General features: G+C 42.6%; 3 protein-coding genes across 4 annotated transcripts in view; 2 read left to right on the top strand and 1 right to left on the bottom strand.

Annotated features, from left to right (window-relative positions):
* Positions 1-2,430: 2,430 nt before the first annotated feature.
* Positions 2,431-15,309, top strand: galnt3 (UDP-N-acetyl-alpha-D-galactosamine:polypeptide N-acetylgalactosaminyltransferase 3 (GalNAc-T3)). Of its 2 annotated transcripts, XM_041864882.2 has the most exons (11): positions 2,431-2,645; positions 2,986-3,566; positions 6,579-6,751; positions 9,404-9,553; positions 9,925-10,159; positions 10,329-10,446; positions 10,613-10,813; positions 13,593-13,724; positions 13,937-14,038; positions 14,154-14,306; positions 14,512-15,309. In XM_041864882.2, exons 2-11 carry the CDS (start codon positions 3,067-3,069, stop codon positions 14,623-14,625), a joined length of 1,878 nt encoding a protein of 625 aa, XP_041720816.2. In that variant the 5' UTR covers positions 2,431-2,645; positions 2,986-3,066; the 3' UTR covers positions 14,626-15,309. The 2 variants fall into 2 exon arrangements, with proteins under 2 accessions (XP_041720816.2, XP_045066287.1); XM_045210352.1 differs by having other exon boundaries at positions 2,431-3,566.
* Positions 15,310-16,984: 1,675 nt separating this feature from the next.
* csrnp3 (cysteine-serine-rich nuclear protein 3) lies at positions 16,985-29,859 on the bottom strand. Its single transcript, XM_041864890.2, has 5 exons — positions 29,478-29,859; positions 25,003-25,182; positions 21,352-21,611; positions 20,802-21,098; positions 16,985-20,508 (listed from the first exon to the last, which is right to left on the bottom strand). Exons 2-5 carry the CDS (start codon positions 25,151-25,153, stop codon positions 19,384-19,386), a joined length of 1,833 nt encoding a protein of 610 aa, XP_041720824.2. The 5' UTR covers positions 25,154-25,182; positions 29,478-29,859; the 3' UTR covers positions 16,985-19,383.
* Positions 29,860-57,231: 27,372 nt separating this feature from the next.
* Positions 57,232-60,948, top strand: part of LOC121552176 (UDP-glucuronosyltransferase) — a 10,850-nt gene continuing 7,133 nt past the window's right edge. Inside the window, exon 1 of the mRNA XM_041864901.2 lies at positions 57,232-58,303. Coding sequence (XP_041720835.1) covers positions 57,377-58,303 — 927 coding nt within the window. The 5' untranslated portion in view covers positions 57,232-57,376. The remainder of the gene's footprint in view (positions 58,304-60,948) is intronic.

The raw sequence follows: 60,948 nt of genomic DNA, 5'->3' as shown, positions 1-60,948 counted from the left end.
GATCATCCTTGAGATGTTTATACAACTTGATTGGACTCCACCTGTGGTAAATTCAGTTGATTGGACATGATTTGGAAAGGCACACACCTGTCTATATAAGGTCCCACAGTTGACAGTGCATGTCAGAGCAAAAACCAAAGCCATGAGGTCGACGGAATTGTTGTAGAGCTCTGAGACAGGATTGTGTCAAGGCACAGATCTGGGGAAGGGTACAAAAACATTTCTGTAGCATTGAAGGTCCCCAAAAACACAGTGGCCTCCCTCATTCTTAAATGGAAGAAGTTTGGAACCACCAAGACTCTTCCTAGAGCTGGCCAAACTGAACAATCGGGGGAGAAGGGCCTTGGTCAGGGAGTTGACCAAGAACCCGATGGTCACTCTGACAGAGCTTCAGAGTTCCTCTGTGGAGATGGGAGAACCTTTCAGGACAACCATCTCTGCAGCACTCCACCAATCAGGCCTTTATGGTAGAGGGGCCAGACGGAAGCCACTCCTCAGTAAAAGGCACATGACAGCCCGCTTGGAGTTTGCCAAAAGGCACCTAAAGGACTCTCAGACCATGAGAAACAAGATTCTCTGGTCTGATGAAACCAAGATTGAACTCTTTGGCCTGAATGCCAAGTGGCACGTTTGGAGGAAACCTGGCACAATCCCTATGGTGAAGCATGGCGGTGGCAGCATCAGGCTGTGGGGATGTATTTCAGCGGCAGGGACTGGGAGACTAGTCAGGATCGAGGGAAAGATGAACGGAGCAAAGTACAGAGCGATCCTTGATGAAAACCTGCTCCAGAGCGCTCAGGATCACCTTCCAGCAGGACAAGGACCCTAAGCACACAGCCAAGACAACATTCTCTGAATGTCCTTGAGTGGCCCAGCCAGAGCCCGGACTTGAACCCGATCGAACATCTCTGGAGAGACCTGAAAATAGCTGTGCAGCGACACTCCCCATCCAACTTGACAGAGCTTGAGAGGATCTGCAGAGAAGAATGGGAGAAACTCCCCAAATACAGGTGTGCCAAGCTTGTAGCCTCATACCCAAGAAGACTTGAGACTGTAATCGCTGCTGAAGGTGCTTCAACAAAGTACTAAGTAAAGGGTCTGAATATTTATTTAAATGTGATATTTCCGTTTTTTATGTTTAATACATTTGCAAAAAATTCTAAACCTGTTTTTGCTTTGACATTATGGGGTATTGTGTGTAGATTTAATCAATTCTAAAATATGGCTGTAACAAATTGTGGAAAAAGTCAAGTGGTCTGAATACTTTCCGAATGCACTTTATTCGCATAAACTATTCGCCTATTTCAACTATGATATATAAGAGACCGACTACTCCTGCATATGAAAAAGTCACTTCCACAACTCGGTGCGATTGTGATGTGTAGGCTAAGTACCAAGAAGGAGAGGAGAACAGTCATGGTGAATTGTGTCCCACGTTGATCCTACTTGAAAAGACTCCTACTGCGCACCGGAGTATTCCTCCTCCGAATGGCTACGGTGTCCACGTCTTATCTTTACGCCCTCAAGCATCGAACACTTTATGAATACCGTCTGCCAGGGGTGACTTGGCAAACAGGAATATGTTGGGATATGTCTCAGAGAGTCCAACATATTCGGTGAGTGGCAGATGTTCACTCATTCCTTTTCGTAAGCCTTGAGATACAAATTCAAGGTTGGACTTTGATTCTATTGTAAACCGTAACATTAAACGTATTTGCCTGTCGTGTAATTCTCTTTACCATCTGACAAGTTCTATAGCTTTCTTAGACAAGCCTACTGTAGGATACTTTGTAACAGATGCGCAATTCTGATAAACAGTTCGAGTTCTTATTGTATTAGGCCTACTATAAATCAGCACTTGTACATAATCTAACACAGCTCATGCCCGATTTTGATCTTTAAAAAAAAAGTTTGTCCTCACTTATTTCTGCAGTGTAGGCTATTGGCTAACCCGTATTCTGTAAGCGACCCGTTATTTTTCTAGCCTGATTGGATGCAGTGCCTATGAGAGCGGTATAGGATATGTTCCTCCGCTATTTGTAACCCAGCAACAGTCTCAATGAATGGCTGGCTGAACAAATCCATTATTTTAAGAATTGACACCATTATTAGATCAGACGTATCCCGCGGTGTAGACTATTTCCAATACTGCCTGAGACAATTACTTTGCAAGAGAACACTTTTTAATTTATTTAACCAAACGGGGCACAGCGAGGTATAGCTTTGTAGCTGAAGTAAATCAAAGTGACTTTTGCAACTGACACAAATAGACTCATAGTTCATGCGCCAAATGACACATTCATAATTTTTAAGCCGCTGTTTTGCAATGTTTCACTAATGTAACAAATGGCATGACTGTAGGGCTTTGACACAGGGAGATCCTCTCTACGCACGCGTGCCAAATATGATGGTTCCACCCTCTACCTGAAAGGAGCGCACCTGGATCCAACGAGACGGAAGTAGTTTGCAGAGATTGAGAAACGCTGCAGAACTGTGATGACTGTAGTCTTTTTGGGCAACAATTACTCTGGAATTCCACATATTTTGAAGAGGATTTTCTTTTCGCGATATGCTCGACATAATCTGATGGACTTTTTAATCGATAATTTGGAGTGCATTTCCAATCCTTTTTTTGTAACGTCCTCGTAAGTCATCGTTTTCCCGAAAGGAACGTGAAACTGCAGTACCATGACAAGAACATGTTTATAGGATCCTGATCTATCCTATCATTTAGTAGACTGCTGTACAGTAGAACGTTCTCCAACTCTTTTGTTGAACAGTAGGTTGTGGAGCAAAACAATCAATATTGTTACATTCCTGCTTGTGGATGGTCATAATTAAAAGTGACATGGCATGTAACAGTTCAGTATGTTCTCAGCTTTGAAGAAATACGTGTTTTCCATTCATGCAAGACTGAGTTTTGTGATCCTGCTTTTTGCCTCTGTGACAAATGTGTCAAATAAACATTCTTTCTTACTTTTTAAGGTTACCTCCTCTGGTGGTGCAACTGACTGTGTTAGGTGAAGTGCTGTCTCAAAGCTATCTACCCCACACATCTCCAGAAGAATGAGTGGTCTCCGCAGAGTTCTCGGAAGGCGATTACACCCTTTAAAACTGGTGATAGTGGCCCTTATTTTTGTCACATTTCTGTTCCTAATACAACGTGAGGTAGTAAGCCAAAGTCCCTCCCAAGAAGAGCCCTGGCTGAAGGAGATGTCTGTCAAACGGGATGCCGTGCTGGGCATGGTGATGGGGGCCGTTAATAACTTTAGGGATGCCATGCCAAAGATGCAGATCAAAGCCCCAGTGCGTCAGCAGGAAAATGCAGGGGACTTCTCCTGTTTGCCAGGGACCTACACGGCTGCTGAGCTGAGGCCAGCTCTGGAGCGTCCACCTCAGGACCCCAACAGCCCCGGGGCCTCTGGGAAGCCCTTTCACACGGATAAACTGAGCCCTGCTGAACAGAAGGAGAAGGACCGGGGAGAGGAGAAGCACTGCTTTAACCTCTACGCCAGCGACCGCATTTCTCTCAGCCGTGACCTGGGTCCTGACACCAGACCACCAGAGTATGTTATCTCTCAATAATAAACTGGCCATTTTTATGCTCTTATGGTAGCTGTCACAGTTGTTTCCATATACATGCTCTAAAATCAGTGGTGGAAAAAGTACCCAATTATCATACTTGAGTAAAAGTAAAGATACTTTTACTTGAGTCATTTTCTATTAAGGTAAGTCACCCAGTAAAATACTACTTGACTAAAAGTATCTGGTTTTAAATGTACAGTGGTGGAAAAAGTACTCAATTGTCATACTTCAGTAAAAGTACAAAGGAAAAGTAAATGCTATATATATATATATATATATATATATATATATCAAATTCCTTATATTAAGCAAACCAAATGCCACTATTTTAAAATATTTTTTTTCGGACAGACGGGCACAATCAGATATAATTTACAAACGCAGTATTTGTGTTTAGTGAGTCCACCAGGTCAGAGGCAGTAGGGAGGACAAGGTGTTATATTTATAGGTGGGTGAATTGGACCATAATTATGTCCTGCCTGAGCATTAGAACTGTAAAAAGTACTTTTTGGTGTCAGGGAAAAACGTATGGGAGTAAAAAGTACATATTTTCTTTAGTAATGTAGTGAAGTAAAAGCTGTCAAATATAAATACCCCACAAAAACTACTTTAGTAGTACTTCAAAGTATTTTTTACTTAAGTACTTTACCCCACTGTCTAAAATGTATTGTCGCAGTGCTATTTGTTTCGGTTTAAACCAACGTAGTCATGTAAAAATGTAGAGTCAATCTTGGGGTCTGTGGCCCTGTTTATGATAATTCTATCATTATAGGGTATCTTGTAAAACATCCTAATATGAAGCCAACATCTCAAGTGGAGTTTCTCCTCATCACATACAGTGAGGGGAAAAAAGTATTTGATCCCCTGCTGATTTTGTACGTTTGCCCACTGACAAATAAATGATCAGTCTATAATTTTAATGGTAGGTTTATTTGAACAGTGAGAGACAGAATAACAACAAAAAAATCCAGAAAAACACATGTCAAAAATGTTATAAATTGATTTGCATTTTAATAAGGGAAATAAGTATTTGACCCCCTCTCAATCAGAAAGATGTCTGGCTCCCAGGTGTCTTTTATACAGGTAACGAGCTGAGATTAGGAGCACACTCTTAAAGGGAGTGCTCCTAATCTCAGTTTGTTACCTGTATAAAAGAAACCTGTCCACAGAAGCAATCAATCAGATTCCAAACTCTCCACCATGGCCAAGACCAAAGAGCTCTCCAAGGATGTCAGGGACAAGATTGTAGACCTACACAAGGCTGGAATGGGCTACAAGACCATCGCCAAGCAGCTTGGTGAGAAGGTGACAACAGTTGGTGCGATTATTCGCAAATGGAAGAAACACAAAATAACTGTCAATCTCCCTCGGCCTGGGGCTCCATGCAAGATCTCACTTCGTGGAGTTTCAATGATAATGAGAACGGTGAGGAATCAGCCCAGAACTACACGGGAGGATCTTGTCAATGATCTCAAGGCAGCTGGGACCATAGTCACCAAGAAAACAATTGGTAACACACTACGCCGTGAAGGACTGAAATCCTGCAGCGCCCGCAAGGTCCCCCTGCTCAAGAAAGCACATATACAGGCCCGTCTGAAGTTTGCCAATGAACATCTGAATGATTCAGAGGAGAACTGGGTGAAAGTGTTGTGGTCAGATGAGACCAAAATCGAGCTCTTTGGCATCAACTCAACTCGCCGTGTTTGGAGGAGGAGGAATGCTGCCTATGACCCCGAGAACACCATCCCCACCGTCAAACATGGAGGTGGAAACATTATGCTTTGGGGGTGTTTTTCTGCTAAGGGGACAGGACAACTTCACCGCATCAAAGGGACGATGGACGGGGCCTTGTACCGTCAAATCTTGGGTAAGAACCTCCTTCCCTCAGCCAGGGCATTGAAAATGGGTCGTGGATGGGTATTCCAGCATGACAATGACCCAAAACACATGGCCAAGGCAACAAAGGAGTGGCTCAAGAAGAAGCACTTTAAGGTCCTGGAGTGGCCTAGCCAGTCGCCAGACCTTAATTCCATAGAAAATCTGTGGAGGGAGCTGAAGGTTCGAGTTGCCAAACGTCAGCCTCAACCTTAATGACTTGGAGAAGATCTGCAAAGAGGAGTGGCACAAAATCCCTCCTGAGATGTGTGCAAACCTGGTGGCCAACTACAAGAAACGTCTGACCTTTGTGATTGCCAACAAGGGTTTTGCCACCAAGTACTAAGTCATGTTTTGCAGAGGGGTCAAATACTTATTTCCCTCATTAAAATGCAAATCAATTTATAACATTTTTGACATGCGTTGTTCTGGATTTTTTTGTTGTTATTCTGTCTCTCACTGTTCAAATAAACCTACCATAAAAATTATAGACTGATCATTTCTTTGTCAGTGGGCAAACGTACAAAATCAGCAGGGGATCAAATACTTTTTTCCCTCACTGTAGCAGCACCATCTGGTGGTGTTCAATAGAACAGTTTCTCTGTACAGGGATTCAGTGTCCGTATACTTTTATTTCTTGTCTCAGTGGCTCAATATGAAACCAAAGTCACATACTGAATGACCACAGAAGGAAGGAGATAACAACATTATATAATGTGTCTCCAACAGAAATTACGGTTTTAACTCAAACAAGTCTTTGATATTTTCTTGAGTTATTGAGGAAAATTTCACTCTAACCACAGGCTGAGTTTTTCTGTCTGAAACATTGTTTCAGCATGTGTGCCCAGTAAATGTGTCTGGGTCAAGAAAAAGTGGAGTTTTGTTTGGCTAATTAAACAAGTCTGTCCATTTTCCTATTATTTTTATTGGGGTAATTTACACAGATTCAGACTGTCTGATGCGGTTGGCATTTCAAAGGGAGTCCCACATCCCAATGAAACAACTGAAACAGACACCCCTTTAGGGGAAGACTTCAGATGTTTCAACCACAGTCCTGCACTGAAAGGCCTCTCGGGGACCCAAAAAGACACTACATGTTTCTTAATGCTCTTTTGCAGATGTATCGAGCAAACGTTCAAGCGGTGTCCCCCCTTGCTGACCACCAGCGTGATCATTGTGTTTCACAACGAAGGCTGGAGCACTCTGCTGAGGACGGTGTACAGCGTCCTCCACACCTCCCCTGCCATCTTCCTGAAGGAGATCATCCTGGTGGATGATGCCAGTGTGGACGGTAAGGAACTAACTGGCCAGCCAGGCAGACGGCAGGACCACCCTGATTTCACTTGGAATTGATTTCAGTCAGTCAGCCTACTGGGCGGCCCGCTGGTGCCATGAAATGTGCAGGCTGGAACCCCAGCTTCTTGTGAAGGGGGTTACAGCAGGAAGCAGCGCTGCTAGTGAATACTTTCCTAAGAGGGGCTAGCTAGTACGTGGTGGTGTGGAGAAATGTGTCTGTTTTCTCTTGTAAACAGGCCCCAGGCTGAGGGAAACGAGGCTGAGGGTAAAAAGATGAGGGAGCAGGGAATGCAGCCCAACTGAGTGACACTCAAAACCCTCTGTCATTTGTTGGGAATAGCCTGCTATTAGACGTCTGTACTAAAGCTATTTCCCTGGCCCAATAGGATAGGCTAGGAACTGGTCAGGCAAACTTGGCAGCTAGCCATGGTCTCTGTCAAATCAAATGAAATCAAATGTTATTTGCCACATGCGCCGAATACAACAGGTGTAGACATTACAGTGAAATGCTTACTTACAAGCCCTTAACCAACAATGCAGTTTTTTAAAGAAAAATGTAAAATAAAGTGTTAATACAAAAATAAAAAGCAAATACAGTGAGGGGAAAAAAGTATTTGATCCGCTGCTGATTTTGTACGTTTTCCCACTGACAAAGAAATGATCAGTCTATAATTTTAATGATAGGTTTATTTGAACAGTGAGAGACAGAATAACAACAAAAAAATCCAGAAAAACGCATGTCAAAAATGTTATGAATTGATTTGCATTTTAATGAGGGAAATAAGTATTTGACCCCCTCTCAATCAGAAAGATTTCTGGCTCCCACATGTCTTTTATACAAGTAACGAGCTGAGATTAGGAGCACACTCTTAAAGGGAGTGCTCCTAATCTCAGTTTGTTACCTGTATAAAAGACACCTGTCCACAGAAGCAATCAATCAGATTCCAAACTCTCCACCATGGCCAAGACCAAAGAGCTCTCCAAGGATGTCAGGGACAAGATTGTAGACCTACACAAGGCTGGAATGGGCTACAAGACCATCGACCAAAAGAACTGTCAATCTCCCTCGGCCTGGGGCTCCATGCAAGATCTCACCTCGTGGAGTTGCAATGATCATGAGAACGGTGAGGAATCAGCCCAGAACTACACGGGAGGATCTTGTCAATGATCTCAAGGCAACTGGGACCATAGTCACCAAGAAAACAATTGGTAACACACTACGCCGTGAAGGACTGAAATCCTGCAGCGCCCGCAAGGTCCCCCTGCTCAAGAAAGCACATATACAGGCCCGTCTGAAGTTTGCCAATGAACATCTGAATGATTCAGAGGAGAACTGAGTGAAAGTGTTGTGGTCAGATGAGACCAAAATCGAGCTCTTTGGCATCAACTCAACTCACCGTGTTTGGAGGAGGAGGAATGCTGCCTATGACCCCAAGAACACCATCCCCACCGTCAAACATGGAGGTGGAAACATTATGCTTTGGGGGTGTTTTTCTGCTAAGGGGACAGGACAACTTCACCGCATCAAAGGGACGATGGACGGGGCCATGTACCGTCAAATCTTGGGTGAGAACCTCCTTCCCTCAGCCAGGGCATTGAAAATGGGTCGTGGATGGGTATTCCAGCATGACAATGACCCAAAACACACGGCCAAGGCAACAAAGGAGTGGCTCAAGAAGAAGCACATTAAGGTCCTGGAGTGGCCTAGCCAGTCTCCAGACCTTAATCCCATAGAAAATCTGTGGAGTGAGCTGAAGCTTTGACTTGCCAAACGTCAGCCTCGAAACCTTAATGACTTGGAGAAGATCTGGGACAAAATCCCTCCTCAGATGTGTGCAAACCTGGTGGCCAACTACAAGAAACATCTGACCTCTGTGATTGCCAACAAGGGTTTTGCCACCAAGTACTAAGTCATGTTTTGCAGAGGGGTCAAATACTTATTTCCCTCATTTAAATTGCAAATCAATTCATAACATTTTTGACATGCATTTTTCTGTATTATTGTGTTGTTATTCTGTCTATCACTGTTTAAATAATGATATAGACTGATCATGTCTTTGTCAGTGGGCAAACGTACAAAATCAGCAGGGGATCAAATACTTTTTTCCCTCACTGTAGCTAAAGAGCAGCAGTAAAATAAAATAGCAGTAGGGAGGCTATATACAGGGGGGTACCGGTGCAGAGTCAATGTGCGGGGGCACTGGCTAGTCGAGGTAATTGAGGTCATATGTACATGTGGGTAGAGTTAAAGTGACTATGCATAAATAATTAACAGAGTAGCAGCAGCGTAAAAAGATGGGGTGGGGGGGCAGTGCAAATAGTCCGGGTAGCCATGATTAGCTGTTCAGGAGTCTTATGGCTTGGGGGTAGAAGCTGTTGAGAAGCCTTTTGGACCTAGACTTGGCGCTCCGGTACCGCTTGCCGTGCGGTAGCAGAGAGAACAGTCTATGACTAGGGTGGCTTGAGTCTTTGACTGGCTGTCTGTCTGTGTTGAAGGGGCCAAGCTCAGGTAGAGGCCAACTCTCCCAGAAACAGTGTCACTGAGGCAGGAATTTGAGCAAAATATGTTACAAGATCCATCTACTGTATCTTTACTGTCCGTTATAGATCTGCAGTTCCAATGCTATGGGCTCATTTCCTTTCACAGACGCCTTGAAAGAGGAGTTGGATGAGTATTTGAAGCGGCTACACATCGTGCGCGTGGTGCGTCAGCGGGAGAGAAAGGGCCTGATCACCGCTCGGCTACTGGGAGCCTCGGTGGCCACCGGAGACATCCTCACTTTCCTCGATGCTCACTGTTAGTACACGTACACCCACACCCCAGTACAGACGTCAAACAACTGAGTCATCAGGCTGGAACAACCAGAACAGCTCTGCCTTTTAGACACACCTGTTTATTTATCCACCTACACCCCAGAATACTAGCACCATGCATATGCTGTTTAGGGCATGGCAGGAAAACCACAAAACATTATTAGTATTGGAATGTAACATATCTTCGGGTAGGCTGCTTCCGGTTGGCCAGGGAAAATATCAAATTAGTGTTAAATGTAGTTGTTTTTACACAACAGCCTTCTATGTTCCTTGCCAATGTAGTATTTCACATTTAAAATGCTATGTTATTTAGTGGTTGTATTTTATGTCTGGTGGTGAATGCGTATCCAACAGGTGAATGCTTCAATGGCTGGCTGGAGCCTCTACTGGCCAGGATAGCAGAGAACTACACTGCGGTAGTAAGTCCTGACATCACTACCATTGACCTCAACACCTTTGAGTTTATGAAGCCCTCGCCGTACGGGCAGAACCACAACCGTGGTAACTTCGACTGGGGCCTGTCCTTCGGCTGGGAGAGTCTACCGGACCACGAAAAACAACGGAGGAAGGATGAGACCTATCCTATCAAGTGAGAAGAACTATGTGAATGATTGAATGCCTATTTTCAGGAGGAAATGCTGGCATGCCAAACACCTCTGTCTATATTCCTTGATAGCTGGTTATGAATTGTTTATTTTTTTAACTGAGTGTAAAACATATCTGGACCCTCCATTCAGTGGATATCTTTTACCTCACAGGACACCAACTTTTGCTGGGGGACTCTTCTCAATCTCCAAGGACTACTTCTATCTCATCGGAAGCTATGATGAACAAATGGAAATCTGGGGCGGAGAGAATATTGAAATGTCTTTCAGAGTATGAGCTGATTCACTTGGCTTTCTAGTTAGAAAACTTGTATTAGTGCCATCGCTGCTATTGTTTGTGATTCATTCTCTATCTTTGTATTGTGCGGTAGAACCGAACCAACCGGTTACCAAGTATGACTAACAGTATTGGGTGTGTTGCCTCTGTCTGCCTGTAGGTGTGGCAGTGTGGGGGTCAGCTAGAAATCATCCCTTGCTCCATCGTGGGTCACGTGTTCCGCACAAAGAGCCCCCACACCTTCCCCAAGGGCACCCAGGTGATCGCACGTAACCAGGTGCGGCTGGCCGAGGTTTGGATGGACGACTACAAGGAAATCTTCTACCGACGCAACCAGCAAGCCGCCCAGCTGGCCAAAGACGTATGTGGTATTTTGGAGTGACATTGTTGTACGTTTAAACCCAGCTAGGCAGGTTGATATCCCAAGAAATAGGACCGGAGTTCTAAAACAGTTAATCTGTTCCCTAAAGTAATGTTTTAACAGTAGCAGTTTGCTCTGGAATGTTTGCCCTCCACTATATCTCACATGGACATATGAATGTTCTCATTCTGACTGCAGACTACTTGTTACCCCCCTCGTAGGACAAGTTTGGGCAGCCACACACTGGGCCTGGGCCCAGGCTGTCTGTTGGTTATGTATAGCCTGGACAAAGTCTGATCACAGTTGAATGTGCAAACACATTCTCCTGAGGGGAACATACATTTTGAGGTCCCTAGTACAGTGGGGGAAAAAAGTATTTAGTCAGCCACCAATTGTGCAAGTTCTCCCACTTAAAAAGATGAGCGAGGCCTGTAATTTTCATCATAGGTACACGTCAACTATGACAGACAAATTGAGAAAAAATGTTCCAGAAAATCACATTGTAGGATTTTTAATGAATTTATTTGCAAATTATGGTGGAAAACAAGTATTTGGTCACCTACAAACAAGCAAGATTTCTGGCTCTCACAGACCTGTAACTTCTTCTTTAAGAGGCTCCTCTGTCCTCCACTCGTTACCTGTATTAATGGCACCTGTTTGAACTTGTTATCAGTATAAAAGACACCTGTCCAGAACCTCAAACAGTCACACTCCAAACTCCACTATGGCCACGACCAAAGAGCTGTCAAAGGACACCAGAAACAAAATTGTAGACCTGCACCAGGCTGGGAAGACTGAATCTGCAATAGGTAAGCAGCTTGGTTTGAAGAAATCAACTGTGGGAGCAATTATTAGGAAATGGAAGACATACAAGACCACTGATAATCTCCCTCGATCTGGGCTCCACGCAAGATCTCACCCCGTGGGGTCAAAATGATCACAAGAACGGTGAGCAAAAATCCCAGAACCACACGGGGGGACCTAGTGAATGACCTGCAGAGAGCTGGGACCAAAGTAACAAAGCCTACCATCAGTAACACACTACGCCGCCAGGGACTCAAATCCTGCAGTGCAAGACATGTCCCCCAGCTTAAGCCAGTACATGTCCAGGCCCGTCTGAAGTTTGCTAGAGTGCATTTGGATGATCTAGAAGAGGATTGGGAGAATGTCATATGGTCAAATGAAACCAAAATATAACTTTTTGGTAAAAACTCAACTCGTCGTGTTTGGAGGACAAAGAATGCTGAGTTGCATCCAAAGAACACCATACCTACTGTGAAGCATGGGGGTGGAAACATCATGCTTTGGGGCTGTTTTTCTGCAAAGGGACCAGGACGACTGATCCGTGTAAAGGAAAGAATGAATGGGGCCATGTATCGTGAGATTTTGAGTGAAAACCTCCTTCCATCAGCAAGGGCATTGAAGATGAAACGTGGCTGGGTCTTTCAGCATGACAATGATCCCAAACACACCGCCCGGGAAACGAAGGAGTGGCTTCATAAGAAGCATTTCAAGGTCCTGGAGTGGCCTAGCCAGTCTCCAGATCTCAACCCCATAGAAAATCTTTGGAGGGAGTTGAAAGTCCGTGTTGCCCAGCGACAGCCCCAAAACATCACTGCTCTAGAGGAGATCTGCATGGAGGAATGGGCCAAAATACCAGCAACAGTGTGTGTGAACCTTGTGAAGACTTACAGAAAACGTTTGACCTGTGTCATTGCCAACAAAGGGTATATAACAAAGTATTGAGAAACTTTTGTTATTGACCAAATACTTATTTTCCACCATAATTTGCAAATAAATTCATAAAAAATCCTACAATGTGATTTTCTGGATTTTTTTCTTTCTAATTTTGTCTGTCATAGTTGACGTGTACCTATGATGAAAATTACAGGCCTCTCATCTTTTTAAGTGGGAGAACTTGCACAATTGGCGGCTGACTAAATACTTTTTTTCCCCACTGTATGTACCGTAGAACTATGCCACAATGTGAAATAAGTACAAATGAATAGTATCCTTTTGAGGAAAACCTTCTGCCAGGCTCGAGGCTATTAGGCAGGAAGGGAAGCCCTTTGGAGGCAGCAGTCTGCTACATGACATAGATTTGTAGTGCTGCTGCATCTCAACAGATAACAGGTTTTATCATCTCCATGTCATAAACAGTTCCCCTCAGGCCATGTGTAGTTACGTACCTCAGAGTGAACCAGGCCAAGAGGCCTCTCCTGCTGCCTTCAAACAGCCCCTGTGTCTTTAACAGCTTCAAGGAGCACAGCTACAGTTGTTATCAGCACACTGCTGTTTACAGCATCCGCGTCATTATCTCTCTCAAATGCTCTCATTACTGAATACCTGCCTGGAGAAGCTCTCTGATCCTTGAAATACTCTGCGTTTGTACTGGCAATCGGTGAACCAATGACTGAGCAATGGCTGCATGCATTCTTTTGAAATGTTGATTGCATTAATTAATTTAAATGAAGTAAAGAGGAAAAAGTCAGACATTTCTGGACTAGAGGGTTCATAATTTGCTATGGTATTTCAGCTCGGTTGTCTTGAAAATGTTTGTGTGTGCCAATTACTTGAAACGGGATCGGGCAGACTGAAACTCTGTCATACATTGTGCTGTCTTCGAGCTGTCACCCATCAACCACGGAGCTCCAGCACTAGACGGGCTGTTAGGAAGTGGTAATGGAGTCTTTCCTCCCAGTTCAAAGCCTGGGCAGTGTGAGTAATGAGGAAAGTTCCTCCCCTCTTTAATGGCTGCTGCCTGGAATTGTTTTCACAGAGGGCCTTCGGAGACGTCGGGCGGCGCGTGGACCTCCGGGAGCGGCTGCAGTGCAAGAGCTTCTCCTGGTATTTGAAAAACGTGTATCCAGAGGTCTTCATGCCCGATCTCAACCCGCTCCACTTTGGCTCGGTAAGCCCCCACGTCCCCCCTCTCCCGGGCTCTTTCCAGACCACAGAGAGCTGTGTCTGGCCACAGCGGGTTTCCACTTAGCATCTCCAGAGGGCTCAGAGGAGGGCTCCAGGCTAGGCCAGGGGAGAGAGCAGCTCCACACTATCTGAGGTGGCTGGGCTTGTTTGAACAGTTTGTGTGTCTTACTGAAATCCCTTTCCTTGTGCCTCCAGGTGAAGAATGTAGGTAAAGATTTGTGTCTGGATGCAGGGGAGAACAACGAGGGAGGGAAATCGCTGATCTTGTATCCATGCCACGGCCTCGGAGGAAACCAGGTCAGAGGGAAGGGAAGGAAGGGACTGAGTTCAGTCATGAAGGAAATACTAAGTACTTTCTCTGTCACTTTCAAAATCAGAAGGATTACTTCTGGTGTTCTTTGTGATCCATCAGTATTTTGAGTACTCGACCCGTCACGAGATCCGGCACAACATTCAGAAGGAGCTGTGTTTGCATGGGACGGATGGAGCCGTGAAGCTGGAAGACTGCCAGTATAAAGGCCGCAGCACATTTGTAGGAGCAGAACAGAAGTGGGAGTTAAGGGAGGTGAGACCAAATACCCACATCTCTATTCTAATGGGCTCAGTCAAGATTTCTTCTTGAAATCTTGGGGTTCATCCATTATGTTACTGTTCATTATTACCTAATTGTTTGCCTGGTTCTCTTGCATTATCTTCACCATAGAAGTGGATGTCAGTTATTTCCTACTGAGGATGTTAGTGACTAATCTGTGTGTCTCCTCTCTGTGTAGAACCAGTTATTCTACATCCCAGGATGGAACCTGTGTCTGAGTGCTCGTCATGAGCACCCCTCCTTGGTGGCCTGTAACCCCTCAGACAGATACCAGCTGTGGCTCTTCATCTGAGGGCAGGACACACATCGTCCTCGGCAATAGTGGACGATGTGTGCCTTGGTATTCTAGGACCGTTAGAAGAAGTAGCAATTGGCGTACACTTTTACATTTTATTATCAAGTAGAATTTTAATTTATTTTTATACGTAGAAGAACTGCTGCTGGAAAGTTTGGGATTTTGAGGAGAACATGTGACCTCGGGAAGGAAGCATTCAAACATACTGAAGACTTAAGTTTGTTTTTCTCTCGTTCCTTTTTTAGTCATGATTTGGGTAAAGGAATTGTTTTTCTTCTGTCATTCAAGCCAACCTCTGTCTGTAGATTGACTGCGGTAGCTGGGACTGTGTAGACACTTTGGATGGACACTAAATGAAGAGATATTTCTTTGAAGAATACCACGTTTTTCTTTTAGTGTGTACTTTGGAGGGAAATCAACATTACATTTTATTTAATTACAAAGGCTTGTTCTTTATTGCCCACACTGAATAATGTATTAATATATATATGTGAAAACCAACAACAAAATGGACTCTGAAACAATGCAATAGTGCACTTGCCTCTTGCACAAACTGAATAACTCTGATGTTATGCACCAAAGACTAATCAAGGGTTTATTTTCTATTAAAGACATGCTCCAGAACTTTGGCAACTAGTTAGTATTTTTTAAACCTTCCGCTTTGGGCTGGATGCATAATCTATGAGCAGAATTACTGTTTTACCTCAATTAGCCACGAAATCCCTAGTTTGAAAGCGACTGTTTACTGGAAGCTGTGTAGTGCCATTTTCCCTACATTTTCCCCCACGTGTGCCAGCCCCCTAGCAATTCGAGTTCCAGCAGCGCCATTTCCCCTACATTTTCCCCACATTTTCCCCCACGTGGGCCAGCCCCCTAGCAATTCTAGTTCCAGCTAATGAGGTTCAGCCCCTCGCCATTTGAGTGACAGCTAGCAAGATGCGCACACACAGCAGAGAAATTATGTGGCGCACATATGTAATGTATGCAATTTTCGGGGACCAATTTTGGCTAGTAAGCTCTACTTTCAGAACTACTTGCTAAAAAGTATACGGGAGAATCTCTTTAAAATAAATATGTTTATATTATAGGTTATTCAATATCTACCACTACTGCATCTTTTTATTATTCAAAGTATTCTATCAGATGTGACAGGAAAACATTAGATATGCATCCTCCATTACCACCGCTAGAGGGTCTGATTCCCCTCTTACCCAGCTGGTTTTCCTCACAAGCAGATTGAGAATGATCTCTATGCGTTGCCAATACAGTGCCTCTGGTTATTTTATGTATATACTTTATAAACAGCTAATTCTGATGAAATATGAAGTGTCCAAAGTGGCATTTTAACCAGGGGCTTGAGTCATGTGGTACTGTTTTATTTGGCACCCCTAATTCATAATCATCAGGTATTTGCAAGATAATTTTCTTTTGCTTTTCCATATTGCTTGGATGGGGCGTTCAGAGGTGTTTTACGGTTTTAATCATAAGTATACAGTTTACCTTTCTAAGACTGGCATCAGAACTTTAACAGCATAGCATTTTTTAACACCATTCCACAGTCACAGCAGTGGTATTTGAAATGACCTGTTGTGTACAATCTGGTTGACTCAAGTTTGACTGCATAAAATATATATATTTTTTTCTTTGAAATCTCTCTTTACAAGAATACTTTTAGCAAAAAATCGAATGACGTAAACTAATGTTTTAGATGTCAGGGTTTTACGGAATAATTTAAGGTTGACACATCTTAACATGCATAGTTTAGTTCTTTGGAATGTATTTTTCTATATTTGACAACACATTTTGTAAAATAATTTTCTTGAGAATTAAATGAAGTTTTTGTATCATGTTTATGGGGATTGCAAAATTCTAATATGTAGGCTAAAATGTTATCTGTAGAAAGGGATATTTCTTAAATTGGTTTACAACATGGAATGTATGATTGTAGTTTTTTTGTTTTGATTCAAGTCTCAAAGAGCTCCCAGTATCACACAAACGTCAGTGTTTTGATGGAAGTGTGTGGACTAGTTTATACAAATCTATGGGAGAATGCTGACTGACAATGGAATGTTAGAATTTTATTGAATATGTCTGGGTCTGAGAAACGGATGGATCTACGGCGGTTTTCTGTCTGTCAACAAATTATAACCGAATGGCCTCGTGTGCCTTAAATTTGGATACTTGAGATTTTCCATTTCAGCAAAAGGAACTGTGTAATGAGTGCAATGACTGTATATGGCAGGGGTGTCAACTCATTCCATGGAGGGCCTAGTGTCTGCAGGTTTTTGTTTTCTCCTTTCAATTAAGCCCTAGACAACCAGGGGAGGGGAGTTCCTTACTAATGAGTGACCTTAATTCATAAATCAAGTACAAGGGAGTGAAAACCCGCAGGCACTAGGCCCTCCGTGGAATGAGTTTGACACCTGTGCTAAATGGCATGAGTGCCATTCTTCAGTTGGTGCAGAGCACCATTTCTAATGTTCAACAGTAGAGGGCGCTGTGAAAAGGAATTCATCCTTGACGCATCCTTACTGGGCTGTTAGTGTACCCTTTTCTAAATAAGTTGTTCAAGCTAACATCATTAAACATATAAAGAAAAGCAACACATGGTTTCATTTTATTTAAAAGTCATGTATTGTTAAAAAGCAAAAACACAACAAAAAATTGCATAAAATTTTGGCTTTTTCTATCGTTAAGAAACCAAAACACATTGAAACATTTATACCATTTTGTACAAAAAGTATTCTGTTTCACATAATCAAACATAGTAAGCAATATAATGAAATCAGGCACATGGAGCTGTACAATTCACAACCATCATGAAACAAGCAACATTTTTGACAAATGTTTTTATTCAATACAGACATAAGTAAACCACAAATACACATTTCAATATATCATTCATAATAAATACTGAAAATCATAAACACAGCAGAATTACTCAATTGGATGCAATGTCACTATCTTGCCTTCCCTTAAATGCTTTGGCACTGATACTGTATAGTCCATACAGTAGCACTGATTGCCTGACAGCTGGATACACTTTGTTTGCCATTGAGGTGAGGTAACATTATTACATAGTGTTTCAGTCAGGCGCAGAATCACAAATCAAGTAGTGTTGGATGAATAGACGCACGGCTCAAGCTTAGAAGAGGACAGGGATACATGCAGGGCTACCCACTCCTTTTATGGTGAGGGAATTTAGGAATATTTGTATTTCATTGTAAAGGCTGTCCCTAACGTTTTAATACAGTTGTAGCAATACAAATCTGGAGCATTCCGTTCAATGGCCTTCCTTGTAAGTTATTTCATATGAGGGGTTCAAAGTTATTTACAGATTTTCAGACTTATACTTTTCTCCCAATGTCTCAGGCTGATCAGTCATTCTTTAACTTGGCACTGATATGAACCATAGGCTTGCTTGATTGTCCAAACTCAAATGCCTGATGTGGCTCTCAAGAGTATGACATAGTGATATTTTGACCTTGTGTAACTTTCATTAAAACCTTCAAAGGGTTGTTTTGCATTTCCTGTTACTATTGCACTTCACACTTCAATAATTGTGTCACACAATAATGTTCTTATCTGTACAAACAATCTCTTAATGTATTTACTGGAAGTTGTCATAAGAGAATGGAATGTTTGTGTAAATATATACTTGAAATAATTTCCCTGTCCAACTCAGCAATACCAATGTTGTCCCCAGTTTTATGTTATGTATTTTTAGTATGACATATTTATTTGAAATGAAGCTCCATAAAATATGATTTACTGATCATATTATTGTCCTGTTCCCATATATTTGATAGTTGTATATGGTCTTTGAGAGATGTCAAAGTGCTACATTAGTATATCCCTGTGTACACCTTCACAAAAGTCCAAACAGCTATGAATCATTTTGACTTGAATGTCTCCAATTAAATTATGCTCTTTGCATAATTCAAAATAAATAACTAAAAGTTGTAGTCTGTTTCAAGCTTTTCCAAACCATATAAAAGCATGGATTACAAGTGACAACACAACAATAAGGTTTGTACAGTACATTGATACAGATTTTATAAACCAAAATTGACCATGGTCAATTTCTCATAAATGCCATTGAAAGACCCAAAAATAACATGCATTTAAATAACATAAGTATACACTAACCAATAAATAAACTGTGACGATAATTTGTTTTGCACATTTGACAAAAAAGTTCCATTCACAATATATGCTTAAAACTTTACCTTTAAAATTACAAGATACATTGCACAGGCTTCCAGCTTTCAGTTTTTGTTTACTGATTTCATCTTGCAGTTTAGAATTCTAGAAATCAGGGGGTTCATTAGAAATGTTTCTCATCATGGAACCTGTAGCTAATTAATGTTAATATAATGTATGGTCTTTCAAATGACTTGGAAAGTTTAGTTCCCATTAAAGACCATGAATATCTTCTGCATAAATAACACTTGGTCAGTATTCCCACTGGCCAAAAACTGGTTGAATCAACGTTGTTTCCACATCATTTCAACCCAAAAATCAATGCGATGACTCAATGTCGAAAACTGATTGGATTTGCACAAAATAATCAATGTAAGGGCATTTCGTCTTTTTTCACCCAGCTTTGAACCTAAATCCAATGACATGGTTACATTTGTTGTTGATTTCACGTTGAATTCACATTAGTTGACGTTGAACTGACGTCTGTGCCCAGTGGGTTGTTCACTAAGAAAAGACACAACATGAATTCTACAGACAGGTGAGCTAGGCCCACTAAACTGGTGCGACCTGGGGGAGATTCTCTGCTAATGCAGGGGTCTTTGTACTGTCGGCTAGAGAAGGCCCTTCAGACAAACCATTACCATTAGACACTTCCTTTGGCTGCTCTGCCACAAAACACTTCCCATTACTACCGTAGACTTCCTGGGAGCTCTTATTGTTCAGGTAGTTGTTGTGGAACTCCATCTGGCAGAGGCCCCCAGGCTGCTCAGGGAATGTTCCTTTAGATTGGACCATGTTGTTTTCCAGGTCAGGTGTGCAGCAGCCCATGGCAGTGGTTGCTGCTCTGCCGTTGGTCAGGGTGAAGTGTTTATTGGTGTACTGTTCCTCAGCCTGGTGGGGGTAGTCTGTGTACTGCTCTGTCATGTCGGCGGCCATGTTGAATGGTCCTTGTGGCATGGCCCCGTTGCTAGTGCTAACTGGGTGTGGGAATGATAAGGCCTCTCCGTAAATTTCACTGGGTTGGCTGACCGCCCCATTGGCAGAAGCAACAGCACTGGGGTTCTCCTGCTGATAATACTTGGCTGGGGAGCTGAGTAAATAAGAGTTTCCATTCATATGCTTGTCAATGTGGTTGTCCTGTGGCACGGTGCCGTCAGAGTAACACAACACAGAGGACAGGGGGACAACCTCTGTGTGGGACACAGGTGGTGTGCCCACACCATCCTCAAAGTCCTTCGACTTCTCCTCCTCATCATCCTCCTCTTCCTCAGAGTCACTGTTAGCCAAGCTCTGAGTGCTGGTATCAGACAGTCCGCTGCATAAACTGCTGTTGTCCTCTTCGTCCTCCTCATCCTCATCTTCATCATCTAGAGGCTCTTCCATGTCGTCAGGTGTCTGGAGGTGCATGATGGCAGACTGTTGAAGTGTTGGGTCTGACAGAGAGTATTCCAGACTGTGTTGGGTCTGGACCAGCGGGTTGCCGTGGCTGTGGCCGTTGCTTTCGCCATGGTAACCATTGGCAGGGGAGGCCTGCTGCTGCTCGCTCTTCTCCAGCTCTAGCTTCATGATGGTGTGCAGGAAGTGGGTCCGTACACGGATGGGGTTAAATTCCACCCGGCCGGCCGCGTTGCTACACCCCTCCTTGGTACAGCCACAGGGAAAAGACATGCGGTCTACCTGTAGATTGGACCACATTGGGTTATATGACCATATATTCTGCAGTTTGCATATAATAGATTAATTAATGTAATCCTTTGGCAATATCAGATAAGCAACTGTAAATTATACAGTGCTTTTTCAATAATACAGTGCTTTCATCTACAGCGTCTAAAATATTTGATCACTTAATCACCCTTCTATTGAAATGCATTTGCCTCAAGGCTAAGGGCCGCATATGGGGCTTATTTCCAGAGCGGATAGAGTGATACATCAGTGTCAGTATGTCTGGGTCAGACTACCCAGGGATTTACCTGGCACTTGATTCCTGCTACGCAGCACGCACAGGTCTCTGGGTCACAGAACACTCTGCAGTCGCAGCCACAGTCCTCCCTGGACAATCGGATGGCCCGCAGCTCGTGCTTCTCCTCCACGTCAATCTTCTTCACCCCCGAGGTCCGCAGCAGAGCCCGGCGCTTCTTCGTGGTGAGGGGCTGGAGGAAGAAGTACTCGTCCACCTCGGTGTTGTCCAGATCAATGTCATCGTCAGAGATGTCCTCAGCCGTGAGTGTGTTGGCCTCCTCCGACTCCACTGTACCGTTCTTAGTCAGCTGAAAACCAACGAGAGGGGATCAAATTCAGTCCGGTTTGAAGAGTAAGCAACCAGCCGAAACCAATGACATGCTGCATCTCGAAAGAGGATACAGAGTCAGCCGTTGAAAACATGCAATGTTCTGGATTTATACAAGGATATGATATGTCACAACTGTACATCTAGTACCGTCTGTATATCATGATGCATTATCTCCTCTCCCTGTGTACAGTACATTTCATTTGCTCAGTAGCTTCCGTTTCTTTTAATACCTTGAGTTTTATGGAGTTGATTTTTTCCTCCTTCAGATGGTCTCGGAGCATGTCTCTGTGGATCCTCTCCTGCTCCAGGGCAAACTCTCCCAGGGAGTACTGCCTGACACAGCTGTGTCTGTTGGACATGCCCAGAGTACTGCCTCCCTGACTGGGCACACTGGTGAAACCCTGGCGCCGGCTGAAGTAGTACACCGTCACATTCTCAAAATGCACCCTCCTCGTCCTCACACGCTTCTCCCTCTTCAGTATGGAATCAGCTAGAGGACCAAATGACAACAGAAGAAGTGGATGGTGAAAGGAACGTTAAAAAGCAGTGATAGCTAGCCTACTCATACATAAATAATGGCGGAAGCAGGGTTACTTGTTCATACATGGATGAAAGATTGAGGGAGGGAGAAAAAGGAAAGCAAAGACTGAGGGCATAAATAATACCCCTCTTGGCCTGGATCTGGAGTCGTTGAGCACAGCTTTCCAAGCGCTCACCTGAGGTCAGACAAACAGGACAAATGGGAACCATCTGGTTCCAGCAGCTCTCCACCCTGTGCCATAAGGACAATGCATTCATTAACAACATGGCAATGTTGCCAGTCTTGGCTTCATGATTGGAATTTTGCTTTATTGTCTCGAAAAAAGGTTTATCAGGGTTTTGGGTATCCACATGGTTTTCAAGCTTGCAATACCAAACATTGTTGGATATCTCTCTGTATTTCTTCCTATTTCTTGTCCATTTTCTATTAGGGTTGCTACAACCATGTCTAAAAATATATATTTGAGAATACATAGAAGCCCTTTTCAAAGACCTCACAATTCCAAGACTGCTCCACTAAAAGCAATCACACCAGGAGAGGAGCTGGATTATTTCTCCAACTCTAACGTGACCCAAGACAGGTTGTACTGTATTCTCCAGGAAACAATGCTACTGTACATGTCAGCAGCAAGCCTGACACATTGTGGCACCTCTTTAGTGGGGAGAAGCTGGGGGAGCCATGCGTTGTGTTGCATGGTCCCTGGTCCACACACACACACACACACACACATACACACATAAACGAGCATGTATGCACACACACACACACCCCAGGGAGGAGCCCTGTCACTCACACCCATAACAATCCAGGGAAGGGCTACTGTATGCATCTGTCACCAAACACAACATAGATCTGTCACCTGAGGAACCATCCACCAATTTTCCCCAGGTTGCCTACCAATAGCATCATATCTGCTTATAGAAAAATACAGGTAATCTAATACACAGGTCTTTTTTTATCAGAGGTGCCTGCCAAACTGGCTGTAGCCTTTCCAATAAGCAGCTTTGGAACAGAGAACAGGTTGACTCGACAGAGCTTCTTAGAGAGCCTGACAGACACACCAATAGCCCTCCCTATGGTTACTCAGCTGAGAACACAGACACTAGTTCAGCTCAGACAATGCATTTTTCTCCTCTTTTAACCCTAAAAGCACCAACAGGGGTCAATTTTGACTCAAAGGGGTAGAAAATGTCATAATTTCTAACCCCCTTTTTTTTATCCATCATAAATATTTGGACTTTGTCAAGCAGCTAGTTACCAACAACAACAAAAAACACAATTTACCAGGATTTCTGTGTTAATATGGAGGAATGAAAAATAGTAATATTTCTATACTAGTGGTGCGAGGCTAAGCTGAAAATGTGGACTCAGTAGAAAACGTTGTGATAAAAGCACCAAATATGCCACAGAGGTAGACATACACTACATGACCAAAAGTATCTGGACACCTGCTCGTCAAACATCTTATTCCATAACCAAGGGCATTAATATGGAGTTGGTCCCCCTTTGCTGCTATAACAGCCTCCACTCTTCTAGAAAGGCTTTCCACTAGATGTTGGAACATTGCTGCGGGGACTTGCTTCCATTCAGCCACAAGAGCATTAGTGAGGTCGGGTACTGATGTTGGGCGATTAGGCCTGGCTCGCAGTCGGCGTTCCAATTCATCCCAAAGGTGTTCGATGGGGTTGAGGTCAGGGCTCTGTGCAGGCCAGTTAAGTTCTTCCACACCGACAAACCATTTCTGTATGGACCTCGGTTTGTGCATGGGGGCATTGTCATGCTGAAACAGGAAAGGGCCTTCCCCAAACCGTTGCAACTAAGTTGGAAGCACAGAATCGTCTGGAATGTCATTATATGCTGTAGTGTTAAGATTTCCCTTTACTGAAACAAAGGGGCCTAGCCCGAACCATGAAAAACAGCCCCAGACCATTATTCCTCCTCCACCAAACTCTACAGTTGACACTATGCATTTGGGCAGGTAGCGTCCTCCTGGCAAACCTAGATTTGTCCGTCGGACTGCCAGATGGTGAAGCGTGATTCATCACTCCAGAGAACACGTTTCCACTGCTCCAGAGGACAGACGATTTTTATACGCTACGCGCTTCATTACTCGGCGGTCCCGTTCTGTGAGCTTGTGTGGCCTACCACTTTGCGGCTGAGTCGTTGTTGCTCCTAGATGTTTCCACTTCACAATAACAGCACTTACAGTTGACCGGGGCAGCTCTAGCAGGGCAGAAATTTGACAAACTGACTTGTTGGAAAGGTGGCATCCTATGACGGTGCCACATTGAAAGTCACTGAGCTCTTCAGTAAGGCCATTCTACTGCCAATGTTTGTCTATGGAGATCGCATGGCTGTGTGCTCAATTTTATACACCTGTCAGCAACGGGTGTGGCTGAAATAGCCAAATCCACTAATTTGATGGGGTATCCATATACTTTTGTATATATAGTGTATGTACCCTAAAAATATATAGATATGGAGCCACCCCAGATTTTGCCCCTGGGGGCCGTGGCAGCCACTATATAAAAAAATCAATAGGCCCATATATTGCCCATAATGGTGGCCATTTTAGGTCCTGCCGGTATGTCAGATTAGCTCAATCACCAATTTCTCAGCCTCTGAGTATCACAGAAAGACAACACTATGAATTAATAAATGACAAATGTTCATAACAGGTGGCTATGAAAGAAATGGATACAAATCTGTTCATAGCATGGTAAACGTACAAAAACATATTTTCAAACATCAAATTTGAATATAATTGTGAAACATTTTTTAAATAAATGCTTATTTTGGGGAAATTAAACCATTTACTTGTGTTACAAAAAGCTAATAAAATCTAAAGTGTCACCGCTTGACAGAGAGTGTCAAAATTGACCCCCTTTGGCGCTTTTAAGCAACAAATATGTTGGCGCTTTTAGGGTTAAAGCACACACATTGATGCAGCTGTTTTTATTTCCTCTTCAACTGTGTTATCTGGATTATATTCCTACTAGCCGTGGGTTGTTTTTGTGCTTCAGAACTCAGAAATCACAAGGTGTTATTGACGATATGTTTCCTAACATCCATTACAAAAGCAACATTATGATGGAGAAGTAACATCTGAGTGACACATGCTTCATTAAAAACGATTGTCTCTTTCACTAAAGTACAATATGCTATTTGTTTGTTCTTTTGAGACTGTGTCAGTGTTGAGCATATCGATGAGTGTTTCGACTGTTTCGTTGACTGTTTCGTGTAGGGAGAGAGAGCAGTGTGTGTCTGTGCGTGTCTGTGTGCGTAAATGCATGTGTTTGTGCTTGCGCTTGCATGTGTGTGTTGGAGCCAGGTGACTCACGGGTGAAGGTGCCCGATGCTGAGGGGTTGACACTGTCACTGCTGTCCCCGCTTTCGCTGCAGGAGACCTCGTCATCAGACTCCCTCAAGGAGGAGCATGGTGAGGAGGACGCCTCCACCTCCTCAAACCTCCTCTTCAGTATTCCGCTCATGGCCCTCCTCTCTGTCTCCGTCCCTGCACCTGCAACAGCCAACAGGGAAGGAAGGGAAAACATTATTTAATGCCCAGCTTAGGCCCCGCCGGTCTCAGCAGTACTCCTCAGCACAGTCAATTAGCAGTGAGTCACAGAACACAACACCCCCAGCTGCTGCCCAGCTTCCCCCGCCCTCTCCCTCCCACCCTCTCTGATGGTCCCCAGGCAATTGATCACCTTACCACAAAGGAGCTCGGATGCTTGGCGAAGGCTGCGAATTGCATGCTACGTCTACCTCAAAGGAAGTTCATTCTGCTGTCTTTGATTGAGTGACCACAGAAAAAGGACACTGGACTGAGATAGTTTGTTTCTTCTGCCCTGTATTCATGATGGATTTCATAAAAACACTGCCTGACTGTTGTTCAACTAAAATAATATTTTTATCACAAAAGAACAACATGGGGCGAAAATGAAATGAGACGTTAATGCCCAAAGCAGGCTTGTAGTATCCACCCACAGCACCATATGAAAAATTAAAAACTTTTATGTGACTGTACTTAATTGCTGTTGCACCTCAGAAACACAATGAATGCATCCAGCCGGCTACTGATTGAAAATATCCACTGGCTTCAAAATGTATTAATTACATCTTAGGGGAAATTTAAAAAGCCTGACTACAGCTTTACTTATTCTGGGATATGCAGAGAATTTAAATATGCCTGTAAAAACTGGCTGAATGTGTGTGGGTGTGTGCATGTGCACGTGTATGTGTGTGGGTGTGTGTGCGCATAAGATGCATGCAAGTAAAATCAAATAGTGATTTTTAAAATGGTTAATGTTGCACATTCAGTGCTCCTCCCTAGAGGGGTTCCAATCTGAGGCATGACTTATAGTAGTTAGGAGGAAATTATGAGTGGCATGGTTATACCGTCTATAAAAGAAAGTAAACATTTTCCAATGGACCGGGAGGAGCACCCAGAGGGCTGTAAAGGGCTATTGGCTGAATAAAGGGGCCAGAGTGTTAGCTAGCTGCCAGTGTCACAGAGAGTGAGGAAAGTTGCGTCCGAAATGGCACCCTATTCCCTATATAGTAGGGCTCTTGTTAAAAGCAGAGCACTATATAGGGAATAGGATGCCATTAGGAATAGGGTGCCATTTGGGATACAGCCCCTTTCTGAGTCCCTCATCCTCCCCAATGCCACTACACAGCAGACCACTACACGAGAGGCCAGTGGAGAGCAGCCACCAGTGACAGCCATTAAATTCTGACTGATGGTGCAATTAAACCAATCACAACAAGAGCAGGCTCATCAGTCAGCTGCACAGATACTAAGTGCCAAATTAGGCTACTGACTTTAAGTCTTACTTTGTAACTGTCAAACATTGTGTTGCTGGAACTTGCTATACCTTTCCTCCACAAATCATTTTACATTACTTGGTCCTCAGCCAGTCATTGTTTGCATCAGTAATCTAGTAGCAATTATTTTTATATGAATAATGTCATTTTAGACATCAATAATCTATGCGTTATTACACAAACAATAGTAATTGCATTTTGTCTAATATGTCCCTCATATGTTGACAATGTAACGTTGTATGTGACAACAGGAGTCTGGCTTTTGTTTCTCTTACTCCATGACTTGGGAAGTCATCTTCTAAAACGCATCCAAACCATTAGCATACAACTAGATAGCAGAGCAAGAGGAGCATGACTGGCAGGTTCTCTCTCCGACTCCTCTTTGTTTTCGACACGGAAATAAAGAAACACGACTTCAGAAGGACAAGACATTGAGCTAATGTGTGAACGTTTGTTCACTCAACAAACTTTGCTCACTTTGAGCTGAATGTCTAAAAATGTGTTGAGTCAAATTACAAATTCATGTTTGTCTTTGGAAGGCAACACTGCTGTTGGTTCAGCTATATGCGCAAATGTTAAAAATTCACAATCCTATTGCAGTTGGTTGCCTTACAATTGTACGTTGAATCAACAAACTCAGCTTGAAGTGAGCTGAGTTAGAACAAGCTTGATGAGTAAAATTAAAAATGTATGTTTGCTCAAAACCACACCCATCATTATCATATTTCCCAGCATGCTCTATTGCAGGTTGATTTTCAGAATTGTTTGTTTCAATATTTGTGTTTTTGCATGTACATTGATTGGTTGATTAATATCTTATGCTACACTAACATAAATAAGATACATTTTTCTAAACTAATCCAATCTGTTAGTAGTTGGACTTTTTGCACCCGTTACTGAGATGGCTGTACCAGTTTATATGACTTAGGTAGTCTCAATAATAAAATCTTCCTTAACCTGGCAGTCATTCTCAATGCAGGTTGTGGGTGATTAAAAGTTCAAATTGTTAGATAGCCTCACTCTGGCTGGATTCCAATAGGAATTACACATCACTTTGCAAGCCAGCATAATGTCACTTGCAGTCTTCATATGGCCTGTTAACCAGGAGTTTCAACTAGGCCCTCAAAGAAAGGCCTTATGATATATGTAATAAATATAAGGTAGAATAAATTGTCAAGTTAAATTGTCTGTTCATTGTTCACTCAACCTAAAATTCAAAGTTGAGTGAACATGCAATTCAACTTGAGAATGTATGTTGGTTCATCTATATGCCAAAATGTTAAGCAAACTCACAATCCTATTGCAGATGGTTGCCTTAGAATTGTACGTTCAATCAACTTTTTTATTTTATTTTTACAATGTGTGGTTGTTACTATGACATAGGTCTGATTGCACCTGGGGGAGATTCAATGTTGACTACAGTACCTAGCACTGTGGAATGTTCAATGTGAGGCATCAGGACTGTCCCTCTGCATATACAGTAGGCCACTCATTCAAATATACTGTTGACGCCAATCATTCTTTTCCATTGTTCCATTAATGGATTACAACAAACTCTACATACCTTGATCCAAAACTTATCAGCGTTTCCTGTTGGCACCATTCATGAAATATTGAATCAGTCTAGAATGGTCACTGGCCCTTATCATTTAGCATCAAAGGGTCAACAGATAATGCAACTATCAAAGACTGCCTGAACGCAAAGATAATTGAAAGACTTTCATCCACCTTTTGGGTAATTCTGTGTGAAAATGAAACGCACCATAAATGTCAAAGACATTGATCATTTTCCTGTAACCTACTACACCTTTTTATGTAGACTATAACCAATGGAGGAAATGTAAAAATGTGTTAGAGGCTTAGTACCTCCTTTTCTACAGGTGTCCAAATGGGCAGTTGGACAATGCTCCATGTAATTCAGGAAAAATACAAAATAGTATGGACATTTGAGTTCCATTTTACAAATGGGATGGCCCATACAATGTAAATCTATTTTGTAATTATTTTAAGTAGTTCCCCATTGTTGAAAATCATTCGTATTCTTAGCCCTCAGCAGATGCTGCACTATTCTTTGATAGCCAAAGTGGTTTCCATGGAGATGCTAATATACTAGCACAAATAGTGATTTCACATCTGAAAGTGATTCTGCTCCAGCCCTATGTCTGTGAAACATAAATAGCACTACATCTGACAACACATTAATACAATATAGATTAAGGAGGAGGATCATTTTGAGGCAATTACACAAATTAAGAATATTATAAGATAAATATCCTATTACCAACTTTACACAGAATCCAAAAAGGTATACAAATATCATTTTATGTATGAACAAGGATCATGATGTCTTATTTCATACTGTAGCTATCCCAAAATAGATGGATCCATTTGGACAGGGTAACATCGTCTTGACACAGTGAATAGGCATCATATGTACTGTAACACAGTGGCTAATGTAAGCAGACTTCACTTCTTCAAGGCTTAGCAGCACAAGCCAGAGAGCAGAGCTTGTTCCTCCTCTACATCATGCAGTTCCTTCTTTGTCTCCTCCAATGTTGTGTTCCAACTAATCAAGGCTGGGCATAAATCACGGTGCATGAGAAAATGCTGGGTGAAATAATGCAGCAAAAGCCTGCTTGCAAAGCCCCTCCCTGTGCTGGCTTCACTGAGCGCACACACATGCCCTGTACAAACCAACTGTATTCCTTTATGAACTGCATCCAAAGCCCGCTGTGGCACAATCATATTCTGAATCAAACAGACAATGTTTCCCCCATTCATAAGGTTCACAAATCACTGTACACAGAGGTGACACAAAAGCCTCACACTGCAGATCTGCTATATAGAGAGAGAGTCACAATGAAAGCTCTCGTTCCAAGTAATACTAACAAGCCCACAGCATCTGTAGCAAGTCATGACACATCATGTCCTGCAAAAGAATACATAACGGTGCACTTTGTGCCAACCCTGGTAGAAACGACTGACCTGTGTCCACTGGCGTGTTCCGACTCCTTTGACCCCCTTCTCACAGTGAGACTTGGGAGCAAAATCTAAATGAAGCACTCAAAAAGAGGTGAAACATGATAAATGAAGGGCTTCCAGTTTGCTTTAGTCCACTGACTTGCTGCAACCCTGCTACTCTGAGGGCATGAGAGCCGGCTGAGAGGGAGAGATAGGGCGAGACACAGAGAGACTTGTACATTTCTCAACCCTGACTGCCACTGCCGGTACCATATGCTTTATTGTTAAATGAAGATAGGCGCTCTCTCTTTAACTCTCCCTGTCCCTTCCTCTCTACCTCCCCCTCTCTCTCCTATTCACCCTAGCCACACAAAGACTCATTAGCTGCTGCCGGCTGAAAGGCTGGAGCCTGACTGGAGTGGAGGGAGGAAGCCTGTGAGATCACATGGGTGGGATGTCTGAGAGCGAGTCAGGCGTGCCTGTGCTCCTGCTGTCTGCAGATATTTTTACCAGCATGAGCCTGGGAAGGAGGGAAGAGACGGAGTGAGAGAAAGAAAAGAGGGGGGGCGCACAATAACCCAGTAAGATTAAAGGGCACAAGGCTTAAAACCACAGGAGGAACCATTGCATGGCTCACAACATTGAGATTGGAAGTAAAATCTCCAGAAAGTGACAAATCCAGCAAAAGAGCATTATCTGTGCTTATTCTAAAGGTCTTCGAATCATTGAAAAAGTATGTATACCTCAGACAAACAGGAATTAGCCTACCCCATACAAGCTAATTATGCTAAAAGTTTACTGGCCCCAAAACCAACTAAATATCCAAACCATCACAGTAATAATATCAGGATCCCACATCACAGTGAATACTACAGTATATCACCCACAGAGAAGAGCCCGTCTATCTTTGTAATAGTTGTCCCCAATGAAGTGATTACAGTAGAACCACTTCCTATCCCAGGAAGTCCTGTTTAGTGTAAGTGTGGCCGCGGCTTGTGGAGTCAGAGGGATGACACCATTCTTACATGCAATTGAAGAATGAATCAACATTAGAAGCACTGCACTTCCTCCTACAGCTTTGGCTTAATCTACTGCTTTACAGTCAGACAGGTAATAAAATCAAAGCTGGAGCAGTGCTGTTAGAAGCTACAAGCACTATGGCTGATTACAGACAAAAGGCAAACAGAGTTACACCAAATGTCAATAAATCTACTTCAATACACACACACAAAACATTATCTATTTACTCCTCTGCTGACAAAATGTGTATTCCAAGATGAAGACATGTAACACCTTGTGCGAGTGCCTAATACACAGTGCATAATGTAAATCCCCAGTGCCTCTGGCGAATGCCTATGTTTGGTGGGCGGTTACAGTGTGAGAAGCATGTTTTTTGACAGTGCCATGTTATGTGTTACGGCATTACATTGTTTTATTGATAAACCATTAAAACACAGCTGTCATCCCTCTCAGGCAGGGGCAGTCTGCTGCTTCACAAGTGTCCTCACTGAACATACTGAACTTTCCCTTGACAGCAGCCTGGTCTCATAGACTAGACGTAATATAGTAATTGTAAATCCGGGACACTCAAATTAGTATGATATGTTTACGTTTGGTATGGTTACATAAGATAGAAGGTTAGCTAAAAAAAACTCTAAAGTTCTAAGCCGTTTAGGTATAAAAAAATATTTTTAAAATGGGGGGATAAAATATTGAATTTGGCCTTTACTATTATAGCCGTTTAGGTATAAAAAATAAATGTAAAAAATGGGGGGATAAAATATTGAATTTGGTCTTATGAATAACACATTCATAAATGGCAAAAAAAGAGTCAAAAAAATGTGCACACAGGTGCGTCAATAGACACTTAAGGTTAAGGAAAAAACTAAAGGAGGGTGGTTGGTCAGGGTGGATAGATGGCTTGGTGTATAATGCGAACTTCTATCAATCCAAAGGTTGCATGTTCGAATCTTATCACATAGAACTTTAGCATTTTCACTAATTAGCAACTTTTCAACAACTTACTACTTATTAGCTACTTTGCAACTACTTAGCATGTTAGCTAACCCTTCCCCTAACCTTAAACCTTTTAGCTAACCCTTCCCCTTCCCCTTCCCCTAACCCTAGACACCTAACTCCTAATTGCACTGATTCATTCCTTAGTAATATCTCAGTTTACTCACTTACTTATGGCGCTGCCTACACCTGATTATTTGTTTTTCAAATCATATGAGCAAAAAATATTTCGCTTTATCTGGGATGCTAAACCAGACAAGATAAAGCGTGCCTATCTATATAATGAATATGAACTGGGTGGGTTGAGATTATTAAATATAAAAGCACTAAACCGCTCTCTAAAAGCTTCATTTATACAAATGTTTTACTTGAACCCTAAATGGTTCTCAGGTAGATTACTAAGAAAAGCTCACCCATTGTTTAAAAATGACCTTTTTGCCATGTCTCATTTTCGTTTAATTGAAAACGAAACCTTTTTCAAAGTATCTCTCTTTTTCAAACAAGCATTGCAGAGCTGGTTACAATTTCAATTTAATCCCCCTGAAAAGATAGAACAAATATTAGGGCTGAACTCAAATGTGCTGGTTAATAAAATACCTGTATTTATGGAAAATGTATTTTGTTTTTAAATGATATTGTAAATTGGAATGGTAAAGTTATGTCTTTCATGGAGTTATTAGAATTGTATGGGAAGGTATGCTCAATCCAAGATTGCAACCAATTGATTACAGCATTACCCCCAAAATGGAGGAGGCAGGTGGCAGCGGGAGGAGGTAGGGAACTGGTCTGTCTGCCCAATATAAAGGATCAAAACTGGCGGAGGAATACAAATAGCATAAATAGGAAAGTATACCTGTTTAATTTGAGAACCAGGATGTTGACAGCTGTCCCATAAAGATTGCAAAATAGTTGGGAAGAGATTTTTGATGTACCGATTCCATGGTATATATAAAACGACGCAAGATTCAAGACTTCGTGCTTTTCAGCTAATATTATTGTACAGAATTCTTGCCACCAACAAAATGTTGAATATTTGGGGCATACAATCATCGCAGCTCTGCAAATTTTGTTGTGAGGATACAGAATCAATAGACCATTTGTTTTGGTATTGCCCTCAGGTAGCCTGTTTCTGGTCTCAGGTTCAGGAATGGCTGAAAAAGCATAACATTAATCTAAAATTGACCCTAGAAATAGCATTGTTGGGAGATCTGGAGAGACCTGGTCAGTTCCCATTTTTGACCTTGTGGGAGATCTGTTGACGTGCCCTTGAGCAGGGCTGTCACGCCCTGACTTTGAGAGCCCGGTTTTCTCTAGTTGGTTTGGTCAGGGTGTGAATTCTATGTTATGTATTTCTATGTTGGCCGGGTGTGGTTCCCAATCAGAGGCAGCTGTCGATCGTTGTCTCTGATTGGGGATCATACTTAGGCAGCCATTTTGCCTACCTTTAGTTGTGGGATCTTGTTTCTGTGTGTTTGGCTTGTTTGATGTATAGCCTTTAGAACTTCACGTTCAGTTGCTTTGTTCTTTTGTCAAGTGTTTATTATTATAATTAAACGACTATGTACTCATACCACGCTGCACCTTGGTCCAATCCTTTACTCAACGAACGTGACAGAAGATCCCACCACCAACGGACCAAGCAGCGTGGCCAGGAGGAGCAGACACCCTGGACACAGGTGGGGAAGAAGTTTTGGACATGGGAGGAGATATTAGCTGGAAAAGGACCCTGGGCGAAGGAAGAGGCCCAGGCAGGAGAGGATCAACGGCGAAATCGGAGTTCGAGACCGCGAAGGAAGCCCGAGAGGCAACCACAAGAAACATTTTGGGGGGGGCACACGGGTGGTTGGCTAAGCAGCAGGAGGCCCGGAAAGACCTGCAGATTAGCACTCTGACAGAAGAGACAACCACCTTACGGGGGCTGATAGCGAGGAAGGAGCAGGAGCTCTCCTTTCAGAGGGAGGCGCTGCAGGAGGCCCACAGGGAGGAAGAGTCAGTGGATACACAGAGAGAGGAGCTGGCCAGGCAACAGGAGGAGCTGAGAGAGGAGTTAACCCTCCAGCAGCAGAGAGCTCTGGCCTTAGAGCAGAGGCTGGCGGTGCCAGGTTTAGCAGAGCCAACTCCCTGCACTCGCTTTGAGGAGCGTGTGACCGTACAGGCACCGCCACTGCGCCTTCACAGTCCGGCACGGCCCGTGCCTGCTCCTCGCACCAGCCCAGTGGTGCGTGTTCCCAGCCCGGTGCGGCCCGTGCCTGTTCCTCGCACCAGACCAGTGGTGCGTGTCCCCAGCCCGGTACGGCTGGTGCCAGAGCAGTCCGCTCCACCGTTGCCTAGTCTAGCTCCAGTCAGGTGCTCCACTTCAGTGCAAGAGCAGTCCGCTCCTACGTTTCCTAGTCTAGCTCCAGTCAGCTGCTCCACTCCAGTGCCAGAGTAGTCCGCTCCACCGGTGCCTAGTCCGGGTCCGGTCGTCTACTCTCCCACACCAGGGTACAGACAGGACTTGGTGCATCGCGGGAGGACTGCAGAGCCAGAACCAGACGTCAAGCCCTCTCCAGGGTCGGGGCCTCCCACACCAGGGTCCAGACAAGGCTTGGTGCATCGTGGGAGGACTGAGAGGGGAAGCATCGCGCCGAGGTCCAGACCGGACCAGGTGTGCAACGGGGAGCCAGAAAAGAAGAGGTTAATACCTACGTTGCGCCCGAGGCTGGAGCCGCCACCGAGGCTGGATGCCCACCTGGACCCTCCCCTAATGAGTCAGGTTGGTGCGGCCGGAGTACGCCCTGTCACGCCCTGACCTTGGTCCAATCCTTTACTCAACGAACGTGACAAGGGCGTTGACCCTGGTTGCTTCTGTGGGTCGCTCTGGATGGGAGTCTGTTAGATGACTGAATGTAATGTAAATGTTGAGCGGCTTCACTGCAAGTATGTTTTATGTTTTAATATTCAATAAAAAAAAACAAATAAAAAATCTTAAACCCTAGTTTAGCTAACGTTAGCCAGCTAGCTAATGTTAGCATTAGCCACCTAGCTAACGTTAGCCACAACAAATTGGAATTCGTAACATATCATACGTTTTGCAAATTCGTAACATATCAGATAGATTTCCACTAGAGGTGTCATAGTGGACTGAACACAGTGGTGCAGAATCCCTCAAGATTAAAACGTAATATTCAATATCTGTAAGATTGACTAAATATTAGCACTACACTCCATATACTCGTGGGCAATAACTTTCAATCTGGATAACAAGACAAAACTAATTATAAGACTAGTGAAATGTATTGACCAATATCACCAATACAATCAACACCCAAACATGTCGGAGAGTACGCATGGAGAACCAATCCCCAAAAGAAAACGAGACTCCTCGACGGACACAGACAATTTATGCTTTTCACCAGCGGGAATGGTAAGTGTAGAAAGCAACTTGCTAAAGTCGATAAATTATAAACTGGGCATACTTGAACTAGTCAGTAAAGAAATAAAGGAGTTGAAGGCGAGTCTCGAGATGAGTGATGAAAAAGCTGCGACAATGGAGAAAGAAAGAAACAAGCTAAGATTTACAGTCAATATGATTGAAACGGACATTAAAGAACTTAAAAAGGAGAACATGTTTCTGAGAGAAGCCTTACTTGAAATACAGACTAGATCTATGAGAGAAAATCTGGTACTTACTGGTATCAAAGAGGATGAGGGTGAAGATCCTGAAAATGTGGTGAAATAGTTATTTCTTACAGCACTACAGATCCCAGGCGATACTGTTGACAAAATCAAACATGTACACCATTTCGGACAGAGATATGAGTGCCCAATAGTTGCCAAATTTGCATTTTTTAAAGATAAAATAATGGTTAAAAGCCTGGGTAAAAGACTCGCTGCCACGAAAATAGGCATGAATGATCAGTTCCCGAAGGAAATAGAAGAACGTTGCAAAGTTCTGTACCCACTCTTCAAGGTGAATAGATTAAAAAGGGAAACGTGTAGCTCTCGTAGTCGATAAACTGTATATTGATAACCAATTTTTCCGAGACACCAAGACTACTCCATGGCTATTCTAAATATTACAAAGTTCCCATAGAGTCGTCGAATAATGAAACACCAATACTATCCATGGTAGGGATTGTAATAGTTTTTTGGGGAAAACAAAATACAACAATTGATAAAGAAATAAACTACAAATACACTATACCCTTCAAGATAGAGAATGTTGTAAAATAATTAATATGCAACTTTCTATTTATAGTATTTATAAATAGATAAAAGACAGCATTAGAAGAAAGGATAATTATTGAAATAATACATCTTCAAATATAAGGAACTGGAACACAAAAGTACTCAAAAGCCTGAAATTAGGTAGGAATCAACATGATAGGAATAAAAACACAGCAAACAGAGGACATAGAAGGCACAGTGTGTGGGTATGTGTGGGTGTATTGTGATGGAAGGTGGGGTGTGTGTTTTTGTGTTTGGAGTTAAGTGAGTGAAAAATACGAAAATGGTTGCAAATGCCAGATGTGTGTCTGCGAGCAGGAGTTGTGACAGAGAAAGCTTTACATTTTGTACAGGTGTGCCAAGCTTGTTTTTGCTTTGTCATTATGGGTTATTGTATGTAGATTGATGAGGGAAAAAACAATTTAATCCATCTTAGAATAAGGCTGTAACGCAAAAAAGTGAAGGGGTCTGAAAACTTTCCGAATGTATTCAGAAAGTATTCACACCCTTTGACTTCTTCCACAATTTTCCACAAATTGTGATTTTTTTCTTACTGGCCTACACACAATACCCCATAATGTCAAAGTGGAATAATGTTTTTTGAAAATGGTGTAAATTAATAACAAATGAAAAGCTGAAATTTCAGCTTGAGTCAATAAATCAATACATATGTAACCCCTTTGTTATGACAAGCCTAAATAAGTTCAGGAGTAAAAATGTGCTCAACAAGTCACATAATAAGTTGCATGGACTCACTCTGTGTGCAATAATAGTCTTTAACATTATTTTTGAATGACTACCTCATCTCTGTACCCCACACATACAATTATCTGTAAGGTCCCTCAGTCGAGCAGTGAATTTCAAATAGGGATTCAACCACAAAGACCGGGGAGGTTTTCCAATGACTAGCAAAGAAGGGCACCTATTGGTAGATGTAAAAAGCAGACATTGAATATCCATCTGAGCATGGGGAAGTTATTAATTACACCTTGGATGGTGTATTAATACACCTAGTCACTACAAAGATACAGGTGTCCTTCCTAACTCAGTTGCCGGAGAGGAAGGAAACCGCTCAGGGATTTCACCATGAGGCCAACGGTGACTTTAAAACAGTTACAGAGTTGAATGGCTGTGATAGTAGAAAACTGAGGATGAACCAACAACATTGTAGTTACTTCACAAAACTAACCTAATTGACAGAGTGAAAAGAAGGAAGCTTGTACAGAATAAAAATATTCCAAAACATGCATCCTGTTTGCAACAAGGCACTAAAGTACTGCCAAAAATATGGCAAAGCAATACACTTTTTTCATGATTACAAGGTGTTATGTTTGGGGTTATCCAATACAACACATTACTGAGTACCATTCTCCATATTTTCAAGCATAGTGGTGGCTGCTGTTTTGGGTATGCTTGAAATCATTAAGAACTGGGGAGTTTTTCAGGATAAAAAGGAAGCGGAATGGAGCTAAGCACAGGCAGAGTCCTAGAGGAAAACTTGGTTCAGTCTGCTTTTTACCAGACATTGGGAGATGAATTCACCTTTCAGCAGGACAATAACCTAAAACACAAGGCCAAATCTACACTGGAGTTGCTTACCAAGAAGACAGTGAATGTTCCTGAGTGGCCGAGTTACAGTTTTGACTTAAATCTACTTGAAAATGTAATGGCAAGACCTGAAAATGGTTGTCTAGCAATAATCAACAACCAATTTGACAGAGCTTGAAGAATTTCTGAAAATAATAAATGGGCAAATGTTGCACAATCCAGGTGAGAAAAGCTTTAATATTTTTTTATTTGTAATGCACAAATTGAATAACTGAATTCAGAAATTGAATTTCTATTTAATTAACTAAATGAATATTGCATTCAGTTGTAAAATGTAATTTATATTTAATTAAATATTCAAATTAAATATTTCTGTATTAAGTTTCAATATGGTAGATATTTCATTAATTGTCTGTGTATGAAATTTAACCATAATTTCAAGTTGAGCAAAGTTTCATATATTCAACAAGGTTCTGTTTTCAAATTAAGTTCTCTAAATTCTGATTCAAACCAACATCCTGGTACTTTGCCAGCTATTATGATCCCATGCCTGAAGGCTGAGACTCTGGAACATTTACATGCCTTCTGTTTCCCTTTATGATACTCACAAGCCGCACAGGACACATTTACAAGGGAGTGTGACAAATAAATGCAATTTGGCCCCCATAAGAATATTGTTCAATACCCCTGTGTAGCAGAGCCTGGGGAGAGGCCACTACCAGAGACCAGAGCTAGGAAGGGTTTCAGGGTACATAGGCTCAGTGAGGCAATGTTCAAACTTAGGTTTCTATAACATAATTTGTACTAACCAGGCTGAGTGTGTTTGCTGAACTCTGGACATTGTATATGTTTATTAGTTACAGATGTTACAGCCTTCATAACCCTAAAAGCACAAACAGCGCCAACATTTGCTGAACTTTGGAGATTGTATATGGTAATAAGTTACAGATGTTACAGCCATAAAGATCACAGTGCAGTTGACACGCGTGCGGTTGTATGTGGGATAACCAACTCAGGGCTCCATCCGTTCTATGGAAAATAATGGAACTCCGAGGAAGGTTAGTGCCACTCCACTGTGCGTCGTGCATTATTTTCCATAGAACGCATAGCCCTTCGTTGATTACCCCTTACTTATACCATGCATTGTTTCCCTATATAAAACTTATAAATGCCTCATGAGCTTAGTTCAACTGTCGTACCCCATCAGAACCCAAAATATAAGCTTGTTTTACCCCATTGTTTGTAAACAATGTAATTGTCGTTTATGGATGGTCAGTCCTTGCATCCATAGCTTTGTCTATTAATTTTCTATTATTTTCTTGAAGGATTCATCCTCCCGGATGAAATGTCTGTTATGTTTACCAAAAGTTCAGGAAATACTAGCGTTCAAGAACTCGCCATCAAATCTAAAAAAAACACATCTAGGTAAGCCTACTGTTAGCTTGCTATCTAGCTAGAATAACTTTAGCTTGCTAGCTAATGATACTTATATTAGCATGCTAGCTAACATTAGCTAACCTAGCTAGCTAGCCCACATTTGCTAATGCAACAAGCAGTGTTAGTTGATGCTAGCTAATCCTATACCTAAGTAGTTCACTAGCTAGTAGCTACCTAATTTAGCTCACTAAAATGTGCCCAGATTCGGAAGCTTTGTTAGCTAACGCAATCTAACTAAACTAACGTGAGCTAACTAGCTATCTTATTAGCAAGCTAACTAGCTAGTAGTTTCTGAATCTGGGAACATTTTAGTCAGCTAACGTTAGTGTGGCCAAATACCTTTTCTCTAAACACCCCAAGACATTAGTTACTTAGCTAGATAACTACCATCAACAAATACTTAAGGTATAAGATCCACATTTTTTAAGCTATAAACAACATTAGTTAAGTGAGAGTTTGTGACCACCATTTAATTAAGTCTACAGTAATTAGCTAGGTAAGAAGAATAACTTTATTAACTAACACAAGGAATAACATGGCTAGCTAACTAGCTAAGCTAGTGGGTGTTAACTAAAATCCGAAAGCTAACATTAGCTAGCTAGCTTGACCAGGCTTTTCCTTTTCTTATTATTTTAAAGAAAGCATGTACACCATCTTAAGAAGTATGGAGAACTGACAGCAAACACACTGATGAGAAAACATGCCCCTGAGACTCCCTCCACCATCAAGCAGAGCACATTACTGAAGACTGTGTCTCAAAAATCCATCGACAAAGCTGTGGTGAAGTATGTGGTCCAAGGGCTCCAACCATTCAATGTTGTAGAACAAGAACCATTCAGAGAGTTTGTCCAGGATCTGCAGCCTAACTCAAAGATCATATCAAAGCCCACACTGCGCTCCAGGATTGATGAAGCCTCCAAGGAAATGAAGAAGAAGGTGACTGAGGCCATGAGAGGAGTTGACCACATCGCCACTACCACCTACTGCTGGGTTGCAAGAAGACAGCCCAATGAATAGACCCTGACAGTCTCAACAGATGCTCTGCAGCCCTGGCCTGTAAATGGTTGAGAGGCTCGCACACCTTTGATGTGTTGGCAGGCGCCCTAAATGACATCCATTCTGAGTTCGAAATCTGGGGTAAGATTGTGAGAACAACAACAGATAACGGCACCAACTTCTTGAAAGCTTTCCAAGTGTTTGGAGAAGATGAAAACAACAAGGCAGTCGAAGCAGTGGGTGGTGGTGGTGAAGCAGCTCAGCCAGGACAGGAAGATGGTGAAGAGGAACAAGAGGAGAGTGAAGAAGTGGAGTTTGTTGATGTGGCAACGATCCTGAATGAAGATTATGGTTTCGAGTAACAGCTGCCGTAGCTCCAGCGCTGTGCTTGCCACCTACTCAACTTAGTATCTACAGTCGATGTCCTGAAAGCAACATCCAGTGAGGCTTACAAAAAAGTGTCACGTTCAACATGTGGCAAGTGCCAAGCACTTTGGAACAAATGCGGAAGATCCACACTTGCAGCCGAAACGGTTTAAGATGCTTGCAACCTCCAACTGCTGCGCCCAAATGCTACAAGGTGGAACTCCTGGTTCATGGCTGTAGAAAGACTCCTGAGGATCGTCAAAGACAAAGGAGAGGAGGCCATCAGCGTTCTCTGCACAGACTTCGAGGTTCCAATGTAAGTAAGGATTATGTATTATTTTATCATAATGTAAGGTCTTGAATGTTGTCTTAATCTGTTGCAGTGTTTCCTGACCCTTTGCTTGGGGACTAATAACTGTTTCACATATTGTAGCCATACACTATCATTGATCCATTTAGTGAACTACTCATCCAGCCATTGATTACTGTAGTTAAATCAGGTGAAATGGTTAGTGCTTCCCTTTCTATAGGGTTAGGAAACACAGCATTATCGTTTTTTGAAATACGTTTTTTAGAGGTTCAAACCAGCTGAACTCGCCTTCCTCACAGAGTATGCTGCCACCATGAGCCCAGTTGCAAAGGCCATCAACATCCTGCAGGCTGAAACCAATGTCCAGATGGGGTGGCTACTTCCATCTATCAACCTGCTGATCACAAAACGAATCAAGTTGTCCCTGAAGTACTGTAAGCCTCTGGTGGATGCGCTACAACTGGGACTGAAGAAGCGCTTCAGCCACATGTTTCAAGACCCTGAGCTGATCGCAGGTGCAATCCTTCTCCCCAAATTCACAACATCGTGGACAAAGGATGACGCAACCATCAGAATGAACAATATTTTATTATTCATAAACAATTGTGTATAGTGTACATTTTGACACTTCATATATTTGAGAACCACCCAGTTAAACTACAATCCTGACTTTGTGGTTCAGTCCAATGGGTAGCCTACTTAGCCCTGTTGCTTGGTTTATATAGATGGGGGATGGGGATGGATTAATTTAGGCTCACAAAAAACATAACTGCATGATTTCTATTGTCATCGCCCTTGTATTTCAGGAATGGACTACATCTAGGACTACATGGAAGAACCCTTGCTGCAGTTATGTGATGGCGCCAGTTCATCAGATGAGGAGGACTTCTTCTCTGCCATGAAGACGTCTCAAGCACAAGAAATCTCCAAACAGCTGGATGGATACCTAGCCTGTTCAGCAGATCATATGGAGTTGCTCAAGTCCTTCCCAGCAGCCTGTAAGCTGTCTCTGAGGCTAAACACACCCTTACCTGCCTCAGCTGCCTGTGAAAGGCTGTTCAGCAGGGCCAGACGGATTACCAGGACGTGTACTCCGAGCATGTGCTGACCAACTGGCAAGTGTCTTCACTGACATGTCCCTGACTGAGTCTGTAATACCAACATGTTTCAAGCAGACCACCATAGTCCCCGTGCCCAAGGACTCTAAGATAACCTGCCTAAATGACTACCGACCCGTAGCACTGACGTCTGTAGCCATGAAGTGCTTTGAAAGGCTGGTCATGGCTCACATCAACACCATTATCCCAGAAACCCTAGACCCACTCCAATTTGCATACCGCCCCAACAGATCCACAGATGATGCAATCTCTATTGCACTCCACACTGCCCTTTCCCACCTGGACAAGAGGAACACCTACGTGAGAATGCTATTCATTGACTACAGCTCAGCATTCAACACCATAGTGCCCTCAAAGCTCATCACTAAGCTAAGGATCCTGGGACTAAACACCTCCCTCTGCAACTGGATCCTGGACTTCCTGACGGGCCGCCCCCTGGTGGTAAGGGTAGGTAACAACACATCTGCCACACTGATCCTCAACACGGGGGGCCCCCTCAGGGGGTGCGTGCTCAGTCCCCCTCCTATACTCCCTGTTCACCCATGACTGCATGGCCAGGCACGACTCCAACACCATCATTAAGTTTGCCGACGACACAACAGTGGTAGGCCTGATCACCGACAACGATGAGACAGCCTATAGGGAGGAGGTCAGAGACCTGGCCGTGTGGTGCCAAGATAACAACCTCTCCCTCAACGTGACCAAGACAAAGGAGATGATTGTGGACTACAGGAGAAAAAAAAAGAGGACTGAGCACGCCCCCATTCTCATTGACAGGGCTGTAGTGGAACAGGTTGAGAGCTTCAAGTTCCTTGGTGTCCACATCACCAACAAACTATCATGGTCCAAACACACCAAGACAGTCGTGAAGAGGGCACGACAAAGCCTATTCCCCCTCAGGAGACTGAAAAGATTTGGCATGGGTCCTCAGATCCTCAAAAAGTTATACAGCTGCACCATCGAGAGCATCCTGACTGGTTGCATCACCGCCTGGTATGGCAACTGCTTGGCCTCCGACCGCAAGGCACTACAGAGGGTAGTGCGTACGGCCCGGTACATCACTGGGGCCAAGCTTCCTGCCATCCAGGACCTCTATACCAGGCAGTGTCAGAGGAAGGCCCTCAAAATTGTCAAAGACTCCAGCCACCCTAGTCATAGACTGTTCTCTCTGCTACCGCATGGCAAGCGGTACCGGAGTACCAAGTCTAGGTCCAAAAGACTTCTCAACAGCTTCTACCCCCAAGCCATAAGACTCCTGAACAGCTAATCATGGCTACCCGGACTATTTGCACTGCCCCCCCCACACCATCTTTTTACGCTGCTGCTACTCTGTTAATTATTTATGCATAGTCACCCACATGTACATATTACATAGTCACCCACATGTACATATTACTTCAACTACCTCAACTAGCCGGTGCCCCCGCACATTGACTCTGCACCGGTACCCCCCTGTATATATAGCATCCCTACTGTTATTTTATTTTACTTCTGCTCTTTTTTTCTCAACACTTTTTTTGTTGTTTTATTCTACTTTTTTTATTAAAAATAAATGCACTGTTGGTTAAGGGCTGTAAGTAAGCATTTCACTGTAATGTCTGCACCTGTTGTATTCGGCGCATGTGGCCATTCAAATTTGATTTGATTTGACTGTTTTTTTGCCCCAGGAGAGCAAGGCTGGATTCGAGAAACTTTGAAAACCAGCTTTTACTCAAGAGGAACCGCAAATTCTTCAACTTCAATGACAGCTTAACGCTAGCAAGCTCAAGGACAGGGATGCCTTATGCATTTTGTTAATTTATGTTTAAAATTCACAAGTTATAGGTGTCCTTGTTTCAATGGCATGACCTGACACTGATTTCTAATACAGTTCCAACAGTGGTGATGTCCTCATATTCCTACAATGAGGTTGTGTTCAGCTCTGTACATGTACTTTTGATGAGCTCATCACCTACATATTTTTTTAAAATATATAGGGTTCTATTATAGGATGTTTTTTCTAAAATAAAGTGACTGTGATTGTAAGTGCTTACGTTTACTGGCTATATTCCTACATTAAAGGTGTAATTCTATTTTGTCTGTAAGAGATGTATTTTGAAGTGTTGCCTAAAGAATCCACATTCTTTTTTTTATCTGATTATTTATTGCATCTGTAAGACTAACTGTTACCTTTCAGAAAAACGAACAATTACCTTTCAGAAAAATTCAAGCTCAAACCAAATAAAAGGTCTGGCTGTTTTGCTTTTTGGATTTACGGCTCTTACGTTTCATACTTTTACTTTTTATATTTTAGTACATTTACCTTACGGCTATTACTTTGATACTTAAGTACATTTAATATCAGGTACTTTAAGACTTTTACTCAAGTAGTATTCTAATGGGTGACTTTCACTTTTACTTAAGTCATTTTCCAATGAGGTATCTTTACTTTTACTCAAGTATGGCTTTTGGGTACTTTTTCCACCACTGTTCAGCAGTCTTATGGCTTGGGGGTAGAAGCTGTTCAGGAGCCTTTTTGATCCCAGACTTGCGCTCCGGTACCGCTTGTCGTGAGGCAGCAGAGAGAACAGTAGATGACTTGGGTGGCTGGAGTCTTTGACAATTTTTTGGGCCTTCTTCTGACACCACCTGGTCTAGAGGTCCTGGATGGCATTGAGTTCAGCCCCAGTGATGTACTGGGCCGTACTCTCTACCTGTAGCGCCTTGTGGTCGGATGCCAAGCAGTTGCCATACAAAGCGGTGATGCAGCCAGTCAAGATGCTCTCAATGGTGCAGCTGTATAACTTTTTGCGGAACTGAGGGCCCATGCCAAATCTTTTGAGCCTCCTTAGGGGAAAGAGGCATTGTCGTACCCTCTTCATGAATGTGCTGGTGTGTTTGGACAATGAAAGGTCCTTAATGATATGGACAACGAGGAACTTCAATCTCTAGACCCGCTCCACTATAGCCCCGTTGATGTAAATGGGGTCATTCGTCCCTCCGTTTCCTGTAGTCCACGATAAGCTCCTGTCTTGCCCACGTTGAGGGGGAGGTTGTTGTCCTGGCACCACACTGCTAGGTCTCTGACCTCGTCCCAATAGGCTGTCTCATCGTCGTCGGTGATCAGGCCTACCACCGTTGTGTCGTTGGCAAACTTAATGATGGTGTTAGAGTCGTGCACAGCCACGCAGTCGTGGGTGAACAGGGAGTACAGGGGGGACTGAGCACGCACTTCTGAGGGGCCCCTGTGTTGAGGGTCAGCGTAGCGGATGTTTTGTTGCCTACCCTCACCACCTGGGGTTGGCCCGTCAGGAAGTCCAGGATCCAGTTGCAGAGAGAGGTGTTCAGTCCCAGGGTCCTTAGCATAGTAATGAGCTTGGAGAGCATTATGGTGTTGAATGCTGAGCTGTAGTCAATGAACAGCATTCTCACGTAGGTGTTCCTTTTGTCCAGGTGGGAAAGGGCAGAGTGAAGTGCAATAGAGATTGCGTAATCTGTGGATCTTTTGGAGCGGCATGCGATTTGGAGTGCGTCCAGGGTGTCTTGGATGATGGTGTTGATGTGAGCCATGACCAGCCTTTCAAAGTATTTCATGGCTACAGATGTGAATGCTACGGGGCGGTAGTCATTTAGACAGGTTACCTTGGCAGTCTTGGGTACAGGCACTATGGTGGTTCGCTTGAAACATGTACAGTTGAAGTCGGATGTTTACATACACCTTAGCCAAATACATTTAAACTCAGTTTTTCACAATTCCTGACATTTAATCCTAGTACAAAATTCCCTGTCTTAGGTCAGTTAGGATCACCACTTTATTTTAAGAATGTGAAGTGTCAGAATAAAAGTAGAGAGAATGATTTATTTCAGCTTTTATTTCTTTCATCACATTCCCAGTGGGTCAGAAGTTTAAATACACGCAATTAGTATTTGGTAGCATTGCCTTTAAATTGTTTAACTTGGGTCAAACGTTTTGGGTAGCCTTCCACAAGCTTCCCACAATAAGTTGGGTGTGTTTTAGCCCATTCCTCCTGACAGAGCTGGTGTAACTGAGTCAGGTTTGTAGGCCTCCTTGCTCGCACACACTTTTTCAGTTCTGCCCACAAATGTTCTATAGGATTGAGGTCAGGGCTTTGTGATGGCCACTCCCATATGCAGTTGCAAACCGTAGTCTAGCTTTTTTATGGCGGTTTTGGAAAGAAAGAAATCCACAGGTACACCTCCAATTGACTCAAATGATGTCAATTAGCCTATCAGAAGCTTCTAAAGCCATGACATCATTTTCTGGAATTTTTCAAGCTGTTTAAATGCACAGTCAACTTAGTGTATGTAAACTTTTGACCCACTGGAATTGTGATACAGTGAATTATAAGTGAAATAATCTGTCTGTAAACAATGTTGGAAAAATTACTTGTGTCATGCACAAAGTAGATGTCCTGACCCACTTGCCAAAACTATAGTTTGTTAACAAGAAATGTGTGGAGTGGTTGAAAAATTAGTTTTAATGACTCCAACCTAAGTGTATGTACACATCCGACTTCAACTGTATTTGTTCTTAACTGACTTGCCTAGTTAAATAAAGGTTAAAAAATGTTGCACAGATGACATGCTGAAAGAAATGAGGGAAAACAGATTTCAGTTTTCCTGCATTAAAATCACTGGCCAGTAGGAGTGACGCCTCTGGATGAGCATGTTCTTGTTTGCTTATGGCCCTATACAGCTCATTGAGTGCGGTCTTAGTGCCAGCATCGGTTTGTGGTGGTAAATAGACAGCTACGAAAAATACAGATGAAAACTCTCTTGGTAAGAATACCTCATGATAAGCTGTAGACCATACTAACTCAGGTGAGCAGAACCTTGAGACGTCCTTAATATTGCGCACCAGCTGTTGTTGACAAAGAGACACACAACGCCCCCCCTGATCTTGCCGTTATGTCCTACAGATGCATTGAAAGAACAGGTAGATGTATATTATCCATGTCCTTGTTCAGCCATGACTCGGAGAAGCATAGTGTATTACAGTTCTTAATGTCCCATTGATAGGATAGTCTCAAACGGAGCTCGTCCAGTTTATTCTCCAGCGATTGCACATTCGCCAATAGAACAGAGCGTAGAGGCGATTTATTCACTCACCGCTGTAGTCTCATCAAGGAGCCTGCGCGCCGGCCTCTATAGCACCGTCTTCTCCTTCTACGAGTGTCTGGGATTTGGGCCTGGTCCGGGATAATCAATGTCTTTCTTCTCCGACTCATTGAAGTAGAGGTCCTCTTCCAAATGGAGGTTAGTGATAGCTGTTCTGATGTCCAGAAGCTCTTTTCGGTCATAGGAAACATTGGCGGAAACATTATGCAAAATAATATGACCGACCGCCTTGATTCGGTCTTATGTAGCAACATTTGAAATTGTACATTGGATAAAAGCAGAGACACAGATCTACAAAATGGTATATCATACAATGCATTTAAGGGAACAATGGGAAAGTAATTCTGCTTTGAAAGTTGATAAACTTCTAATCTCACTTTTGAGAAAATGGCCTTTGAATGTTTTGGTACCTACTGAAGAGCTCTTCTTTGTCTACACCCATTCAGCATCATTCACACCCTCTTAAGCTTTAGCCCCAACCATCTCGTTTCGCTCTCGGAGTATTCAGAGCGCACATTTGATGCTCTGGCCGATGAGTAGGGTTGATCCGAGCATTCTGACCTCACAACGGTGGTCAAGCACTTTTTTGCCAACGTTTACTGACACCGGCCATATTCAACGGGTGTTGTGCGTTCATGAATTCATCAGTTATTCTGCACTCTGGCATACTCAGACTGAATTTACAAACGCACCCAAAAATGGTTACTTGCATAGTGGAGTCTTTTGTTAAGACATGTAGCTAGCTAGCTAGGTAAACAATTAACCATAATCCCAACTCATGACGTTACTATCCTGCATGAATCTGCAGGTAGCTAACCAACCATGTTCAATGTCAGCTAGCTAACATCAGGCTCTAACTAGCCAAGCAAATGGATCTGAGATACGAATAGTAAGATCATAAACTTAACGTTAGCTAGCGAGCCAGCCAGCTAACGTTAGCTAGCTAGAAAAACAATTAACCATAATCCCAACTCATGACTTTACTATGCTACATGAATCTGCAGGTAGCTAACCAACCAGGTTCAATGTTAGCAAGCAAATGGCTCTGAGATACAAATAATAAGATCATACACGTAACGTTAGCTAGCGAGCCAGCCAGCTAACGTTAGCTAGCTAGCTAACAGTATACTTTAACTTGAAATTAAACCACTTTCTGTCAAAATTAGAAATGTGTAATATCTGAAAATGTAGCTAGCTAGACTATCATGGTTGCCCTTAGTTTGAAGATGTAATCCAGAGATGGGTGTTTTCTCCATCTCTTTAGCTATCATACTCTAATTCCACTGATTTCAAAACTTGATCCTCCAGAAAGTGGAGAGCAACACATATGCAGCTCCACTACACGATAATAAAAAAAATAAGCTGCGTTAGACAGGATTACCTACACATACTGACCAGCTCAAATAGACAGAAGCATGCGACAGAAGCATGCGATATGGCAGACCAATCCGAACTCCTCTCTCGGCATGTCCAGCCCACTCATTATCTCAGCCAATCATGACTAGTGGGAAGGTTGCAGTCTTTTTCTGTGGCTTAACCAACTAGCCTCGTCATTTAACAATTTTATTTGTATTTACAGATGGCATTCAAGTTTGTTATTAAAGGCACATGAAAGTTCACATGTTCCAGAAGGCATTTCTGCCAAAAAATGCATTTAGTTTTTTTTTTAAAGTTTACATTCAAGTGGCTCTCCTGTGAAGAAGTGACCCGCGACATATGCCTAGTTTCCTGAAACTAGTCACAAATACACAAAATAGTACAATTGGTCAGAAACCCATAAAACGTCAGATTTCCAAAGCAGCGCTATTCTGACAGTAGTGAACAAACGTATGAATGCACAGCTCACTGTTTGGCCTTCCTGCCTCGACCAATGAAAATAACAACTGTCAAACAGTTTTTGTTTGTTTAGTGTTGAAGCCTTGATCTGAGCCGGTTGAATCAGGCCAGCCACTGATAATGACACACCTCTTTCTATTTAAACACTTGGTTCTCTGCTAGGAAACACAGCATAGCTGCTCTGTAACCGTGTGTACTGTTCTCTCTATTCTACAGTGTGACTGTACTGTACTGCTGTGTTCTAAAGTGTAGCTGCTCTGTAACCGTGTGTACTCCCTTAACGAAAAAACACAGGCTTCTGGCAAACAGTTGTGGCAAAACTTTGGCCAATTTGCCACAAATTTCCAACAAGCTAATATTTTCACATGCTAATTAGTTTTGTGGCAAACTGTTGCTGCACATTTTCAGCAAATTGGCAATTCTGGGAAACTTGTGGCGAACATTCTACTGTTTGCTGCAAACTCATTATGAATATGCAAATTAGATCTGTTTCTTTGCTACTTTGTGTATTAACAACATTGAAAAGTTGCATCTACATAAACCAAATCACATATAACTTTAAATGAATTTGCTTCTCACTGAGCAAACTAAATATACTAAATAACATGTATTCAATGTTTTATCAGATCAAAATAAATCCAATACAACTTGAAATCATCAGCATGCAAATGAAAAAAAGAGCAAAGACTGAATATTTCCCAAATAAATTGTTTATTTAATATTTTATGTAGCTACAACATTTACATGAGAGAAATGTGAAAACTATCGGGATGTTGGCCTTCGGATGTTTAAAGGGGCAACTGCAGAATTTACATGAGCTAAATGATAACTGAGCAATAGCTTTCAACCATTGGAAGTTTAAAAGAGAATTAACAAAATTGAAATAACTAAAACAAAATCTAAATCAAACCCAGTTCAGAACTATTACTTTTTTGAGTAAACTTTGGAGATGGCGGCCCCGTGGAAGTACTTTGTCCAATGTTTGTTGAATGCATGCACTGAAACAATCAGAAAACACAAAACAAAAACAACATTAGGATACTGAAAACAATTACTGAAATGTATTTAATTTTAGCATCTTAAAACCTGATCTGCTAAACACTGGCAATCACTTGGATAGATCGCTGTCATTCAACAGCATCACCTTCAGTCTATCCAGATGGTATTTGAGTCACATAGACCCCACTGCCCATCCCCCACTGAAATCAATCACGCGTGGCTTCTATGCAAGGCGCCCACTGACAAACACCGCCGTATCCATTGTAGCTCTGCTTTGCTGGTAGCCAGTGTTTTTGCATACATAGCCCTCTAAGGTCGATTTCCGCGCCCCCGTGTAAATAAAATTAGCATAATTTAATCAAATCCATCAGTTTAAGCTAGAGATATCAGTTGTTTTGCATTGGATGCATCTCAATCCACCACATCCACTATGTCGCATTCCGGAGATCGGTCTTCTTACAACATCGTCTGTAGCATCTGAACGGAAAGATGACTCTCACGAACATGATGGTGTTCTCCGTTTTGCTCTACGACCCCCACAAGCGTCTTGGGATTCGTCTGAAGTCGGTACAGCCGATCTGCCAACTTCTGTCTGTAGCAGCCAAACCGTTTGGGCTACACACTAATATGACTCTCACGAACAAGTATATGTTGGTTGTTTTGCTCTAGGACACCCACAGGCCTCACAAAACTCGTCTGAAGATCCCCCGGTACCAATTGAAAAAAATTATGAAAGTATACTGAACAAAAATATAAACGCAACATGTAAAGTGTTGGTCCCATATTTCTCTCAAATTTTGTGCACACATTTGCTTACATCCCTGTTAGTGAGCATTTCTCCTTTGCCAAGATAATCAATCCACCTGACAGGTGTGGCATATCAAGAAGCTAATTAAAAAGCATGATCATTACACAGGTGCACCTTGTGCTGGGGACAATAAAAGGCCACTCTAAAATGTGCAGTTTTGTCACACAACATAATGCCACATATGTCTCATGTTTTGAGGGAGTGTGGAATTGGCATGCTGACTGCAGGAAAGTATGTGGACACCCCTTCAAATTAGTGGATTGTCCACCAGAGCTGTTGCCAGAGAATTGAATGTTCATTTTTCTATACAGTTTTTTGGCTCCTAAAATCCAACCCCACGTCCACGCCGTGGGAGGTGGAAACACACAGTACTATATTGTGCTGGCTAACAGTGCTCTGGCAAGGCACATTTGAATAGTAGTTTGGCCTGTTCAACGTGGATTCTTTAATAGCAAAACCAGTTTAGTGTGTTGTTTATGTAAAACTTTGTGTTGAAGAGGTCAATGTGTGCACTGCCTGCCAAGCCTCCTCACTGCTGATTGGTTAGTTCAGTGGAGCCAGATCCTTATCTGCTTGTGGGAGCTGGAGAGGGGGAGGGGTAGTTGAGTGAGCTGGAGCCTTTTAAGGTCTGTGCATGTCAGCCTGCCTGTCAGCTTGTTATATGAGAGAGGGCCTATTTGTTATACACTGAATGTACAAAACATTAGAAACACTTTCTCTTTCCATGACAGACTGACCCGGTGAAAGCTATGATCCCTTTTTGATCCCTTCAAATCAGTGTAGATGAAGGGGAGGAGAGAGGTTAAGCCTTAAGACAATTGAGACATGGATTGTGAATGTATGCCATTCAGAGGGTGAATGGGTAAGACAAAATATTTAAGTGCCTTTGAACTGAGTATTGTAGTCGGTGCCAGGCGCACCGGTTTGAGTGTGTCAAGAACTGCAATGCTGCTGGGTTTTTCACACTCAATAGTTTCCCGTGCATATCAAGAATGGTCCACCACCCAAAGGACATCCAGCCAACTTGACACAACTGTGGGAAGCATTGAAGTCAACATGGCTTAGCATCCCTGTGGAACCCTTTCGACACTTTGTAGTCCATGCTTCAACTAATTTAGGCTGTTCTGAGGGCAAAAGGGGGTGCAACTCAATATTAAGAAGGTGTTCCTAATTTTCTGTACACTCAGTGTATATTTCGTGAATAGGTCAAAAATTTGGAGAGGTTTTCAGCCACTTATGGGCCTAAACCTAAACACTCATGACAACATAAACAAATGATTGTCTACATCATTTTGGCCATACAATTGCTTTCATATACAGTATGTTCTAGGAATGGATAGAAAGATTTTACACCTTTTGACATTTGAGAGGTTTTTGACACCTAAAAGACGTCTAGGCATGGTTATGGATAAAATGCACATACAGACAGACTGGTATAAGATATCTGCTCTATACTTTTGCTTCAAAGTAGATTTGTTTAAGACTACCAAGAAATGCTCTGTGTGGACCCTTTTAAAGCCCACTGCAGAAACAGGTTAAAAAGGTACTCAGCAGCTAATGGGCGGGTTTGGCTTTAGAAAAACACGGTCAGCTGTTACAAAGTTGCCTTAATGTTGCTATGCTTCTCACTGAAACTGGCATTCTATATATTTTTCAGCAAGGAAACAATGTTTCTGCCTTGTATAAATGCTATTTAAACAATTGATCAACTGGGAGCTAACATAAACTGGGAGTTAGGTTGACTAAATCTACCTTTAAATGTGTGGCCAACTGTTCCTAGAGAGCCACAGTATACAACATTTTTCTCCAGCCAAGCTGCAACACAATTGATTCAAACGAATCAACTAATTATGATCTTCAATCTAGACTGGGGATTTTGTAATTCACCAAAGTTACTGGAATCTTTAGGAATTTTGGGAATTAACAGAAAATCTATGGCAATCTATCGTAACTTTGGTCATTTATACTTGAATAACAAAAAAACAAAAAACATGTATTCATATATAGCATGTGTCAAAATCATTCCATGGAGGGCCGAGTGTCTGTGGATTTCCGCTCCTCCATTGTACTTGATTGATGAATTAAGGTCACTAATTACTAAAGAACTCCCCTCACCTGGTTGTCTAGGTCTTAATTGAAAGGAAAAACCCAAAACCAGCAGACACTTGGCCCTCCATGGAATGAGTTTGACACCCCTTATATATAGAATAAATGTTTTATATCTGTGTCCATATTGTCCATTAGTTTCTAGTAGATAGACCATATGGTTCTAGAAAAACTAGCCTAATTAATGAAAAAAGCATATATTCAACAATGGCATTTTCAATTAACGCTGCAACTCTTCCAACTTGTACTTTTTTCACAACTGATACCAGTTTGACACCAAAACATTGACAACAAATACATATCAATATAGCAAAATAAATAAAAGTGTGTAAAACATTTTTAAAAATATATTTCATGCTGAAACCCTCAGGCTGTCTCATCGTCGTCAGTGATCAGGCCTACCACCGTCGTGTCGACTGTAAACTTGATGGTGTTGGAGTAGTGTACGGCCACAAGCATTTCGCTACACCCGCAATAACATCTGCTAAACATGTGTATGTGACAAATAACATTTTATTTGATATTAAACACCAATGGTATTCACTAAGTTGCTGGTTTATATTCAGGTTAATGTTTTGCAGTTTTGTCATTCTATATATTTTAAATGTGAGGCCACACAGAGGGCCAGAGATAATTACAGACACCTGTGATATGTCTTGTGATAGATCCTTGAAAGTTACCAAAATTCTGGTAGTTTACTGGTAAATTTAGTAAGTTTCCAGTAATATATCCTCCCTTTGCAACCCTAGTTACGCCTAATATGGCAATTCATATTTTTTCCCCAAATTAATTATGGTTAACTTACATCTCAAAGCCATGCATGCAAGAAGCCTTTACTTGGAGCACACATACAGTTGAAGTTGGAAGTTTACATACACCTTAGCCAAATACATTTAAACTCAGTTTTTCACAATTCCTGACATTTAATCCTAGTACAAATGCCCTGTCTTAAGTCAGTTAGGATCACCACTTTATTTTAAGAATGTGAAATGTCAGAATAATAGTAGAGAGAATTATTTATTTCAGCTTTTGTTTCTTTCATCACATTTCCAGAGGGTCAGAAGTTTACATACACTCAATTTGGTAGCATTGAGTATTTGGTAGCATTGCCTTTAAATTGTTTAACTTGGGTCAAACGTTTCGGGTAGCCTTCCACAAGCTTCCCACAATAAGTTGGGTGAATTTTGGCCCATTCCTCCTGACAGAGCTGGTGTAACTGAGTCAGGTTTGTAGGCCTCCTTGCTTTTTCAGTTCTGCCCACAAATGTTCTATAGGATTGAGGTCAGGGCTTTGTGATGGCCACTCCAATACCTTGACTTTGTTGTCCTTAAGCCATTTTGCCACAACTTTGGAAGTATGCTTGGGGTCATTGTCCATTTGGAAGACCCATTTGCGACCAAGCTTTAACTTCCTGACTGATGTCTTGAGATGTTGCTTCAATATATCCACATACATTTTCCTTCCTCATGATGCCATCTATTTTGTGAAGTGCACCAGTCCCTCCTGCAGCAAAGCACCCCCACAGCACGATGCTGCCACCCCTGTGCTTCACGGTTGGGATGGTGTTCTTCGGCTTGCAAGCCACCCCCTTTTTCCTCCAAACATAACGATGGTCGTTATGGCCGAACAGTTCTATTTTTGTTTCATCAGACCAGAGGACATTTCTCCAAAAAGTACGATCTTTGTCCCCATATGCAGTTGCAAACCATAATCTGGCTTTTTTATGGCGGTTTTGGAGCAGTGGCTTCTTCCTTGCTGAGCGGCCTTTCAGGTTATGTCGATATAGGACTCGTTTTACTGTGGATATAGATACTTTTGTACCTGTTTCCTCCAGCATCTTCACAAGGTCCTTTGCTGTTGTTCTGGGATTTATTTGCACTTTTCGCACCAAAGTATGTTCATCTCTAGGAGACAGAACGCGTCTTCTTCCTGAGCGGTATGACGTCTGCGTGGTCCCATGGTGTTTATACTTGCATACTATTGTTTGTACAGATGAACGTGGTACCTTCAGGCGTTTGGAAATTGCTCCCAATGATAAAACAGACGTGTGGGGGTCTACAATTTTGTTTTCTGAGGTCTTGGCTGATTTCTTTTGATTTTCCCATGATGTCAAGCAAAGAGGCACTGTGTTTGAAGGTAGGCCTTGAAATATATCCACAGGTACACCTCCAATTGACTCAAATGATGTCAATTAGCCTATCAGAAGCTTCTAAAGCCATAACATCATTTTCTGGTATTTTCCAAGCTGTTAAAAGGCACAGTCAACTTAGTGTATGTAAACTTCTGACCCACTGGAATTGTGATACAGTGAATTATAAGTGAAATAATCTGTCTGTAAACAATTGTTGGAAAAATTACTTGTGTCATGCACAAAGTAGATGTCCTAACCGACTTGCCAAAACGATAGTTTGTTAACAAGAAATTTGTGGAGTGGTTGAAAAATGAGTTTTAATGACTCCAACCTAAGTGTATGTAAACTTCCGACTTCAACTGTATTTCTCTGTCCTCAGTTTGATTGAGGGCTTGTAACTGATTAGCTACCAGTATAAAGCAATGAAATATCTAATTCTTACAAAAAATTAATGTATAGACTAAAAAACATATTTCTGCTTGAAACGTAGGTATTACAGACTGGGTCAGGAAGTGGTTGAAAATGTCAGTGAAGACACTTGCCAGCTGGTCAGCGCATGCTCTGAGTAGGCGTCCTGTTAATCCTTCTGGCCCTGAGGCCTTGTGAATGTTTACCTGTTTAAAAGGTCTTACTCACATCGGCTACAGCCGTCTGGAACAGCTGGTGCTCTCATGCATAGTTCAGTGTTGCTAGCCTCGAAGCGCGCAAAGAAGGTATTTAGTTCAGAGGAGGGGCAGTGTGCGTGCGAGTGAGCGTAAGTTTGCGTGTCAGTGTTTTGGGTGGGAGGAGAAAGGGGAGGAGCTGAAGGTAATGGTCAAGATTCCTCACAAAACATGAGGTAACACTTTGAGCTTTAGGGTATAGCTCAAAGGTTAGAAAACCACGATGACTCCTCCCAGAACAGGGTTAATATTGTAACTATGACTTGCATGTTGCATGCAATGTAATTACAGTGGTTTGCGAAAGCATTCACCCCCCTTGGCAGTTTTCCTATTTTGTTGACTTACAACCTGGAATTCAAATAGATTTTTGGGGGGGTTGTATCATTTGATTTACACAACATGCCTACCACTTTGAAGACACAAAATATTTTTTTTGTGTGAAACACACAAGAAATAAGACAACAAAACAGAAAACTTGAGCATGCATAACTATTCACCCCCCCCAAAGTCAATACTTTGTAGAGCCACCTTTTGCCGCAATTACAGCTGCAAGTCTCTTGGGGTATGTCTCTATAAGCTTGGCACATCTAGCCACTGGGATTTCTGCCCATTCTTCAAGGCAAAACTGCTCCAGCTCCTTCAAGTTGGATGGGTTCCGCTGGTGTACAGCAATCTTTAACTCATACCACAGATTCTCAATTGGATTGAGGTCTGGGCTTTGACTAGGCCATTCCAATACATTTAAATGTTTCCCCTTAAACCACTCGAGTGTTGCTTTAGCAGTATGCTTAGGGTATTGTCCTGCTGGAAGGTGAACCTCCGTCCCAGTCTCAAATCTCTGGAAGACTGAAACAGGTTTCCCTCAAGAATTTCCCTGTATTTAGCGCCATCCATCATTCCTTCAATTCTGACCAGTTTCCCAGTCCCTGCCGATGAAAAACATCCCCACAGCATGATGCTGCCACCACCATGCTTCACTGTGGGGATGGTGTTCTCGGGGTGATGAGAGGTGTTGGGTTTGCCCAAGACATAACGTTTTCCCCGATGGCTCAATTTTAGTCTCATCTGACCAGAGTACCTTCTTCCATATGTTTGGGGAGTCTCCCACATGCCTTTTGGTGAACACCAAACGTGTTTGCTTATTTTTTTCTTTAAGCAATGGCTTTTTTTCTGGCCACTCTTCTCTGTGGAATGTACGGCTTAAAGTGGTCCTATGGACAGATACTCCAATCTCCGCTGTGGAGCTTTGCAGCTCCTTCAGGGTTATCTTTGGTCTCTTTGTTGCCTCTCTGATTAATGCCCTCCTTGCTTGGTCCGTGAGTTTTGGTGGGCGGCCCTCTTATGGCAGGTTTGTTGTGGTGCCATATTCTTTCCATTTTTTAATAAGGGATTGAATGGTGCTCCGTGGAATGTTCAAAGTTTCAGATATTTTTTTATAACCCAACCCTGATCTGTACTTCTCCACAACTTTGTCCCTGACCTGTTTGGAGAGCTCCTTGGTCTTCATTTTTTTAAATTTCACTTCACCAAATTCGACTATTTTGTGTATGTCCATTACATGAAATCCAAATAAAAATCTATTTAAATTACAGGTTGTAATGCAACAAAATATGAAAAATGCCAAGGGGGATGAATACTTTTGCAAGGCACTGTACCTTTCATGTTACTTTTCTTTTTCAATGTCATGCTGATCAATGGGAAATTAATAAATAACAGACAACAGTTCATTTTGTAGAACTAAGAAAACCAACAATTCAACTATAACAATATGAGTACTATTGGAGAAAAGCTTTTTTACAAACAGCCCTTTTAAATGAGCAATGCTTACTTTTCTGGTTTCAGTTCTTGTTAGTAATACATCTAATTGATCATCAGTATCTCTGTTATACTTTTGCATTATAATTCACTAGCCAATAGCCAGCTAATCTCAGCACCCAGAACCAACTCAGCTACTCTATACTGTATGTTAAGGCTGTCACGTTGAGATTACTAGTGAACTAATCCTCTCCATCTCTCAGTTGCCCTAAGCAATCATTAACCTGAACCATTCATACTGCAGATAGACTTTAGTCCACAGGAAGGACTGACTGGGGTTATATAACAGACTGCCTGCACAGGCAGACCCAGACCTAGCAGGGAGACACACTCCCACAGTTTAGTCTGAGGTTTAACCGCCTCTCAGTAGCACTCAGTGCCAGACCTCAGGGAGGTAGTGTACTTCTCACAACACAGCTTGTGTAACTGAGCAGAGAGGCAGAGAGGCATGGGCTGGGGGAAAAGTGTTCCTGTGGATAAGCTGGGGCAGGGGCTGTGGCTGGGGCCAGGGCTGGGGCTGAGGCCGGGGAATAGGCTGGGACTGCTGGTTCTGCTGTGCTGCCTAGCCCTGTGTCCGGGGCCCGTCCAAGGGGACAAGGTCCTGGTGGTGCCTGTAGACGGGAGCCACTGGCTGAGCATGAAGCTGCTGGTGAAGGAGCTGGCGGCCAGGGGCCATGAGATGGTGGTGCTAGTCCCTGAGACATCCATCCTCATCAAGGGCTCTGACTACCACAGGACTGAGATCTTCAGGGTCCCCTACAACAAGGAACAGCTGGACAAGAACATCAACAAAATTAAGGACGACATGTTCCGCAAGACCCCGAAGGTAACGGACATATTTATGAACGTGCAGGGCCTGATTGACTTCACCAACATGCAGGTGAAAGGCTGTGAGGGCCTGCTGTATGACGAGCCCCTGATGCAGCGCCTGAGAGGAGAAGGGTTCAAGATGATGCTGACCGACCCCTTCCTACCCTGTGGATCCATCATCGCTGACTCCTTCAACATCCCAGCGGTGTACTTCTTGAAGGGGATCCCCTGTGGGATGGAGGATAGGGCTGCCCAGTGCCCCACTCCCCCATCCTACGTACCACGCTTCTTCACCGGCAACACTGACCACATGGACTTCCTAGGGAGGGTTAAGAACATGCTCATGTACAGTCTGGAGAGCTACCTGTGTACGGTAATGTTTGCTAGCTTCGACGAGCTGACCAGTAGGTACCTGGAGAAAGACATGACATACAGGGAACTGCTGGGGCATGGGGCGATCTGGCTGCTGAGGTATGACTACTCCTTTGAGTATCCCAAACCCAGGATGCCCAACATGGTCAACATTGGAGGCATCAACTGTGGTAAAAGAGATCCACTTCCAGCGGTAAATAAAATAAATAACTTAAACTGTGCAGAAACATCAACTGTGCAGAGCTGTGCACCCTATACGTTATATGGATCCAGTTCCAGAAACCTTAAGGCACATGTGTCAAACTAATTCCACAAAGGGCCAAGGGTCTGCAGGTTTTCGCTCCACCCTTGTACTTGTACACAAATTAGTAAGGAACTCCCCTCACCTGGTTGTCTTGGCGTTAATTGAAAGGAAAAACCAAGAACCCGCAGACACTCGGCCCTCCGTGGAATTAGTTTGATACCGCTGCCTTAAGGGATAGATTCACTGCAGTGGCAGTTATACCACAGCAGAGATTCCTCTGGGAAAAATTTAGCTAAATTATAACTTGTTTACATTACATTTCAAGCTATCAAATTATTCTCTTACATTCTAATTTGGGACCATATCTCTTTTCAAGATCGTTATGTTTTGACAGACAGACTACTTTCTCCTCTGAAGCCCTAATGTTGTAAAAGAGTCAGAAAGATTCTGTTGGGTGTTTTAAAGGGACAGTCAGTCTGTCAGAGTGTTGGGTGTTGTCCTCTACCCCAGATGTTGTGTTTCCCTGCCTCAGACACTCAGCTAGCGGCCAGCTGTAACCGGATCTCTGTTTCCTCCATAGGGACTGACTGGACACAGCTCTCCGTTTATCTACCGACTAGCTCCTCCTCACGTTCTACAGCCCACATTCCACTAGCTCTCATTAATGGGACTTGCAAAGCAAACGTCCCATTCAAAATCTTCGTCATACTTCTTCTTCTTCTTCTTATTATTATTATTATTATTTGGAATGCTACTCTTCCTAAACCGTTTAAGCTAGAAATGTAATTCAAACTTTAAAACATGCAGATCGGTCTTTTATACTATCAAAATATATTCTATGGATCTAACGATACAGCTGTTTTAGTAACTGCATTAACACATTTTACCCCATTTTCCAAACTACCGTTTTGACCCCTCCCCCAACAGACAAAATATCTACTACCAATAAAATGTTACAGCTGTTTGTCTGAGTTTAGAGTGACAAAAAGTAGCTAGCAAACGACAGCTAACAGTTTTCGCATGTCTCATCAACAGAGCCGTTGCTATGGATACTCACAGACGCAGAGGAGCACGTGGCAGCTTTGGCAAAAATGATGACAACCACAACTACTGACCACAACACACAACTAGTGACCACAACTACTGACCACAACAACACAACTACAGACCACAACTACTGAACCACACACTTACCAAAACTACTGACCACATCTACTTACCACAACCACACAACTACTGACCACAACTACTGAACCACACATCTACTTACCACATCTACTTACCACAACCACTGACCAAAACTACTGACAACACAACTACTGACCACAACCACACAACTACTGAACAGACAACTACTGACCACAACTACTGAACCACACAACTACTTATCAAAACTACTGATCACTACTACTGACCACAACCACACAACTACTGACCACACAACTACTGAACCACACAACTAATGACCACAAACACTGATCACAACCACAAAACTAGTGACCACTACTGACCACAACTACTAAACCACAACCACAAAACTACTGACCACAAGTACGGACCATAACCACACAAATACTGACCACAACTATTGAACCACACACCTACTTACCAAAACTACTGACCACTAATGACACAACTACTCACCACAACTACTGACCACAATCACAAAACTATTTAACACAAATACTGATCACAGCTACTGACCACAACCGCACAACTACTGACCACAACCACACAATACTGAACACAACTACTGAACCACACACCTACTTACCAAAACTACTGACCACAACTACTGACCACAACCACACAACTACTGACCACAACTATTGACCACACAAATACTGAACCACACAACTAATGACCACAACCACACAACTGCTGATCACAACTACTGACCAAAACTACTGACCATAACTACTGACGACAACCACACAACTACTGACCCCCACACAACTACTGACCCCCACACAACTACTGCTCTGGTCTGCACTAGCTCTGGTCCAGCTCTGTTCCTGGGCATAGCTACCTAGCTGTGGTTCGCACCAGCTCTGGTTTAGCATATAATATCCACCAGCAATAATTGTAACTCTTGAACCGTTCAAGCTAGAGAAACCAAACCAACTTTCGCATATTCAGGCTATCCTATCCTATCAACCAACCAATCAATCAATCAATCCATATTTTCATCTACCTACCTCTTCAATTATAACCAGTCACCACCATTACTACTGCAGACACTACCACTACTATAACATATTTCAAAAGCATACATACTTTAAAACATGCTAGCAAACACACATTTACATTTTAGTCATTTAGCAGACGCTCTGATCGAGAGCGACTTACAGTTAGTGAGTGCATACAATTTTCATACTGGCCCCCCGTGGGAATCGAACCCACAACCCTGGCGTTTTCTTCAGGAAATGTACTTTTCAGTGATCACTGTTAGCCTAAAGAGTTTATCTATTAGATAGAACTACAGCTAGCTATCAGTAGGTCTACATACAAACCTATTCTACGTAGTTCTTCAACTACCATAAAAATACTTTTAAAGAGCTGTCATCACTAGATCCACCATCATATTTCTAATC

This window comes from Coregonus clupeaformis, chromosome 4 (assembly GCF_020615455.1).
Source record: "Coregonus clupeaformis isolate EN_2021a chromosome 4, ASM2061545v1, whole genome shotgun sequence".
Classification (NCBI taxonomy): domain Eukaryota; kingdom Metazoa; phylum Chordata; class Actinopteri; order Salmoniformes; family Salmonidae; genus Coregonus; species Coregonus clupeaformis.
Note: the sequence above shows the minus strand (reverse complement) of the source record. Positions and strands in the feature narration are given on the sequence as shown.

Excerpts from the sequence above, each read along its gene's own strand:
- galnt3 (XM_041864882.2), top strand. The coding sequence starts at position 3,067 with ATGAGTGGTCTCCGCAGAGTTCTCGGAAGGCGATTACACCCTTTAAAA. Across the intron at positions 3,567-6,578 it reads CCTGACACCAGACCACCAGA|ATGTATCGAGCAAACGTTCA; the intron begins GTATGTTATCTC and ends GCTCTTTTGCAG. Across the intron at positions 9,554-9,924 it reads CACTTTCCTCGATGCTCACT|GTGAATGCTTCAATGGCTGG; the intron begins GTTAGTACACGT and ends CGTATCCAACAG.
- csrnp3 (XM_041864890.2), bottom strand. The coding sequence starts at position 25,153 with ATGAGCGGAATACTGAAGAGGAGGTTTGAGGAGGTGGAGGCGTCCTCC. Across the intron at positions 21,612-25,002 it reads AGCATCGGGCACCTTCACCC|CTGATTCCATACTGAAGAGG; the intron begins GTGAGTCACCTG and ends TTGGTCCTCTAG. Across the intron at positions 20,509-20,801 it reads TAGCAGGAATCAAGTGCCAG|GTAGACCGCATGTCTTTTCC; the intron begins GTAAATCCCTGG and ends TCCAATCTACAG.